Source organism: Labeo rohita, chromosome 7 (assembly GCF_022985175.1).
Source record: "Labeo rohita strain BAU-BD-2019 chromosome 7, IGBB_LRoh.1.0, whole genome shotgun sequence".
NCBI lineage: Eukaryota > Metazoa > Chordata > Actinopteri > Cypriniformes > Cyprinidae > Labeo > Labeo rohita.
This window is the reverse complement of record NC_066875.1, coordinates 6,544,335-6,616,423: the sequence shown is the minus strand read 5'-3', so window position 1 is coordinate 6,616,423 and position 72,089 is coordinate 6,544,335. Positions and strand designations below refer to the sequence as shown.

At 34.6% G+C, this 72,089-nt stretch overlaps 3 protein-coding genes across 3 annotated transcripts; all 3 read left to right on the top strand.

Annotated features, from left to right (window-relative positions):
• Window positions 1-10,679: 10,679 nt before the first annotated feature.
• Window positions 10,680-16,508, top strand: zgc:162592 (uncharacterized protein LOC561993 homolog). Its single transcript, XM_051113935.1, has 2 exons — window positions 10,680-11,667; window positions 15,174-16,508. The coding sequence occupies exons 1-2, from the start codon at window positions 10,863-10,865 to the stop codon at window positions 15,500-15,502; spliced, it is 1,134 nt and encodes a 377-aa protein (XP_050969892.1). The 5' UTR covers window positions 10,680-10,862; the 3' UTR covers window positions 15,503-16,508.
• A 15,402-nt stretch (window positions 16,509-31,910) lies between these two features.
• LOC127168554 (cytochrome b5) lies at window positions 31,911-38,825 on the top strand. Its single transcript, XM_051115510.1, has 5 exons — window positions 31,911-32,301; window positions 34,646-34,774; window positions 36,420-36,446; window positions 36,550-36,581; window positions 36,670-38,825. The coding sequence occupies exons 1-5, from the start codon at window positions 32,113-32,115 to the stop codon at window positions 36,758-36,760; spliced, it is 468 nt and encodes a 155-aa protein (XP_050971467.1). The 5' UTR covers window positions 31,911-32,112; the 3' UTR covers window positions 36,761-38,825.
• Window positions 38,826-40,340: 1,515 nt separating this feature from the next.
• On the top strand, window positions 40,341-70,308 carry dhx38 (DEAH (Asp-Glu-Ala-His) box polypeptide 38). The gene is made up of 27 exons (XM_051115489.1): window positions 40,341-40,497; window positions 41,061-41,430; window positions 42,786-42,997; window positions 43,078-43,239; window positions 44,502-44,664; window positions 44,775-44,893; window positions 46,127-46,206; window positions 46,840-46,995; window positions 47,078-47,239; window positions 47,334-47,441; window positions 47,542-47,663; window positions 49,428-49,565; window positions 49,665-49,851; window positions 51,592-51,777; window positions 51,998-52,138; window positions 52,220-52,330; window positions 53,935-54,051; window positions 54,146-54,253; window positions 54,335-54,447; window positions 56,852-57,060; window positions 59,968-60,122; window positions 60,246-60,401; window positions 63,686-63,820; window positions 63,921-64,046; window positions 65,345-65,440; window positions 65,533-65,654; window positions 69,118-70,308. Exons 2-27 carry the CDS (start codon window positions 41,114-41,116, stop codon window positions 69,197-69,199), a joined length of 3,783 nt encoding a protein of 1,260 aa, XP_050971446.1. The 5' UTR covers window positions 40,341-40,497; window positions 41,061-41,113; the 3' UTR covers window positions 69,200-70,308.
• The last annotated feature ends 1,781 nt before the right edge of the window (window positions 70,309-72,089 follow it).

Below are 72,089 nucleotides of genomic sequence, written 5' to 3'. Positions count from 1 at the left end.
GATAAAATACCATGCAAGTGTCTCAGAGCCAGCAAAAGCTATGAAAAGAGTGACACTTTACCTCACGGAGTATGACGCGGCCTGCAACTAGAATTACCTACTGTAGCCAAAGCACAATATAACATTTAACCTCTTGTAAGCCCCATATTTACAAAATATAGACTTCTGGGAATCCATACTCCTGTCTCAAGAGACCAAGTCAATCATTTCAGATCTAAAAGCATCCAAAATGTTCTGGTGTTGCTAGAGGAGGAGTACAGTGAGAAGTGCCTGGTACCCACAGTGACGTTCAGTGGTAGTAAAACTCTTATATAGGGATGTATGAGTGCTGAAGGTGGGACAGGAGTTGTACTTTATTAGTGCTGTCATGAATTCACACACCACTGTGTGATGTAGTACAAAAACCTGAAACAGAAGATGGTACCCTCCCCTCATTCCCTGCATTACTGGGCATTTTTTCAGCATGACAATGAAGATATTTTTTCCCCCAAGGTGAAAATCCTTCAGTGGACATGTATTTCAGTCAATCTTAATGCTCTTGAGCAGCTGTGGGGGATTAGAGACGAGCTGAGCAACACTCCCTATTAAAAACCAGGGCATTTAAGGAGCTCGTAACTCCAGCAGTTAAACAGGACAGATGTGAAAATTTTTCAAGATGGGTCAGAGCACTATACTTATTATACATTTGCTGAATTAAATCTAGGGTGTACTCATTTCTGCAATCCTTCATTTAAACGAAATTGGCTAATTTACTTATCTTACAGAAAATATTGGCATATATTTAGTTGTTTTATTAAGTATATGTTTAATACATTTCACTTTTGCCATCTTTCCTTAATTTCTATGAAAATACATCTTTTATATTTACTCAGAGGGGGTGTACTCATTTATGCTGTGCACTGTATATTGAATCTCCTTGAGTATACAATAGTATATATTTAAGGCACCTTCAGAAAGTACACTCGCCAGTGTGAGAAACCCCACATCTTTACAGTGTTTAGTGATGCTCTGTTGTATCTGTCTGATATAGTTAACACTCGGCCATGTTTGCGCGTATCTGCGCACCGTCAAGTTTCATTCAGCGTCTCGTCATCGGGGGACGTGGATGCACAAATCGCACATCAGCACACAGGCCAATGTGTGTTACAGAAATGTTTACTCTCAATTATCATAGCAATAACATGCACTATCAGCCTGGAAAATAATGCTCTGCTCTTCATTTCCTGCCCTATCTCTCTCATTCAGTCCCTCGGCCGGGGCATAATTACTCATTCTTGTCTATATTGGTGGTAGGGCCAATGAAGGATTGCCATATTCTATAATTGTCTCAAAGGAAAGTTTGCAAATCATTCTGCTGCATCCACAGTAGCTCTGCCAGTAACATAACATGATAACGCTATTTAATTTACCCACTGGGGTGAAGACAAGCAGAATAAATCAAAGCGAGGAGTGTCATAATCTGTTATCTTTGTGATGATCATCAAGTCTGGGTGAAAACATTCTTGATCATCCTAAATCTATTCTGTCTATTTGGTTTGCATCTTTTTTTGTGCTCACCCACCACTGCCACGCCTGATGAAACTATCAAACACTGCATATCTGATAATAGTAATGGCTGCAGGTTTGTGGCTTCATATCTGATTCTCCCATTCAGTACTTGATGAGATTTTGTGATGATTTTCTTCTGAACAAATGGAAAACAATCAAAGGAACTTTGAAATGGAACGCATGGAAAGTTATTGGCACAATTATCTCATACTTTTGGAAAAGTTTATGTGACGCATTATTAACTCTTTACATACTTTGTAGATTGTTTTCACTCTTTCTTGTGAAAAGGAGGTGGAAGAAGACAAAAGAAGGTATTTTGAATGTTTCTGTATGTACAAAAAAAGTCAGTGGGGTCCAAAACAACGCTGGGCCTTACTGACTTTCATTGTATGGACAGTAAAAACTAAGAGAAATTTTAAAGGGGTCATCGGATGCCCATTTTCCACAAGTTGATATGATTCTTTAGGGTCTTAATGAACACATTTCTCAATGGTAGTGTAAAACAACACCCTTTTTTCTTTGTCAAAAACAGCTCTGTTTACAGTGAGCTGTTTTGGTGCATGTCCCTTTAAATGCTAATAAGCTCTGTTCACCCCGCCCCTCTCTTCCGTTGGGTGTCGAGCAGTTCTCTGAAAGACTGTAAACTTTAGTCACATTTAGCCGTGGAACTTGCTAACTAGCACATTATTAGGAAAGGTGATTTGCACAGAATCATAAAAAAAACCCTTACTCAATACTTCTGTAGGTGAAGCTGGATCACAAGCAATTTGCACAACGCATTTAGGCAGATCGGGGGGTGCATACCCTTCAAAAACAAAAGTAATCTACTGCATCTTCAACGGCTCAGATGTCGGGAGTAAATGACGACTGCTATATTCAATATTACATTCAACAACAAAACACCTCAGTTGCTTAGGAGACATTCTTGTGTACTCCTGCTCCAGCATCGAAACAATGGTGGAAAGTTTACAGCTTACTCAGGGGGGGACTGAGGTAAGACGGCCATGTCAATCAAGAATAGTGGGAGCAGCCTTGGTCTGTGTGACGTCACACAGCCAAGAATCTGAGAAAGCACTGGGTGGATTTTATCATTATAGGGTGGATGTGTAACACGCTGCCAACACACATTTATGTTCAAACAACATGTAAAAGGGAATTTTGCATCTGATGACCCTTCTGTGGATGAATTATCCCTTTACCCTCGTAAAATTAAATTTATTTAATTTAATTTAATTGTTTCATTCATTCATTATGTATTATTATTAATAATATATATATATATATATATATATATATATATATATATACATATATATATATATATATATATAGGCAGAAAAATACTATTTTCACAATTTTTTTCTCACTAATGCAGAGTTTATATTTCAACTCTTGAGTAAAACTCAAAATTGTAAGATATAAATTCAGAATGGTAAGATATAAACTCACATTTTTGAGTAAAAAGTCTTATATCTCACAATTTAGATTTTTTTTTCTCAGAATTCTAAGTTTATATCTTGAAATTCTGAGTTTATAGATCACAATTCTGACATTTTTACTCAGAAATGTGAGTTTATATCTCATAATTCTGTTCTGTTCTGTTATATATATTCTGTTCCACATATCTCTAAAACTCTAAAACTCTAAAACTCTAAAATATTTACTTCTAGACTTTTTTAGAAGTTTATATTATTGCAGTTCTGTGTTAATATCTCAGTCATCAGTCACAGTTATAGTTTATATCTCACAATTCCTTGTTTATATATATAATTTAGAGCTGCGAGAAAAAGTCTGAATTGTGAGATATAAACTCTGAAATGTGAGGGAAGAAAATCCGACCGTGAGATAAAACTTTTTATTACTTACTTCTATTATGTTTATTAAAATGACTTTTTTATGCAAATCAATGAGATCAATAATGTATAACAAACTACTCAAATAAAAAATGCTAATAAATATCAGCTGTTGTCACTATATCACTTAATAATGTCTTAGATGATATTTAATATACTGCAGTGCAACACAGTAATAATGTAGAGATAATATAAATACAAATAAACATTCCTCAAAAGGCACATTTTAACACATTTTTCTAAAAATTTAGTATGAATAATGAAGTAAACTTGAGTTGCTTCAGTCCAGTATGTGTTCTTCTTGAAATATACTAACAATTTAAAATGTATTCTTACATTCACTTTACGATCATAAAAATCAGTAAAGATTTCACAGCAAAAAGATACCTCAACGTGAATGGGCATGTTTACAATTATACTAAAAGGCTTTTTACATACTGGTATGAACTTTCAACTGGATGACAGTGACAGAAGACATGAAGTAAATTGTATACAACAGGTTTTCAGCAAAGTTTTGATCATAATTTAGAGGTCTTAGGAATTTGCATACCAAAAACAATACATTAGGTTTTCGAAGTTGCCTGCCTCATCTTTGCTGTACTTTAAATGAATCGTCATTTGATTAATGTGTGTCAAAAGTCTAACATTTTCTTGTAAATTACCTATTTAAGACTTTTTAAAAATTTCATTTAGCCTCCAGAATGATCAAGTTTGCCCTGACGCAGTGCCAGGATCACCCGCTGACTGCATATGCCAGTGGACAGCTTCCTTTTGTTTCTGGAAAGGTTAAGACATTGGAAGTCTGCCTAGCCGCCCTTCATCAGCCACCACACCGGATCTTTCTGCAGTGTTTTCAGAATCGGTTTACAGAACAAGAATGAAAAGCAAAGGTTAGGGGTTCAAATCGATGCTTCCAAGCTGACAAACAAGAGTGAGAGCGCGTTTGATGAAAGTCAATAGCCTTGACTGTTTCTGCAGACGCTGTAGACAAGCTGTGGTTACACAACTATTACGTTTTTTTTACCCACTGAGAAAAATTCTTCTTTTATTTTTATGATTATAGAGGTGGAAGTAGTCAAGAGGTTGAGATTCAGGGCATATACAGTATTTTAAATGCCTTGAGTTTTACTTTAGCTAAATTCCATTGCGGATAAGCTGTTATTTTATTATTTCTCTGTTTGTAAATATTCATGCTTTGTGGTAATATTATATTTAGCAATCCACCTCCTCTTGCATTTCAGCTCTTTTCAGGTAAAAACTTGTACTGTTTCTTGTCACTTCATTTATTTATTCATGCATTTGAGTTCTTTGGTACATAACCACGCACTGCTCAAAAACATTGTTATACAAGATATATATTATACAAGAGATATTGACATTATAAGTGATTATGTAACAGAAAATGACAGCAATTTATCATACAGCATAATTTAAAGTGCCTTCTAAGGCTTATCGGAAATGTAGTTTAAAAATATCCAGTAGGTCACAGGTGTCTATTTGCAGAGAGCTGGAAATGGGGGAGCAGCTGGGATCAGATCATTCCCTCAGAGTTAAAACACGCTATTTCAAGGATCTGTCTTAACCGCGGCGCAGACACAAACAGCATCACAAATATGAGCACATATATCTGTCCAAATTCACTCATAAACATGCATGGTACATTAAAGGATGCATAGATATTTATGTTTTTAGTATATATTGTTCTTTTACAAACATGGGAGTGTTGACCAAACACGTTCCATATTTTTTTTTCTGTCAATTTTTTGCATGCATATTCACAAATAGACTGGTCTAATATGAGGCAGCGGCTATTTATATCGGGTGCAAATAGAAAAGATAAAAACTGTCTGACACATGCATTAATAGCACCACACTAAGTTTAAATCATGGTATAGAAGCTATTCACAAAGTCTAAATATAAGTATATGTTATTTGAACACAGCAAAAAACTATTGCAACTTTAACAGTAAAAATTTAAATTTAAAGGCACATTTCATGTCATTTTACAGCAAAATGTGAAATTTAAAGTTTTTGGAGGCGAAAAAGAACACGTCAACTTATAATTTACAGTAAAAAAAAAAAAAATACAATAAATTGACATTCCCAGAACTGTAAAAGCTCACATCTTTCTTATCAGTTATGTTGTTAAATGAATGTTTGCGGCATTATTTTAGTGCAGTGTGTGTTGGGTCCCTGTTGGGAGCATCTGTTAACATGTCTGTGACCCTGAGTCCTGCTATCAGTCTGAATGTGTGTCTTTCTGCTTCCTCACACATTGTGATAACACAGCCTTTCATTATTCAACCCCCCATGCATGAAAAAAGACTCTATCGCTCTGCAGCATCTGCCCTGTGTCACAAGTTACAGGTGAGACATACACAAAAAAGCAATGTAATCAATGTCCATCGGTCCCTATCTCACCAGCACAGCATGTGCACACAAAAACAGTTCTTCCCTACACAGCAGTGTTAGCATAATTTTTATTAATATTTTGAACTAGTTAATTTATATAGTTTTAGTTTATATTTAAATTTGCATGTTGTGTTTTTGTCTTTTTATTATTATAATAATAATTATTATTATTATTAATTTTAGTGTATTGCAGGTAACATTTATTTTTTTTTTTTTTGGTTTTAGTTTAGCATTTGTTATTTTGATAACATATTGTATTGTAAATATATATAAATGTATGTTTTGTTTTTGTTTTTTTTTTGGTAATTTTTTATTCATTTAATTTCTATTTACTTTGTTTATCTTAAAGGAGAAGTCCACTTCCAAAACAAAGATTCACATATAATGTACTCACCCCCTTGTCACACAAGATGTTCATGTCTTTCTTTCTTCAGTCGTAAAGAAATAATGTTTTTGAGGAAAACATTTCAGGATTTTTCTTCATATAATGGACTGATATGGTGCCCCAATTTTGAACTTTCAAAATGCAGTTTAAATGCGGCTGTAAACGATCCCAGCCAAGGAAGAAGGGTCTTATCTAGCGAAACGATCAGTTATTTTCATTTAAAAAAATACAATTTAAATACTTTTTAATCTCAAATGCTCGTCTTGTCTTGCTCTGCCTGAACTCTGTGTATTCTGGTTCAAGACAGTTAGGGTATGTCGAAAAACTCCAATCATATTTTCTCCCTCAACTTCAAAAATCATTTCAAAATCATCCTACATCGCTGCAGAAGTACCGACCCAGTCTTTGCAAAGTGAACATGCAAAGAAGATCAAAGACCCTTAACAAAAAAGGTAAAACAGCGATATAGGACGATTTTGAAATTGAGGGAGAAAAAACGATCTGAGTTTTTGTACATACCCTAACTGTCATAAACCGGAAAAAAACAGTCCAGGCAGAGACGAGACGAACGTTTGACATTGAAAAGTATGTAAATTGTATTATTTTTATAAAAAAATAACCGATCGTTACGGTAGGTAAGACCCTTCTTCCCCGGCTGGGATCATTTACAACTGCATTTGTTATTGTTTGAAGTCGCATTTAAGTGTTTGTGTTGGGGTCCTCAAATTCACTCAGTTTTTTTGTGTATGATCCATGTTCAAATGTGACAAAATTAAATAAAAAAAACCCTAGAGTTTTTTCGACAATCCATTCATTCCAACGGCCGGGTCAATTGAACCGTGATTGGCCGCGAGGGAAGAATTTGTACATTTTTTTAATTACAGCCACATAAATCTTCGAATCCACTCAAATTTTTTTTTGCATGTTTCAAATTCAAGTGGAACAAATGTCACAAAGTCTTGTACCACTCAAATGAATACTCAATTTTTTCAAAATTGTATAAATAATAATAATAATAATAATTCTGGGTCAAAATGACCTGAGGGAAGGATGAAGGTTTAACTTTTTTTTGTTTTTTATATAACAAATTTTAACTGGATGTTTTTTTTTGTAAAACATCTCCAATAATTTGTTTTATTTACAACTTAGAAAAATATTTTTTACAGTTTATTGTGTAGCAACCCTGCTACACAAATGCACTGTTTCTATTCCGTTTGAAGTTCCATGTAATATGCAAAAATAAAAATATAATTCACATATTAAAGACAAATAGTTCAAGGAAGTGGCATGGATACATTTTAGTGTGGCTTATTGCCCTGCTTTTGACTTGAACTGTTATTTTACATCAAATGGGGTATATTTATAACTCAGCATGACTAATGGTTTAAGAGATTAATTTATGAAAAGATTAGCCACTAAAAATCTTCGTCATAAACTGGTGTAATCAGCAAGTAGGCCAAAGCCGGAATGTGTTCATAGAGTGACTGATCAAGCACCGAACTGTCATTAAAGCTTCATTTTCCCTTGAATCAACAATAGAATGTCAGATGAGCAAACGTCTGAGGTGACGTACATGGGTCTATACGTACACGACACGACTTTAAACTTGAATCAAATTCCCTTTTCACTTCCCACTCTCTCAATTTTCTGTAAGACAGCTTCAATCAAAGCTTCGTGCTCACTCATGTCAGTAGTCATTTGGTGGTACCAACTACTGCAGTCATGCTGCAAATGACAGCTAGGAGGTTTTGTGATGTTATTAAAGAGAATAAAAACAAGACTGTGAACTAATATATTCCTCTGACAAATCAAGAGCCTCTTTCCTGAATTAAAAGATGATTGAAATGTTCACAAGCGCCTCTCGCACATGTTTGGGTTGTGTGCATAATTAGACAAATTGAATGATTCTTGATCTGCATGCAAAGCTTCCTGACAGTATGAACCCCAAAGCTGCCTATCTACAGGACAAAAGATGCATTTTAAAGTTTCGGCTCTGAATTAACACGTCAGGCCAATAGGGAGTTGGACTATAAGAGAAATATCTCAGCAGGCTAAAACAAAGCACCTGAAGCAATTATTATTAGCTACATGATCATATCATGCTTCAGTAGATAATAATTGACATTAGCAGCATGTTTTGGATACTTGTGTTTTTGACAGTGACTGATATTTACAGCAGAACATTTAACTGCAGCACAACTAAACGTTGGCACTTAAATAACAATTCTTCACTTCTCTAATAATTAACTTCCAAGGATAACTGTCCTATTAGGCAGGATATCAGCCAGCTGAATGTTTTGCTGTCAAGTCACATAGCAATTCTCTTCATCAGTTTAAAAACAACATTCAGCTATCATGCCATTCATGTTGTTCATGCCTAGTAATAAACCCCTGCAATTAATTTAGCCCAAATGTTTGTAATTAATTGCAGCCTAAATTTTTTTTAAATTCTGTCATTATTTACTCACCTTAAAGCTGTTTCAAAGAAGATATTTTGATATTCTAGAAACTGTTTGGTTACCAACATTTTTTTAAAATATCTTTTGTTTTCACCAAAAAAAGAAAGTCATACAGGTTTGAAGCAACTTGGGAACAAGTGCAAGTAAATTATGTTAGTATTATTTAACTATACCTTTAAGTGTTTGTTTACTTATCAGAAAATAAAAATCAAAGTTTGAAAATGTCACTTTGACTCAAATAACAGAACGTTAAAAATGTAAGTCATCAACATGCATACTGATTAATTATAGTCCCATGTAGAGCCTGTTATTTTTCTTCTCAGTATGCCCAATCAGTCTACTCAATCAAAATAATGTAAATGGATGATTTAAAACAGTGTTGTGAGAAAAATAATGAATGCTTTTTATACAAAGTTTAATGTGTTAGGAACTGCCGGGGTCAATGGAGTCATAAAAGGTTATATTTAAGCATTAAATAGTTCAGATCATTAAACAGTTTTTGGATTTGGAAGAAAGATTTTGCAGTTTAATTAAACATGATATATGAAATAATTCTTTTTTTTTTTTTTCTTTTTTTCTTTTTTTAAATAAATGTATAAACAAAAATTGGATTTGATGCAGGCTTTTATATGGCCCATATATGATATAGTGAAAACATGGAGCTCATATTTAAGGGGAAAAAAATACAATAAAAATGAAAAAACACACCTCAATTTCATTCAGAAGCTGAGCAAACTGAGCAAAAATATGCCATTTGGTGCAGCTGCTGACATTTATATGGCCAGATGGCCAAAAAGTAAGATGAAATTATTATAGCTTGTAATGTAAATCAAAGCGATCTTTATAACAGTGAAACAGACTATACTCTGTTCTTCAAAAGCCTGATGGATCATATTTGATACTTATACTTTAACATTATGTTCTAAAAAAAATACACTACCAGTCAAAAGTTTTTGAGCAGGGAGATTTTTTATGTTTTTTTTAAAGAATTCTCTTCTGCTCACCAAGCCTGCATTTATTCAATCCAAAATACAGCAAAATCAGTAATACTGTGAAATATTTTTACTATTTAAAATAACTGCTTTCTATCTGAATATATTTTAAAATGTAATTTATTCCTGTGATCAAAGCTACATTTTCAGCGTCATTACTACAGTCTTCAGTGTCACATGATTCTTCAGAAATCATTCTAATTATGCTGATTTGCTGTTCAAGAAACATTTATTATTATTGTTGTTATTATTATTACCATTCAAAAGCTTGACGTCTGCTAAAAATGTAGCTTTGAAATCACAGGAATAAATTAAATTTTAATATATATTAAAATAAAAAACAATTACTTATAGTAAGTAGTAAAAATATAGTATAAATATATTTAAAATATATAAAAATATATAAAATACTATATTTAAAATATAGTAAAAATATTTCAAAATTTACTTTGTACTTTGACTCAAATAAATGCAGGCTTGGTGAGCAGAAGAGATGTCTTTAAAAAACATTAAAAATCTGTAGGTAATGCATGTATGGCACGTAACCTGTAAGTGTTCATCTTAAAATATATATAAAAAATTATGTTCTTATGTGTCCTTTATAAAAATCACTCATAATTTATTTTTTAAAGAACTGAAGAATTATTTTACTTTTACCTGCTAAAAAAGCATAAACTATCAATGAGGCTACAGATGGCATGTAAAAGATTTTTGATCTTGATCATTTTAAGGGCTTAGAAAGGCCCTTTCTATATATTTTCTAAAGATTTAAAAAAGTTAACTTTTTTAAAAAAAAATTTTTACTGCATCTATCTGGAATAGATGGAAACTTAAATTTGGTTATGATTTCTACAATACAACACATACTTACAAAAAACTCAAAAGATAAATATTTAATTATTTAAATATTTAAAATAAAACAGCAAGTGGGTTTATTACCGCTATTTCCCCTAAATTTTCATAAGATGTCCTCCAGAAATATGGCTGGGCTGCTCCATTCAAAAACGGGCCACCTGTAAGGATGTGATAATTAAGGCCACTCAACTGGGCCGCATCACGTGACTGAGGTTGATTTGCTACAGGTGTTCATCTATCCAGGAGCGTCTGCCATGCAGATTGTGTTTGCATACAGTTGATCTTTGTTAAAACTTTTTGTAACGTTTGAAAAATAAGGATTTTTCAAATAGGCATGGGTCATTGATGGTAATGCGCCATGATGTCCGGCATAAACAACTTTTCTATTCCATCACCTGATGTGGACTTGAATGTCACTGATCTACAGGGGACACTGGAGGCTCACCGCCCCATTAAAATTGGGATTATATCGGTTTTGGGAGTGATGATAACTCTGGGAAATATTGCTGTGGTGATGGTCATAGCCTCAGCGGTATCGGGGTGGTCGAGAAACTCTCGGTACTTTCTTTTATCGTTAACGGGAGCTGACTCGGCGTTTGGACTGCTTATCATGCCGCTCAATTTGTGCGTGAGTTTCATGAAAGAATATAACGCTGGCCCGGACCCCTTCTGTCACGTCGTGGCATTTTTCAACGCAACTATATATTCCACCTGCATGTACACCCTTGCAACCATAAGTCTGGAAAGATACATAGCAGTGTTTTACCCTCTGAAATACTCCACCGTGCTGACCAGGAGAAGAGCGCTGCTTCTGATCGCGTTCGCTTGGGTTTTCCCTCCCGTTCTCCTCGTTCCCATCTCGTTCCCGGCGGGCATCATTGAAGTGCAGTTCTCCAGAGCCTCGCTCGTGTGCAACCCGCTGTACTCAAGCAACGTTACGTACTCCCTGTCTTTGACGTGCTTCATCTTCTTCCCGTGCTCGGCCATCATGACCTTCTGTAACCTCAGACTGTGGATAGCTGCGAAGAGACAGAGGTTGAAGTTGAGAAGACCTCCCTGGGGTGGAGGATACAGGCCTAAAGTCGCCTTGCGTGTTCTAGTTCCAGTCATGACCGTTTACTACACCTGCTGGACGCCCTGCATGGTCATCATGCTGTACAATGGTGAGATCATGATTAATAGCCTATCATTTGTATTCAAACCAAGCCTTGTGCTTGGAACACAAAAGCAGATGTTTAACAGAATATCCAAGCCGCTTTTTGTTTTTCATTTAAATGGAAGTACCTTTCTTCCCAACCAAACATGCAGTGTGTTGAACTCTTATTATTCTGTTTTATTATACATTGTCTATAATACACATAAATATATACACATACATGTGTATATATATTTTATTATATATGTACACATGTACACACTTCTGTAAATATTTTTTTCTAGTATGTTTTTGAAAATGTATTTAAATATCCATACATTTCAAGTCATTAAAACTGTAAACTTAGATACATTTCTTGCAATTCTAAACATTGATACATTTTAAAATATTGGCAGCACAGAACATAAACAATGCCACTGAACTGAATGGAACTCGCAAATTTTGCTGATTATTGCTGCTGAAAATGGTATGTTATTGTCATGTTTTGGGCTGTACAAATCAGTTAAATGTTTTAACAAATCAAGGAGAAGAGTGCAGTAGACTGTCTGAGGAAAAAAGGCGTTTGTGGTTGGCCAAACTGAACTAGGATTTCCATGGCAAGAATATTAACAACATTCCTGTTTGTTCTTATAATTTCTGGTCAGGTAGATGAAATGTTAGGCTAATATTGTAATATCTATTAATTTTAGTTTGTCAAAGTATTGCACTGCTTCGAGCTTACTAAGTCCTTCCCTCTATGATTTAGCAGCACTGTTTTTTTCCATGGTTAGATATTCAGTGGTACATTAACCGTGCAATCCATGCTGCTGTTTTCATCCGAGTATCTCCAATATGGCCGCGCATCCGGGTACCTGACCAAAAGTGATGTAAGTGCAAACCCTCTGTATAAAGGTTAAAAATGAATTCTTTTCAATTTTAAGAAATATATTTAATTAATCAAAACATAGCTAAAATATATTTTAGACAGTTGTTTGTTTGTTTGTTTGATTTTTCCCATAAAAAATGCAGTGTTGAAGAACTTGAAAGAAACAAATATGTAAATATACATATATATATATATATATATATATATATATATATATATATATATATATATATATATATATAGATATACATATACATATACATATACATGATTGCCATTGTTTTAAACTTTTTACAGTCCTACTATAGCATTGGTGTATTTAGTATTGTGGTAACTGTATTTAGCTCTGGTAATACTTTAAGTCCCTAACTTAACAAAAAGATTCACTAGCAAGGAGCAATACGTTTTTATTAATCTTTTTATGAATTGGTTAATAAAAATGTAACTTCATAATAGTTGATGTTAGCTCAGGTCCTTTAAATATTAACAGGTACAGATACTTTTTTAATAACATGTTAGCAAATATTAAAATTAACAAAATGGAGTGTTTGCACTTATGTCACGATTTGTTCAGTTACCCGGATACGTGGCCATATTGGCGATACTCGGATATAAACAACAGAACAAAATTGCACATTTAATGTACTGCTGAATACTGCAGTTATTAGGTGGTAAAGATGCGTACGAGCAGTGTTAAGATATTAACCTACATAAGATATAGCCTACTTAATAATCTACTTAAGATATTTCATCTACCTGACCAAAAATAAGAACATACATAAATTATGTCAAGATTCTTGCCCTGGAAATCCTGGTTCAGTTTACAGCCCAAAACATGACCATTTTTAGCAATAAAATATACAAGTTTCGTTCGGTTCAGTGGCATTGTTTATGTCAGTGCCGCCAATATGGCTGATTGATGACGCGTTGTGCTTCAGAAGTATTTTTCAGTTCATAATAACTAATGTTAACTAGTGGAACCTCATTGTGAAGTGTTATCATTGCTTTTTTTATTACTTTGTTTGTAATTTCGCTGGAACACGTAGCATTCATAGTGTGCTTGTCTGTTACATCTAAATGTAGGCTAGCAGTCTGTGGTTATGGAGCTTAGCCCTATATGGCCGGTGTGTTGCTGACTAGAGAGGGAAGTATAATACTTAAATGTTGTTAAACTTTCTAACTGATAAGGCAAGGACTCAGAGTGCAGTGACCTCAGATAGCTTACTGCAGCTGCTGTTTTCAGCAAACATGAAGAGATAATCACAGAGTTTTAGGGGAGCTGAGATGAAAGACAAGACAAGGAGACTGAAGCCCTCCTACATGGTGTTTAAATTGCCCACTTTTATGGCACTTGTTTGTCCTTTTTTGAGCTTGACGGTTCTTGTTTACAGTCTACTTTGGTTGTGTGGAAAAGAGCAGCTTGAGCATTCTACTAAACGGTGGCAGTGTAAAACAAATTATTGCACATATACTGTATGCAAAATAATGTTTACTTGGTTAGAAGTCATTGTGGCCGAAAACTTCAAGTTTAATCTACCTGATCTAATGACGAAAACATATCTGTGGGAACTTTGCAAGATGCGAAATATGTACCAATGAGTACATATCAATGCGGTTTCCAACAGAAATGAACACTAGAGATGGAAAACCAGCAAGCTTGAAAGGATTTGGAAACAAGCAGAGCACGGCTGTTTCTAAAGCAAGCAGTGGCATCTGCTATTCAAAACTAAGCTCAGAATCGGTTTGAGAAAGAATCGCAATGTGTTCGGAAAATCTCAGAATCGATGCTGAATGATTTCTCGGTACCTCAGCCAGCACAGAATTGGACTTAGGATGTGGAGTCTTTGGGTACGAATTCTGTGAAAAGCATGATTTGCAATGAAAGAGCTGAATGACGAGAGACTGAAAAACAAGCTAAAATGGCATGCTTGTGATGATGCTTTTACGTCACATTCGCTTTCATACTATCGGGTAGGTTTAAGTATAGTGCAGATGGTACTTTATTTTAAAATGTCACAAAGCATTAATTATAGTGCCACTCATCCGACATTCAAGTCAGAACTACGGTGATGTGTACAAAACCACTGTCACAGAAAACGTACCATATGTTCATCTGTTCTGGGGGAAAAACAAAAAACAAACTTTTAGTACCACTCAGTGGACATTTCACACAGAATATGTCACAAAGCATATGTGGCGGTACATATTTCGCATCTTGTGAAAAGTTCCCCCAGGAAAGTTTTCATCATGAGATCAATTGAGTTAAATGGAGTGGGGGAAAAAAGCTTCCATATTTATATATATATATATATATATATATATATATGTATATGTGGACAGATCATCTGCTATGTTCGTACATATGACAGCAGTTGACTATGTTTGTGAAATTGAAACGGATTGAATTTCCATTTCATGAAATAGTGATGTACAGTTACACCCCTGTAGGTTTGAAATGACATAATATTGAGCAACTGGTTAAACTGTCCACTTTAACTTTAAAATCTGTTATTTCTTACATGGATTGTCTGTAATAGATGCTACTTAGTAAATGTATTTTTTTATTTATTTTTTTTAAGTACCTATTCCCATAATGCCTATATATTGAAGAGAGTATAAGTTTTAAAGCATGTTTTCCTTTTTTACAGCAATTTCAGGCGGAGGTGTCCCCGAATGGATCGAGTTTATTGCTGTGTGGTTACCAACCTCCAATGGCTTCCTCAATTGTATCTTCTACTTCTGGATCAACCATAGCTTTAGAAGGAAATTCCATTTGGTTCTTCAGAGACTATGTCTAGGACTGTGTCCAGGTTCTGACAGTGATTCAAGCTGCGTCAACTCGATCGAATCCTCTGTGGTTCCCGGATGGAACAGTAACTACTCGCTCCATGAGCGGTTTTCTAGCGTGTCATCCACCTGCACTCTACTAACGCTCAAGCCACCTAAAACCAACATGCGTGAACCAGAGCCGGCTTGAGATTCCTTTTATTCTTGTCATATGATGAAGTTTTAAAGCTCTGGTGAAGTTGAGACATCATGAGTGCTACCGACATGTCATTAACCTGCTCAGACAGAGGTTATTCCGATAAATATCTTTTTAATCACAAGTTAGCATTCAGAAATACTCATATTTCCTTCATGCTCTTTTAGTTTAATGGCTGTTTGTGCCTTTTTACTACTTGATGGCACCTTCTCATATTCACCCAGACCTGGTTTCTTGGCGAAGTCTGAAATGGTTTTGAATTGTTGATTGCCGTTTCAGGCTAAACACACGAGAGCCTTTGAAACATTTGCACACGTTTCCTTATCTTTTCATAAACCCAGTATCAAACAGCTGTGGAAGTTTAACCTTTAAATCTCAGCTATGCAGTTTATGCAGAAGGGGAAGTAATTAGCCAGGTACGTAATGTAAAGGTCAGATCAAATGTGCCTTTTGGCTTTAACCTTTTCCGTTTCATGACATTTCCATTGCATCTCTGAAGAAAACATTAATTTTTATGTTCAACTAAGTAGGCTTTTTGGACACTGTCAGACATAGAGGAACATTGTATGACCAGCATTCTCAAATTGTAAATAAACCATATGGGTGGGTTATGATGGACTGGAGCGAATGTTGAATTGAAGTTGAAGTCGTCACGTTCTGAGGGTAAAGCTTTGTGCATCTTTTTGGCTGTGTTGTAAAAGCATAACTGTAAATCTAAATTTTAAGCTTTAAGTTTTAGTATAAGCACTTGTTACAAAATAGTAAATTTCAATGAGGTGGAAAAAAAAAGTCCTGTGGTGGAGGGTGCATATACAGCAAGCACTTAAAGAGCTGTTAATGACCTGGGAGTGTTACACAGCCATACATTATGATTGATTACAAAAGTTTTTGATGTGTAAATAAAATTTTTATATATGGTTTATAAAAGTGTTTGTATGAAATGTTAAAACTTCAGTTTGTTGTAAAATAAAGCGTCAAAGCCTATTTACTATTTAAAGCATCACTTTGTATTTCGTCTGTTTGGTTGGCTTCAAACAGGACTTGCTGAATTTGTAAATTATCTTTTTAATTGGCTGGTAGCACAGCGTTTGTGCTTTGTGGGATGCTAAGATGTTGTTGAGCTGGTAGACAAGGAAATCTACCTGTTCCTGTGTGAAAACCCACACATGAGCAGTCTGATATGTAGCTTGACATGAGGAATGAGCTTCTCTTTGACAGAGCAGGACTCCATTCTGCTCTGCTCACATATGCTTCATGAAGATGACAGTTTCAGTGGTTCATTTTGACAATATACCTCGTGGGCATTATATAGTATGTAAGGGATGTACCGAAGATGTTCCTACATCTCAAAGAAGGAAACTATATGCTGCACTTTTGTGGGCAGTTTACTTTACAGCTCAGGGGCACAGTTTTTTTATGGGAGAGCTGAGGTCATGTTGGGCAAATGTGTGGTAAGTATATCTCTCTGGAGTTTGTATAATAACTGTGAAAATATATTTGCTTGTTTCCTGTATCTGTGCATCATGGTAAGCATGCTCAAGCTCAGGGGTTTTCAAACAAGGGTCTGGGACTTGAGGGTTTTGCAAAATGTACAATTTATTTTTTTGGGCCTTTAAGTATTCATTTATTAAATAAAATGTTTTTTAAAAAACATTTTAAAGTGATAGTTATCCCAAATTTTAAAATGGTCATTTACTCACCCTCAAGTTGTTCCAAACCTGGGGTGCATTTCCCAAAAGCATCGTCAACTATGGTCGCAAGTTTTATTGAACTCCATTGGTAATGAAGGAACTTGTGACCATAGTCGCTTTAGGGAAATGCACCTCTGCATTTCTTTTTTCTTTTGAGCACAAAAGATATTTTTAAAAATGTGGGTAAACAAACAGTTGAGTGTTTGAACTGTTTGGTTACCAACATTTTTCAAAACATCATCTTTAAACAGAAGAAGAAATCTTATACAGGTTTGGAACAAGTGGATGTGCAAATTATGAGTGTTTTCTTTTTTTGGGTGAAATGTTCTTTCAATAGATTTGATATTGCTTTCTAAACACAGAAATAATGACATTTTAATTATTTTGTTGCTTTATTTTATATGAATTAGTTTTTTGTTTTACTGCACCTCAGCTTTTATTCATTTTATTAAAAACTTCATCTTTATTACAGTTGCAATTGAAATTATTCAACCCCCTTAACCTGCAAATCATTTTGCTGCAGAGAACAAAATTTAGTGAAATTTAAAGGCATCAGTATACTGGAGAAAGTTTATTAATGCGCATTTAAGTAATTCTGAGAACATAGGTTGATGAAAAACGAAAAAAAATAATAATAATTGGCTCTAAACTTTCTTGTTCAAAATTATTCAACCTCCAAAAGTCAAATTTGGTGCAGAATCTTTTATTCTTTAAACCACCAAAAAATGCTGCTTAGAAGCTTCTGTCACCTCTCTACTAAAGTCTTGGCCCATTCCTCACCTGAAAAAGCTTTCAGATCACTGATAATCTTTGGTTTGGTCACATCATTCCATAAAACATTCTTCCATTACTCCACAGGTCTATCCAAATGAATTTGAGCATGTTCAAGTCAGCTTTTTTGTTCTTCTTAGTCAAGAGTGGTGTTCGGCAAGATACCCCAACGTGAAGGCCATACTTGTCTAGTGTTGTTCTTGTACACTACATTCAAATGTTTTTCCATCTTTCGCTGGGTCATCTTGCAAGTCTTTGGCTGAAAATTGCAAGTTTTTCTCAGTTGTTCTGATTAAACATTTTATGATATTGTGCAATTTTTGTTCAACACCCACGAGGGTTTCTGGTACAACACACTTTAAATTAAGGAATAAGGCTGCCAGCTGTGTCTCTAGGAACTTTTAATGTCTTGGAAGCCTTCATGTAGCCTTGGACTTTCTAATATAATAAAACTATTTCTATTCTATAGCTTCTCTATAGCTTTTGTGAGAGCTTAGTTGACACTGCCATATTTGCTACTCAGCTTCAGCACATGCATGGGCTAATTATTTATTTTTTTATTTTTATTCTTATTTTTTGTAATAGAGTTTCTAAAGGCTTAACTGTGTTTTAAGACAAAATTGTTCCGTACTATAAAAATGAGTGACTTAAAAACAGCAATGTTGAATAGGGTTTGAATAATTATGACATAGTTGTGTTATTAAAAAATCGTACTATTAGAAAACATTACATTATATATTGACACTATCGGCTCTATAAATATATAAATATATATATATATATATATATATATATAAAGCGATAGTGTCAAGTTTTTTAGTTACAGGACTTATTTTGTTTATCACATATTTGACCATATAAGCTCCATCTCACCTCCCAAAAAACTGCATACATACCCCCAAGGGCTATGGTAAACAGCCCGCATTAAGTCTGCAGCATATACAGTAAACTTTTTTTGGGGGGATATGGGAACCTCAGTGCTGCCTCAGCAACTTCTGTAGTGCTGCAGAAGATCTTATCAGTTCAGCTCTTTTCTTGTATTCTGTAATGGAGAAAAATGAAAAGGATAAAGTCTCACCTAAATCCTATTATGGTGGTCATATCAAATCAGCTTCCAACATCCTTGAAGGTTAAAATAGCTTTAGAGGGCTTGTTTAAGAGGCAAATCTCCATAGATCAATAAAGACTGTTTTGCACTTTTGCTCTTCTGATCTGTTCAGTTGCATAGGAGTCGTGTTGAGTTTAGCATAAGACCGTTACAAAATTTTGTGATGTTATTGCACAAGTATAGGAAGCTACAGCGACATCTTCGGGGGCTGTTGAAGTGGTGCTAATGCAAAACTGATTTTTAAAACCTCCTTGTGTAGTTCTGATTTTAGCGGCCCAGTGACTTTGTAGCTGTTTGTTGTCATGGCGATGCAGTTAGGATAAGTGTAAGAGACCATTTTAGATCACGTGGAAGCCGTTATGCCATTTGGAGGGGCTGCAGAGGACCAAACAGACACTTGAAGGCTGTCACTTCCTAATCAGCAAGAACAAATGAAGGAGATACGTGCTCATCTACTGTTGTGCTGAGAATTGTTCAGACTCTACTATGGAATTTACTAGAATTCTACTATAGAATATATAATATTTAATTAGAAATAATTATAATATCCACCTTTTTCACATAAGAGTGTGTGGAAAAGAAAAATAGTTTTTTTTGCAAAGTAAAAGTATTCTCATAGCTTCGTAACATTGCAGTTGAACAACTGACGTCACATAGACTATTTTAACGATGTCCATTCTACCTTTCTGGGTTTCAGTTCCATTGCTGTCTATGCAGGGTCAGAAAGCTGTCAGATTAATCAAAAATTCCTTAATTTGTGTTCCAAAGATGAATGAAGGTCTTACGGGTTTGGAACGAAGGGTGAGCAATTAATGAGAGAATTTTCATTTATGGGTGAATTATTATTTTAACAAATTCAAACTTGAGATGAAAATGCATTTGCTGACGCAACCATGTAATTTCAGCTTTTTTCCAGAAGTCTTTGAGCTTTTATCACAAAATGCGTTTCACTGAACTTGTATCCGAGCATTCCACATCGCAAGTGCAATGCTGTATCAGGTGGACTACCAAGCAAGTTTACTATTTCGGAAAAGTCATACATATGTAGCTGATTATGTGACACAAACATCAACATTTATTCGTTTACAAATCATGTGCAATGGTAAAATTGTTTTTGAGGTCATAACATAGTATTGTGCTAGGAATTGCATGAAATAAGTCTTTATTAAAGGGGTGTTATTATGCTTTTTCAAGAATTACAACGAATGGCTCCTTTGGACTACAGCGTTGTTTTCCGGGTACTGTGATGTCACAACGTGGCCCATTAGCATATCATTCAAATAAATCCTGCCCACGGAAATTCAAATGATTGGGGGGTGGATAGGGACGAGGTGGGGGATTAGCCTAACTTTAGTGATGCAGCGCGGAGAGCCACTTCTGTAATGCTTCAACAAACCGCAGCGCAGCAGGTATAAACACAAGTATTGTAAAGAGTGGTCACTAGAGATGTCACAATTCTCAATATAATATCGAACCTTTCGGTACAACATCCACGGTTCAATACATGCTTGTGAATTTTCAGTTTTGCATTTAAATAATTTTGTTGTTTTATTTCTTTCGGAATTTGCTGTGTGTGGCCATGATTTCACATGCTGAGATGAGGAAACACTTCCCCGCTTATATTTGAAAAAGCAACACACTATAAAAAACATTATAACTTGTTTTTAATTCACAACATCAATCGAGTGTTTAAAATCACTTCCTTATGTGATCTGATGTAGATTCTTATCACAGAATGAGGCAGACAATAATAAATTCTATTCTCATATTCTATGTTTGGCGATTAGCAATGGCTTACAGATATACCTAATCATTATGAAAATACACGAGATGGCTTGAATAACACAGAAAAACCATATATTACTGCAGACCATATATTAAGTGTTTACTGTCTTTACATTTCATTATTCAAAACGTTTAACGTTATGCCTTTATCCATATTAAAGACTTCCTGGCTGGAACGGAATGTAATCAGTGCTACTTCTTTAGCGCATAATTGGATTTTCTGCACGAGAGCACCCTCTGGTGTCCAGTATGAATGAAACCCATCCTATTTTGCGTAAAAATCGAAAAAATAATACCTCTCTTTCAAAAGAAATATTAAGCAGACATATAATAACCCACGCTTTTTTCAGTGTACAGATGTTTACAGGAGTATTTTGTTGTTAATTTGTTGCAAAAAAAAAAAAAAAAACACACTGATGTGGCAAGCTATTAGAACCGAACCGAAAACCATGGTTAAAAAACCGAGGTATGTATTGAATCATGAACTAACTGTATTGTTGCATCCCTAGAGGCCACGATCTGCTCCGGTGGCCGTGTCATAGCCATAATGTGCCGCAGATGTGTGCAGTGTGTGGTAAGAGGTTTATTCATCATACAGTGTAGATAGATTCACTTATAACACGAGTGTTTCTTAAATTGCATAAACTTGCACTAGACCCTAATCTAATCAGTGATGTTGTCTTTTGATAATGTTAATGTTCTTTGCCCGTTTTCTGTAGCTGATTTTTGAATAACTAAGGAAATGTAAGCATTACAATTAGTAACTTACAATGTTTTTATTCAATTTATTCAATTGTTGTCTTGTTAAATATACATAAAGTCATATTTAAAACATTAAGCTGCTTTTAGCCTTATGCTGGAGCTGATTTTGGGCAATAACACTAAGTATGTAAATAATTAAATAAATTATCACAATAATATCATGTATCAGCAATCTCACAGGCTGACGATAGGACCCAACACTACCATAGCGTCAACTATACCTTAATATATCCTTAACTATAACAAAGCAGATGGAACCTGATGCTTTGGCAAGTATTGTGGCAGTACTGAAACACCGTCTAGGTTGTTAGCCAATCATAACACACTGGGACAGCTAACCAATCACAACACATTTCGTTTTTCAGAAGGCGGGCCTTCATCAAACCTGGAACTCATCAAACCATTTGTGCCAGGCTGGGGAGAAAGATATTGTGATAATGTAAATAATGTAAAAAAAAGTAATGCGTTTTTCGAACCACCAAGCATGAGAGCATATTAGTACACCCCCAAAACAAAATCAACACTTTGTAAAAGAGCATAATAGGACAACTTTAATTAATAATCTACAACTGTATTTATTATTTTTGTTAAAAGGAATAAAGTTCTTGGTGTTTAACTGCCACCAGTGTTCATTTCAGCTAAAAACCTTCAGTGAATTGTAGGCCTATGTATAAGTATGTTTTTGGATTTTTGCAAAAATGTAGGTAGAGTCACTGAATAGTCAAATAACACTTCGTAACATAATGGCCGTAAGAGCTCATCAAAATTCAGGATTATTTGAGATTTAGCCATGTGTAGTGACATCTGATAGCTTCATCTATGCCAGCTGGACCTGCCGAAGCAGGATTCTAATTATGCTGATTATAATGATAGCAATTCAGAGCCTCTTTTTACATTCTCATCATTACACATCTCTTTCAAACATGGCAATTGCTAGACCATATTTAGGGTGGCTTCATCTGTCCCCCATCTTTTATCTTAGCTCTCCTAAAAATCTGTGATTCTGTGAATATTATTTCTTATTACCGAATACAGTGGTTGCAGCGCCCATGCTTTTAGGGTGTTTCACAATAAATACTTCCCTTTCCAGCCACTGATTAGCTTTAAAAATGTTTGTTATTTTGTCTCGTTTTTTGATGGCAGAGGCATAATATTTGCCTAGAGCAGCAAGTCTGCGTTATTTCTTTTCTTCTCTCTGTTCCAAATGCCAACCAAATGCATTCTTTTTAACAAATATATATCATTCTCACAACCACTTTAAACTTTAATAGATTTTAACTAAAAAAGAGAATAAGTGTAAATATTGCACTTAAAGCACCAACACATTTCATAACTGAGTGAATATTAGAATCACCCCTACTAAAATAAAGTGCAAAACATAGCAAAAATTTTTAGAAGTGAATTCATTTTAAATTATAATTAAATCAAATCAAATCTTTATTTATGTGTATTGGTCGATACAGCAGCAGTCATACTGACACCTAACGGCCTGAATGTAATATCACACAAAAGTTTTGAGTTGTTAATGCCATTATGCTGTTGAAAGAGAAACATTACTATTAAGTTGGCTTAGGAAAGCCAACCCTGCTGAAAAAAAAAAAAAAACAGGTCAGCAGGCTGGTTTTAGAGGGGTTTTGGCCACTTTCCAAGCCTGGCCAGGCTGGTCAGGCTGGAGGACCAGCTACTTCCAGCCTAAACCAGTTAAGACCAGCCAACAAGCCTAGGCTGGTTTTAGTTGTTGTTTTTTTTAGCAGGGAACTTACTGATCTGCTATATAGGCTTTTTCTTCTTCTTCTTCAGTTTTCGAAAGCCAGACTGTCAAAACCATCTAAAATCCCATAGACTTTCATTGAGGGGGTGAAAACTTTTATACAAAGAGAACTATGGTGCATCTAAGCTGTTTATTACTATAGCAAAGCTTAACAACTCTCTACTTAAAAAACAGCTAAAACCAGCCTAAGCTTAATGGCTGCTTTGGCTCGTCTCCCAAGCTGGTTTTAAAGTGGTTTATAGTGGTTTTGGCCACTTTTTATCTGGTCAGGCTGGTCTATGCTGGCCAAGCTGGGAGACCTGTTAAAAGACCAGCCTAGGTTAAACCAGCCAAAACTAGACAACCAGCCTAGGCTTGTCTTAGCTTTTTTTTTTTTTTTTTACTGAATCAACCGGTTTTAGCTGGTTTAAACATGTTAATCATGCTAGAAACACACTAGCAACATGCTAGTAACTTGCTAACCATATTCAAGATGTTCAAGATGTTCATGTCTTTCTTTCTTCAGTCGTAAAGAAATTATGTTTTTTGAGGAAAACATTTCAGGATTTTTCTCCATATAATGGACTGATATGGTGTCCCGAGTTTGAACTTCCAAAATGCAGTTTAAATGCAGCTTCAAACAATCCCAAATGCAGTTGTAAATGATCCCAGCCGAGGATAAAGACTCTTATCTAGCGAAACGATAGGTTATTTTTATTTTAAAAAATACAATTTAAATACTTTTTAATCTCAAACGCTTGTCTTGCTCTCCGTGAACTCGAAAAACTCAGACTGTATTTTCTCCCTCACCTTCAAAAATCATTTCAAAATCATCCTACATCCCTGCAGAGGTTCCGACCCAGTCTTTGCAAAGTGAACATGCGAAGAAGATCAAACACCCTTAACAAAAAAGCTAGATAAGACCCTTCTTCCTTGGCTGGGATCATTTACAACCGCATTTGGGATCGTTTGAAGCCGCATTTAAACTCCATTTTGGAAGTTCAAACTTGGGGCACCATATCAGTCCATTATATGGAGAAAAATCCTGAAATGTTTTCCTGAAATGTTAAGTTTTATGAGCAAACATGTCTAATAACAGGAAGGTTATTGATCTAAAGTAAGAAAATTTGATTGGACATATGATCTCAACATGTTGTCTTGCTTCTCCTGAACACAAAATTTTGTATTTTGTAGAAGTTTGGTAACCAAACAGTTTCTGGTCCCCATTCGCTTCCATAGCCCTTTTCCATGCTATGGAAGTCAATAGACTCCAGCAAATGTTTGGTTACCTGCATTCTTCAAAATATTTTCTTTTATGTTCAACAGAGGTTAGAAAGTCATACTGGTTTGGAACAACTTTAGGGTGAGTAAATTATGTTCATTTTTTGGGTGAACTATCCCTTTAAAGACTAAAAAGGTGTTAAGCTCTTAGCAACAACATTTAGTGTTGTTTTAACTTTTGTGTCACCTATAACTCGGCAAGAATTTCACAAGGTTTTTTATTCTTGTATCTCCGTCATTCAGCTATTCAGGTCTGTCAGAATCAATAGCACTATTCCATCACAGCAGAACTAACAAAACCTTGATAGTCTAGAAAACCTAGATGCGTCTAACCACATGCTACAAAAGATGTTTTAAGCTCTGGTATATTAAAGACCGTGGGTGGATTTAATTATCAATGCTGTCACGCCTCTGCGGTGAGCTTTGACCTTGGGTGTTTTTGTCAGGCCTGTGTTCATATGATGTTCTCTGACCTGTCAGGCTGTGTAGATGATGATCCGTTGCTGTGGTGACATATCGAGTCTCCTGAAGTGTAATGCCACATTTCAGGATGAGATTTCCCAGTTTGTACAGCGTTCAATAAAGCCAGTAAACCTCTCACATCTTATCTTTGCACACTCTGCTGCCATTGACTTCAAGCCAAAGACGGTGGTAAAAAGAGAGAGGATAAAGCAGGAAAGACCACATCCGATGGACATGACGTAGGGTGTACAATGACTTATTGTCTAATTCGGATAAAGCAACATGGGTTTTTAATATGAGATAGCACACTAATAAGCAAGAAACTGCATCTGTGGCTGCACCACAGAATGGATTTTTATGCATGAGTGACCTGAAAAAATTCACAGAGGCATTGAAATGTGATTCATCCTCAGAATTATCATAATGCATCACTCCATATGGCACAGAGGGGACAGAAAGTGAAAATCACCATCTAATTTCCTTTGTAAACATTCCCAGCTGTTTAGTACAGCTAATCTGAGATCCCAATCGCTCATTTCCTTGCCTGGGTGGAAATAAACAGAGTCATTGATGACCAGGTCCACCTTTCATCTGTGCTGCTGCTCTCTTGGCCGGTTTGTGTCTATTGTAGCTGTTTTTGTCTGCATGTGACATTATGCAAGTTATGCACGTACCAATAGGTTTCACTGTCAACTAGCGCTTTAGAGGACAGCCGTTACACGGCCTGCCGTCCTTCTGCCAGAGAAAGGCATGCAAATATTTACTGGATTGAAGAGAAATCTGTTGTGGGAAATGATGCAATGACATAAAGCACACAAAGGCAGATGCATTTGTACTCACAATGTGTGTTTAGACTAATAAAAACAGTGAAGTTTAGATAGCTGAATAAAACTTAGAAGAAGGTCCAAATGCTTGAAACCACTTAAAAATCTTAGACCATATTGAAAATAAACAAAAACAAACAAATAAACAAAAAAAACCTTCACTAATCACTAATTCAATAAGTCAGTGGTTCTCATTTATTGCATGCTGCAATTCAAAAGTTTGGGATCAGAAAGATTTTTGAAAGAAGTCTCTTACGCTCACTAAGGATGCATTTATTTGTTCTAAAATACAGAAAAAAACAGGTAATATTGTGTAATATTACTGCAATTTAAAATAACAGTTTTCTATTTTAATACACTTTAAAATCTCATTTATTTCTGTGATGCAAACCTGAATTTTCATCAGCTGTTACTCCAGTCTTCAGTGTCACATGATCCTTTAGAAATCATATGCTGATTTATTGTCATTGTTGGAACAGTTGTGCTGCTGTATTTATTTATTTATTTTTATTTTTTGCAACCTGTGATGCTTTTTTCCAGGATTCTTTGACAAATTAAAAGTTAAAAAAAAAGAACAGAATTTATTAAAAATATAACATTTCATATTAAAATAATTTCCGAACGATCATATGACCCTAAAGACTGGAGTAATGACCGATGAAAATTAAGTTTTTCCATCACAGAAATAAATTATATTAAAAAATATATATATATATAAAACCATTTTTTAAAAATGTAATAATATTTCACAATATTAATGTTTTTTTTTTCTGTATTTTTGATCAAATAAATGCAGCCTTGATGAGCATAAGAGACTCAAAAAACTGATTCCAAACTTTTGAACAGCAGTGTATATATGTATATACACAACAGCCTCTAAAATATTTAGCAAAATTATTTATAGAAATTGTTATTTTTGTAAGAAAAATTAAAAAATAAAAAACTCTCAACTAAAAAATGTGTAAATTCAGAACATGGTTTTGTTATTATTTGAATTATTACTATTATTTTATTTTTTTTATTTTTTTAACTGCTGACCTTGAAGTCAAAAAGAATGAGAACCACTGCAACATGCAAGTAAATGTGTGACATTGATCACTGATTGATGTTCTTGTTTCCATTGAAGCTCAAGATGCCCTTTGGATGATGCTCAAATCATGCTGGAGAACATGATCATCAGGTCTGACACAAACTTGTGCAGTTCATGCAGCTTGAGTGCTGCTGTCATTAAAGCAAAATGATTCAGATTTTCAAATTGTTATTCTGATAATTTGTAATGAAAAAATGGTGCAAAATTCTACAAGCATTTCAGATCTGATTAGGTAGATCTATTATGTCTTAAACACACTTGTCTGAGCAGGTTGAGGGTGTGCACGGGCACAACTAGTGTGGATTGTTGCCTTAGTACTACACAAAGACCCATCTAAATGCATTTACTGCCACCTTGTGGCCAGTGTTAAAACTTTCAATATATTAAGCCAATGAGAACACCACTAGAAAGGCATGCTACTGTACAAACCCCATTGTATCTGTTCTTAACATATTTTATTCCTCCCACTGTACAATTGGGCAAGGCCTGAGGAGATGCAATGACAAGTCTGTTCATGCCATCAGCAAAAAATGCTGAATGACACATCCCCAAGCACTGCTAATCAGAACATATTTGATGTTTAAAATGCATCTGTAGTGAGCAGGAAATAGCCAGAATTCAAATCCATCCACAATACAAAGCAACCAACAAACCGTTCCATCCTGAAAGAGCTTGTTAATTTATCACATTGTGCTTGATTAGGGCATGATGCAATTCCCTCTGATAAGGTTTTACATCAGTCTTTGTTCAAGGTCTCAAGCATATAATTTGTTGTAAACATGCACACAATGAACTATTGTTCAAATATTGTATAGGGTGAGCAAAGGTTGTTTGGCAAGACCACTTTACAGTATGGTTGAATGCAATGTTTACTGGAACACATCAGTTTTGAACATTTTATAATACATTTTGAGTGCTGTATGTTACACCAAAATGAGGGGAACAATCTTTATTCTATAAAGTGACACTTTAGAGTAAAAAATATGCATACGAACATGAAAAGCGATCTTAATAAAGGGTCGTTGGAAAAACTGTTGGAAAAAAAAAAAAAAAACAGCATATGCTGTTAGGTATGTTTGTTTTGAAGCATGGCAGCTGGTATAAGATGGTCCTTAGTTGGTCCTGAGCTGGTTATAAGCTGGTCAGGTGCTGGTCTTAAGCAACTACTCATATATGCTGTTTTTTTTTTTTTTTTTTTTTTTTTTTTCAAAAGGGCATTGAAGACTACTGAAAACATTACTTTTATCTTCAAACAAGATGCACAGATTAATCATTCACAATAACACCAAGAACATAAAACTACCCCACTGTGGCAACCCAAAACTTCCCTCTTGCACATTTAAGTGAGATCAAATCTATCTGCTGAAACCAGACCTTACAAGTGTTCAGTAATTCTGAGGAGTCATTGCTTGCATATCTCTCTGAGTGGGAGGAGGAAACAAAACAGAAAAGAATGCACAAAGCCATTACACTGCCATTTTCAAAAACAATCCAACCAAGAGAAAGTGTATGTAAGATGGGCGGGGGGGACAGTTTAGGAGAAATAACATAATGAGATACTGGTGTTGCATGTGACGGTTACCAAAACAAACCTACACAGTTGTAGCTCGTGTGAATAGTGTGAAATTTGATGTGATAAAACAAACACTACCTTCAGTAGTGAAAAAACACAGTAAAATCTGTGCAGTTAAACTGAGCACTGTTCTTTAGAAAAATCCTCCATGTCCTGCAGATTCTTTGGTTTTCCAGCCTTTTTTGCAAATATAAAGACTTTTTGCATTTGAAGATCAAGGTAATTTGTACTTAATTTGAAAAGAACAAAAATTTTGGACATCTTCAACCTGTTCAAAAGTTTTCACTCCTAGCTCTTAATGCATTGTGTTTCCTTCTGGACCATCAATGAATGTTTGAAAAATTTTTCGTAGTTGTGTTTGAGTCCCTCACTTCTCCTCAGTGTGAAAAAGATGGATCTCAAAATCATACTGCTGGAAAGGGTTCAAATATGCAAAAGATGCTGGAAAACCAAAGAATCTGCAGGACATGGAGGATTTTTCTGAAGAACAGTGCTCAGTTTAACGGTTCAGAACAAACAAGGGACTCATGAACAACCGTCACAAAACAAAACAAAACAAAAAAAAAAAAAAAAAGTTGTAGGTCATTCAGGCAACCATACACAGTTTTAAGAACCAAGCATTCCCAAACTTTTGAAGGGGGTTATTTTCAGAATTTCAGCTGTTTTTTTGTCTTGTAGACTTATGTAAACATCTTTTATGTAAAATATCTTACTCAGGACAGTACTAAATAAAAAAATAACATGCATTTTGTATGATCCCTCTTATTTTGTTAAAATTATTCACATTTTCACAGATTCTGCAAGGGGTTCCCAAACCTTCACATGCCACTGTATTTCAGGTCGGTCCAGTCCAGTTTCACTGTGCCTCAGGTTTCAAAGAGCCTGAAGGAATTGAATCCTCTCTTAAAAGCAGATCTCCATCAACTAAGTCCAAAAAAAAAAAAAAATAAATAATAATAATAATATTAATATTATATATATATATATATATAAAAATAATAATAATAATAATAATATATATATAAAAAAAATAATAATAATAATAATAATAATAATAATATATATATATATATATATATATATATATATATTATTATTTTTTTTTTTATAAAATATATATATATATATATATATATATATATATATAAATAGCATTTTTTCACTTAATAAATAGGCCTGTTTCTTGACCTCTCACTTTTTGGACGTGCATAGTCAAGATTTTGCATGTTTTTACAGTGAGGAACATCATGAACTTCAGATGTGCTTCATTACATGACTGCTGCTCAGATTGCCTGCAGCCAGGACATTTGAGTAAACAATTGAGTAGACAAGTTAATATGGCATTACTTGCATTTCACACAGTCTTTATCATTTTTGCCCTGCTGACAAAAGGTAGTTCCAAATAAAGCCATAGCGGGCTAAACCTGTCACACTGGGTTTCCAAGCAGCACCGTGGCATTTCATTACTGAATGAATGAGTGGAAATTGATTTTAATGAGTCATATACAAAAGAAAGGCTGAACTGCATAGTCTACTATACTACTCCTACCATTTCACCCATAATTGTATAAGAGTAGTATGCCACTTAAAATGACATAGTCTTACCCACTGTGGCACATCTGTTTGTTAACAGTAAGTTTAACTAAATTTATCATACTGAAGATGATCAAAACATTCTTTAACATAGTATTTCAGCCGTTTAGTTAATAAACTTTTCAAGTATGGCACCAAATCTTTTAGTTTAATTTAAATACAAACAAAGGATGTTTCCTCTCATGAAAAAAAAAAAAGAGAAAAGAAAGAAAAATGGAAAATCTTTTCCAAAGACTGAGATTATTCAATACCCTCCTTGGATTGGAAACAAGCAAACAAAATACCATAATATATGGGTTTTCATAAACAAACTTTCTAAAGTTACTTATGGCTGTGCTAAATTTGTATATTAACAATTAACAAACAACAAAAGCCTGAAAACAACACTGACTGTGTTTTCTCACCTGTTACTAATTCAGCATTAGAATCTGCAGATTTCAGTTTGTAATAACAGGAAATGCACAGACTCAATATGGACCAACATGGGGTTATTAATGAGCCATTTCACAGAAAACACCAATTATGAGTCCTCTGTTTTCCCTAAAAAGATATCAGTAGAGCACACTTGGCACTCATCACTAGCTGATTAGATATGCAAATGAAGGAGAGCTGCTCTCTACCTAGCAGGAAATGAAAACTTCACAAAAGTCATTAGCAAAAGTCATTTGTTAGTTTTGGCTTTAGGGAAGAGACAAACGAGAATAAACAGAGCAAATGAATACCTCCTCTCATCACAACTGCAGTTTCTAAACAAGCCAATACTTGCTTGCTTTTAGCATACTAAATTCAGAGCAGCAATAGGGGGAAAAAATAGAAAAATAGCTAAATAAATACATTTATTTTGTCTGAGATTGCAAACCTTAGTTAAACTTTTACCCAAATATTATTTTGGGGTATTAAAGCTACTTGAATATGCCTGTTATTGAGACTTAAATATCTGAACTCATTTACATTTTTCATATGGAAATAAAACATTTACTCTGAAGAGTTCATTTGCAAAAACAGATAACTCCGTTTTTAACAATTTTCAAAAACCATGTTTTTTGATTGCACTCTTTTTGCATTCTAGTTAATCAAACTGCAGTTGGGTTATTTTGATTTGAACTAAAAATAGCTTAAAAAATACAGCTAACACAATAAAAACAATAATAAAAAAAACATGCTAATGTAATTAAAAACATGATTTTTGAAAAAAATATTAATCTGTCTTTGCAAATAAACTCTTCAGTTTTTCTTTTACAGATCAGTTTGACTTTATTACATCTTTCATAACCATAGCACAGACATATACGTGTTTTAATCGAGGATTTATATGGTTTTACCATTTAATGCTTGCGTCCTAAAACCTGTTATAATCGGTTTAATGGATATTAAGACTTTATATTTGCCTTTCTCTTTTTTTTCAAAAGCTACTTAAAAGTTTGCCTTAACTTTTGTTTCTGTCTTCATTTTTGACGTAGTAGACAATTTCTTTGTTTTTACGCATCCTCATAGATGATAAAAACAGCAATCCAACCACAAAATAATATACACAACCAAACAAAAAAAAATTATTTGGGACTTTTTAGTATTAAGGACTTTTGGGGTTGTGTAACGTGAAACCAATGTGCTTGTAACATGCGTGTGACGTTTGACGGTCTCGTGATGATCAGCTCTTGATTCTGATTGGCCGCTACCAGATCCGTCACTGGTCGTGTGCCGAGTGAACTGAGCGCCGATTGGCTGGTTCGGTTCGAGTGAATGGATTGGGTCGGTTCTCGTGACTGGTGGTGAAATGGTGTGCCGGCTGGACAAGAACTGAACTGGACAGGTCAGGTGCATTTAAACCAGCTTCAAGCAAGGAGATTACAGGTAAAAATCCGCGCGCTGGTTTCCACTGAACTCCAGCAGAGAAGCGACTGAAACCGCGTGAATATGGGGGAAGGAACTGATAGCTCAGTGAAAAGAGACAAACAGGACATGAAGGGTGAAAATACACGCACACAGGAGGACAGCGGTGTGAAATATTACACACGCGCGGAGGTTCAAGCTCATAACATGAGCAAAGACACATGGCTCATCATCCACGATAAAGTTTACGATATCACAGGTTTCATGGAGGAGGTAAGAAGGTTGGAGTGATCATCATGTCCTCCACATCACACCTGACACAACTGTTTAACCACACAGCACTGAATCCTGCATGATTGTACTTTTTCTGTTGTTTATATGTATTAAATACACACTACTCCTGTTCGTTTTTACTTGGACTGTCTTTAGACTCGAGAAACAAGCTGCTGACAAGATCATCAAAGTTTCTGTGGCCCGGTTAGTGAGTTAGCATACTAGATTCATTGCAGTAAACAACACTCTGAAGGATTAAACTAAGATAGCTAACTTGCTACGAAAATATTTTGTATCAAAACATATGGTTGGGTATTAGCCACATAGCTGCTAGCCCGATCATGTTGAGCTGTCATATTGAAATGAACGATTCCGGTTGCGTTTTATCTCCGACACGTGCTGAAAGTTCTATTGCCCTTCATATCCTGTCTCGTGGTATTAAGTTTTATACAACCTACATTTATTAGTTTTCATTTTTGTATGACGTAACGTAAACTACAGTGTTGCTTACAGCGCGCCTGTGAAACCGAGCAGGTCGGGAATCGAATCTTTCTTGTGAATCAAGGAGTTTGATGATTCTGATTCCATGATTTACACTATTTTTTTTTTTAGTTCTTGTGGGAAGTTTATATTTGTAGGGAAAACAGACCTCTTAGAGGTGGTATATATGGGGTTCAGACAGTTTTTTTTTTTTTTTTTTAACTTTCTTAATACTTAGATGACATACTTATTAGAAAACAAACGAAACCTGCTTGTTAAATAATGTATTATTTATGAATTACTCCATAATACAATTAAACTCTATAATGTTGTCATATGAACAACCTTTACTAGCTTAAAGTACAACATAACACTAACAGGTCTTTCGAGTTGGACTAGTTTGTAATAATTGTGACTCAGTAGAAAAAAATCAGATTTTTAGTAATGGTTGCAATTAAGAATTGTTTAATTCAATGATAAGGAGTCACTTGCTTGTGAATCATCTGCTCAGACTTTTGATTCGCCAAAAGATTATGTTATGTTCTGTTTAAACTGTTTACAGAACCAAAGTTGGAATCGGTTCTGAATAGAGTGCAATAGTTGGGTTCTCGAGGTAAAAATCTGTTTCTTTCATAAGGGAATTTATTTTTTACTATAATTTATAGCAGGGGGGTTTCATGATAGTTTAAAGGCGGACCTATTGACAAAACCAATTAAATTCGGCTTATGACGCTGATCATTAACTTTCTCTGTTAACTCAGGCTTTCATCCTGCATTTATGGACCATATGCACATGGAAGTCTGACATCAGTGCTGAACAGCCAATTAAACTTCCTAAAAAAATGTCTTTCTAAAGCATATTTATTTTGCATTTTATCTGGGTATATTTATGTTAATTTAAAATAAAAGATTATTAATATTTATCAAACTAAAATGGCTCATGTAATTTATTAAGGGAATAATAATTATATACATGATATAAAATAATTACAATGAACAATCATCACTAAAAGACAATGCTATATTTAAAAATGTTTTATGTAGTGCACTTTAATTTGGAGCAAGAAAAGAACTGGGGGAGACTTGAGTATTTTGACTTTATTGTGTCAGAGGTGTGTCACTTTGCTCGACGCTGATTGGTCAGATTTCGATTTGAGATCTCTAAACCAGAACATAACCTACTTTGGAGCAGGTTAGCCGTGGAGCATAAGCTGCTATGGTGATGAACACCTCTAAAAGCCAAACCACTTTTATGGTGCCCAAATCTCATTGTTGGTGCAAATGAACCGGAAACGTACCTGGCTAGCCAGAAAAATGGTTTCATGGTATATGCCCCTGGCGTAAAAACTACATTACCCATGATTCCCCAAACAAATCTCCACCAATCAAAGAGTTGCGACTTGCAAATTACACTTGAACAATGGCCTGTCCCTGTAAAGCACTGCGAATGACACAACAGAATTGGTTTTCCTATGCACTCAAACTATTTAAATATTTGTAAATATAGGCTATGTGTATTTTGAAAAAGTTAAGAAGCTATGAAGAAGTTAAAATAAACAAAACAAAACACACTTCATGAACTTAAAGTGTTTGGGCACTAATACACCACAAAAACTGGTTCTTGGATCCTAACCCTTGCATTAACATGTTCTGTACAAAAGGCTTACGCAGAAATCTTGATATTGCTTGCCAGAGTGAGATACAGTACTTTCTCACCATTTTGTAGCATGATCTTGGAAACTGTAGAGAGAGATTGGAGGTTGAATGTTGTGCAACAGATGTCATGTCATGTCATGAGAAATATCAAGGAGTGCAGCTGGTGTCCAGAGTATGTAAACCTTTATTATTTTTTTTTCTTTGACAGCACCCAGGAGGTGAAGAGGTTCTGCTGGAGCAAGCAGGCGCAGATGCAACAGAAAGCTTTGAGGATGTGGGTCATTCCACAGATGCCAGAGAGATGCTACAGCAGTATTACATCGGCGAACTACATATGGTAGTGCTGCTTGTTTTTCTTATAGGTTTATTGGTTTAAAGATGAGCCAAGCAAGTCTGAGCATTTTGTTGCTACTTGTACATGACATTTTCGTGAAAATGAAGTCTAGGACTGCCACTAAAACTTATTTGAATAACTATGTCTTTGATTAATCTGATTTAAAAAGCATTATTACTACTACTACAATTATTATTATTATTTTTATTATTATTATTATTATTATTATTATTATTATTATTAAAAAAAATCTACATCTTGGCTAGTGTTATCCTTGAAACGGTACGCAAATTGACGTTTAACATTTTGAGTCTGAGACTCATTCACTGCCAGGATGAGCTTTTATGTGAACTGGAAATACTCATGTGAATTTCTGATGTTAGATAAAAATATAACTATCATGTTAAATGCTTTTAAGTATGTTTGAAGCTTAACATGAAGCTTTCTCATGTTTAGGATAACTTGGATCATGCACTTTTCCTGTGGTAGTTTACTTTGTGTCCTTTGTGTATGTTTTTGCCAATAGAAAAGAATATAAATAGATACAATTATAATTAAGTGGATACATAAATAAAATTTGTATTCATTATTGATTATTAGTGATTTTATTGATTTGTCTCTTATCTACTCTTCAAGTACAGTTGAGGTCAAAAGTTTGTGTACACCTTGCAGAATCTGCAAAATGTTAATGTTGACCAAAATAAGAGGGATCATACAAAATGCATCTTATTTTTTTTATTTAGTACTGACCTAAATAAGATAGTTCACATAAAAGACATTTACATATAGTCTACAAGAGAAAATAATTGAATTTATAAAAGTAACCTTGTTCAGAAATTTACATATGCTTGATTCTTAATACTGTGCTGTTACCTGAATAATCCACAGCTGTTTTTTTTGTGCACTGAGGACAACTGAGGGACTTATATGCAACTATTACAGAAGGGTCAAATGCTCACTGATGCTCCAGAAGGAAAAATGATGCATTAAGAGCCAGTGGTGAAAAGTTTTGATCAAAATGAAGATGTGTACATTTTTCTTATTGTGCCTAAATATCAGATTTTTTTCTTTTAGTCCTGCCCTTTAGAACCTACAGAAGATACTTACATGTTCCGCAGAAGACAAAATAAGTTAAATTTACCCTGGTCTTCACAATTAAAAAGTTTTCACCCCTCTGCTCTTAATGCATTGTTTTTCCTTCTGGAGCATCAGTGAGCATTTGAACCTTCTGTAATAGTTGCATATGAGTCCCTCAGTTGTCCTCAGTGTGAAAAGATTGATCTCAGAATCATACAGTCATTGTTGGAAAGGGTTCAAATACACAAAAATGCTGAAAGACCAAAGAATTTGTGGGATCTGAAGGATTTTTCTGAAGAACAGCGGGCAGTTTAGCTGTTCAGGAAAAAAAGGGACTCGTGAACAACTATCACTAAACAAACAAAAAACAAAAACTGTTGTAGATCATCCAGGCAACCACACACAGTATTCAGAACCAAAGGTTCCCAAAAGAACATGCATTTTATATGATCCCTCTTATTTTGGTAAAATAATTAACATTTTACAGATTCTGCAAGGTGTATGTAAACTTTTGACTTGAACTATTTGTGTGAAGTCATAAACTTTAATAATGACACTTTTTCTGTTTCAGGATGATCGAAAGAATGAATCAAAAAAGGTAAAATAAAAATAAAAATAAAAAATACCTTGACCTTTATAACTGATGCTCATGTATAAGCTGTTTTTTTATGTTTGCTCGCTTTATCACATCTCTCTTCTAGGAAGTTTACATCACAACTTCCAAAGACTCCAGGTAAGAATTCAGACCTCTGCGTAAACTTTGGTACTCATGTTTGGTTTGTTTGTTTTTTTTTAAAAAAGACTGCTTGTGTTTTGCTTAGGTCATGGACCACCTGGTTAATCCCAACCATAGCTGCTGTACTTGTGGGTGCCATGTATCGTTACTACATGTTGGAGCACAGATCCTCCTGAACTCTTGTAAACTTAGTCATCAGTATATATTTCTCTTGTCTGGAGGCCTTGACTTGTTTGAGTGAGTCTACAAGATTACTCTCAAAACTCCTGCTCATCTTCTCTTCTTTAGTTTCCGCTCAATTTCTGTTTGGAAAAGGTCCAAAGCCCATTGGCTCATTTTGACTGTTTTTTTCTACCAGAATTCAGAGTTTCTTTTTTTGTTTAATCTGCAGGACTTAACCTGCAGCATTATCTTGGTCATGCTTTCTGTAATCGGATTGTCACGCTTTTTTAAAATGTACTTGGAAATGACTTCAGCTCCTTGAAATTAATCTAGAGTGTAGTTGGAAAGATCAGGCCCTTCAGGACAGGTATGGGCCAGCTTTTGTTGACTGATTTTAATTCGCTGATAATTTAGACAAATCACGTGTCCACAGCCTTCACATAGCTGCTAATGTTTGTCAGTGAATTACCTTGGGTTTATTACCTAAGGTTTTTGACCAAATGATTCAAGTGGAGTTGAAAGATACATCTCCAAGAGAAAAGCATGGAGTCATGCTATTAAAAAGAAATTGCTTTTTTTAAATACAACATGGTTTAAAGGGATAGTTCACCCTAAAATTAAAATTCGGTCCTTTACTTGCCTTTAGTTGTTCCAAACCTGTATAACTGGAAAAAAAAAAAAAAAAAAAAAGATATTTCAAAGAATGTTGGTAACCATGACCAAGTGTTGGTCACCACTGACTTCCATTGTAGTGACAAAAACACTGAGATATTTTTCAAAGTATCTTTTATGTTCCACTGAAGAAAGAAAATCAGACAGACATGAGGGTGAGTAAATGATGGCAGAATTTCATTTTTGGGTGAACTATCCCTTTAAGGAAAACTCGAAAATATTGTCATAGTTTTAAATGTTGTCATATCACTTTTGCATGAATGTTGTCATTCAACATCAGACAACGTGCAATTGCTGAAATGTAGCATAGAGATACAGTCATACAGTGCTTTAATGTTAAATATGTACACTTTTTTTCTTACAATGAAGATTTCTATAGTGTGGTACGTGTATTTGCAAACTTGAAATCGACTCCATTGTTCAGCCTTTTTGTAATGATGCATATGAGAGATGTTTAAATGTTTTTTTTGGTGAGAACATTAGTTTTGGGAAGTGTTTGATACTTGAACTGTTGTACAGCTTGTAGAGTACCTGTTCATATATTCATTATGCATATGCTTCTCTAATGAATTGTTCTTAGCATTTCAAGCACTTGCATGATTATTCTAGCTCTACTGGATTTAGCTTAAAGGGCAGGTCATGAAAAATCATTATATGCAAGTGTTGCCTTTAACGTTCTACGTTCAAAAGTACAAGTAAACCAAAATGTCTACTTTTGTTTGCCTCTTTTCTGTACTTCTGTTATTAAATCTTGCATTTCCTTTCCAAACAATAATGCATTTAAATAGTCTTAATGCAACACATTGAGTGAGTCATTATTATGCGTTTATATAGTCATTTAGATATTTTTAGTAATCCCCATGTGTCATTATTAATGGATGATACAAACTATTTCTCTTAGTAGATCCTTTTTTTTTTTTCTTGCCATGTGTCTTGTTTGAGTGTCATATTTGCCTTTTAAAACCATTTGACATTCCTGCCCCAAGAAATGTGCAAATTAATTATTTTCCTGCCAGGCTGAGTCAATGTGTTTAGCTTTGTCTAACAATTGATGTTCAGATGTTAATGTTTGTGAGCATTTTATATGTATAGATATTGATGACATTGTCATGTTTTCATTGGTTCACAAATAATTTGATTATAGTGGGGAATAAAAACTTAGTCCTGAATTGAGAACAAGTGTGTAAGTCTCTAGATCCCTATGTGTTCTTTTAGTTCAACAACAGAAAAAAAAATCTGAGTTCAAGACCGTTATTATTGCTAAGATAAATGTCACATATTTAATTAAAAATTATAATTTATCTGTCAGGTTATGATTATCTGTGGTATGTCATCGTGAATACGACTGACTTACTGAAACAGTGTGTTTGTTAAAGGTTTCAATAAATGATTAAAAATGCAAATATATTTGTGCAGTATGTATTCATTCTGTGTATTTTATTTTAGACTTTAGACAAAATTAGGGAGATGCATTTGATCTTAAAACAGATAGGTATTAGTGCTAAAGCATTTATGGATGGTTCACAGTACAGACATTTGACATTGCATATGTTACTGTTTATTTCTCTATAGGGGAGAGTGGGGTACGATTAGCCATTTTTTTAAAAAAAAAAAACTTACATAGTCCTCAAGATAAGGGAAAGTGAGGCACAATTAAAGTATCTAAAGTAATTTCAGGATGTTTCCTGTCATTTTAAATTATCAGAATGTGTCTGTGACAAAGGGTTCCAAAAATATGACTTATAAAAAAAAAAAAGTATTTCTGTGTCTCAATTTGCCCCAAGTTAGGGGTAAGTTGACCTGAATCAGGGGGTAAGATGCACAAGATCTGGGTGAATCTTTTTCAAGCTCACGAGACATTTTACAGATGATTTACTTCTTTTAAAAATTAATAATCAAATTTCATTTTACAAACAGTCATATTTCTTTACTTAAAGTTAACTTAAACAAAAACCAGTCAAATTAAGTTTAATTTTAAAATTTTAATTGTTTTCATTTCTAAAACAATGTGTTGAACACCAAAGGTTGAACTTTCCCAAAAACAGACTAAACAATAAAATGTGAATTAGAATGAAGGAATAAATGTCACTGAAACTAATAAATATTTTAGTCAAATGATTCTTGCCATGGTACATTTTCTGCATGTTGAACCGGCCATTATATGGACTACAGGTGGAAAGATATATTTGATTAAAATGTGATGAAAAGCATCTTCAGCAATTGCATCTGTTATGCAAAAATTTTACAAGCCAAAAACTGTTTTAGAGTAAATGGGTGCCTTCCACTCCTCCCACCTGTTTCTCCTTTTCACAGTCTGTCAGAAGTGATGTGTTGATTCCAAAATACATGGTCACAGACAACAAAAGTGTACAGTTGCCAAGATACAGGGGGTGGCTCAACTTACCCCACTCTCCACTATGAATGAATGAAATTATATATATATATATATAAGTATGCTAGTAACTGATCTAGAGTCTCTGTGGCATAGAAGCAGAATCATTTGTGTGGTTCTGTGCTTTCACACACTTTCAAGAAAAGAAAGTACAAAAATGAAAAGAAAAAAAAAAACAACAACATAAAAATACAAATAAATCATTAAATATGCTGGAAAAAAAAGTTCTGAAGAAAATCTAAACTCACTGAAGTGATTCAGTGCTTTCGGACGTGTTGTTTCAGGGCCAATAAACATTTTGATAGACGAATTCAACAGATTCAAGTCACTGACAGGAATGAAAAAAACCTCCTTTACAACCAGAATTTCCTTGCCCACTCCTAAACCAGTTCCCCAGTTTACAATCGTATAATAATTTATTAATGCTGTGTGATCAAGTTAACTGAATCGTTTGAACCGGTTCACACGAGTGATTCGTTCAGGAATCGGATGATGTCGGATGGGACGTCACTAGGCTGTGAATGCTGGGATAGTAATGGCGCCGTACTGTACACATTGTTGACGTTTACCGCTATGCTATTTCATTGAGTGTTTTTATTATATCTTACATTACATACCTTTTATCATACTGTGCAGAATAGGTTTGAGAAACTTATATGACTGGCTTTTGAGGATATCGTTTGAAAGGTAAACCCGTTTTTTATTCTTACGAATGAGTAACGTTAGTGTCACAATATCGCTTTACTTTAACAAACCTGAAGAGATTCATCATATACATTACTGAAACGGTTAAGCATCGCTACATTCCTCTCTATCTCGCTTATAAACGCAAATATATATCATATATATTTTTATATAACCGCAGCGGCCGTTTTCTGATCAAATTGCTGTATTATCAGTTCAGTTATTAATGTTTTTTACTGTTAATGTCAGATTTACTGTGGCAAATACTATAGTTACAGTACAACAGTTATTTGTAATATTTTCGTATTTATATTTTTATGTAATATCTGACCTAAATGAATATAGGGCCTTCTTCAAAATGATAGAGAATTGAAGAATCTGTGGCAAAACTTGCCCATTGAATTGTTTAGGGGCATTTTAGACACATTTGTATGACACATTAACACTTAAACATAGATTTTCCACTTTTTAGTTAGCATAAATCACATGTAATCATATTAATGTCATTTTTCATAAAAAAAGTGTATTTTTGGCCCAAATTAGTAACCTTTGGCAACCTCTTTTAGATACTTCACCAGAAATCCATCGGCTAAGTGCTGTGGTCAAGACCTCAGCAGAGATGGAAGATGATTCCTCCCTGCATCGTCTGGAAGGGAGTGACCCCAGCGTGCAGGTCGGGGGGCTGATAGTGAAGAAGAAGAGCGCTTCAACAGAACAGCATGTCTTTAGAGCACCCGCTCCACGCACCTCGCTCCTGGGCCTCGATCTGCTGGCCGCACAGAAACGCAAGGAGCGCGAGGGGAAGGAAAGGCCGGATGATCAGCCCAAGAAATCAAAGGTGTCGTCCTACAAGGACTGGGAAGAGGGCAAAAGTGATTCGGGCTCTGATGATGAAAACCAAGAAGATGGTGATAACAAGAATCGAAAAAAGGAGAGGTGGGTTGTTCTTAAAGAAAATAACTTGCGTTAAAGAGATATCAGAGTTTTTTTTTTTTTTAATTTATAAAAAAATGTAGGAACAACTGAAACAAGAATTGCACAAAAATGCTCTAGGTCTTCTTGTAATTATGTTAAGATGACATTTTTTACATAGTTAATTAATTTTGAATCATATACAGTGAAAGAAAAGCTGCGTTAGATGCCTCCATCCTTAAGTTTTCTCTGTATAACAACACAAAAACACATATACAGCTAAATCTAAAGTTTAACTGAAACTAAATAAAGAAAAGCTTTATAAAAAAATATAGATGTATTAAAAAACAAATAACAAAAACAAATAAAAAATGACTAAACACAACATTACTGTAAACTTTAACTATAAAGAAAACAGTCTTTTCTGCTCACCATTTGGTTGATCCAAAGTACAGCAAAACAGTAAAATATTAAAATATTTTTACTATTTAAAATAACTGTTTTCTATTTTAATATAATTTAAAATGTAATTTATTTCTGTGATTTCAACTGAATTTTTAGCATCATTACTCCAGTCACATGGTCTTTTAGAAATCATTCTAATATTCTGATTTGCTGCTCAAAAACATTATTATTATTATTATTATTATGTTGAAAACAGCTGAGTAGAATTTTTTTTTCCAGTTTATTTGATAAGTACAAAGTTCAGAAGAACAGTGTTTATCTGAAATAGAATCTTTTGTAACATTATAAATCTCTTAATCATCACTTTTGATCAATTTAAAGGATCTTTGCTAAATCATAGTATAATTTTTTTTTTTTATTTCCTTCCTAAATAAAATTATGCTGACTTGAATCTTAAATGCTGATCTTTGGACCTTTCTATTCATCAAAGAATCATGTTTTAAATACTGATAATAATAATAAAAAAAAAAAAATGTTTCTTGAACAGCATATTTTCTGTATGCTGTTCAAGAAACAGCATATTTTCTGTGATTTCATTATAAATGCAGTTTCTTGAGTCAGCATATTAGAATAATTTCTGAAGGATCGTGTGACATTGAAGAATGGAGTAATGATGTTGAGCAGAAGAGACTTCTTTAAAAACATTAAAAATCTTACTGTTCAAAAACGTTTGACTGGTAGTGTATATCAGTGGCACTAAATTATGTGCATAATACTACATAATATTATACTAGGTATTATATGTATAATTTTATGTATTTTTAAATATTATATTATATTATTTATTTTATTATCTTTGTCGTTATTTTATTATCCAGAATATTTCTAATGCAATCCATCTTAAATATCAAGGACACATATCAAGGAAATAAATAAATGCAGTGTAGTCATGAGTTTGTTACATGCTTTTACAGGAAGTACCGTGTCACTGGCTCAGAAACGCCATCAAACCCTGGAGGGGTTAGTGAGGAGTTCAAGCAGAGACATCAACAGAGGGAGAAGGACAGACGGGAGCATGGGGTTTATGCATCCTCCAAAGAAGACAAGAACAGAGACAAAGACAGATCCAGAGACAGGGACCGAGACCACGACCGCCACCGTGACAGAGACAGAAGAAGAGACAGAGGTAAGTCAGGTGCTCTTTGGCCTGTGAGATCCCACCTCAATATTTCAGGCTCTGATCTTTGTTTTATGGGCTTTGCGCAGATGAACGGGAAAGCAGCCGCAGCCGTGGATCAAGCAGCAGTCGATCTGAGCGCGGTGATGGCAGCGTGAGAAGTGAACGCTCCCAGAGGGATGGCTGGTCCGACCGCATGAGTCGCGGTACCCGCCGTGATGAGCCCGAATCACCGCGTAACAGACCGAAAGGTCAGTCCCAGTCCCAGATGTGCTCTGAACACACTACCCTGATCAGTTTTAGCACTAGTGAATGTCAGTTGTCATTTCAATACTTGTGTTGTTTATTCCTGAGGGTGACCCAAGTAGAGCATTTTCCATTCCATCAAAATAAGTTAGATATTAAATTAAGACATAAAGATGTATCTTAAATTAAGACATACATAGATATTAGCAATGTAATTTTGCAGTTGTTATGTAAAATATAATAATAATAATAATAGTAGTAATTATTATTATTATTATATTTTTCTTAAATACTTATTTTTTAAAAAATGTTTTTCTTACATACTTTACAATGGAACATTCCAATTTTATTATTTCTTATTTTGTTGTTAATTAATAACATTTATGTTGTTTTGATATATTTATGTCATTTTACTACTACTACTAATTATTGTTATTATAATTATTATTATTATTTAGCCATGTTAATATATGGTCACAAGTTTTTGGCTAAATTGTGCAGCCCTACAAACAAGAGAAAACAAAGAGAAAACCTGGATTTTTATTTTGATATCATAAATTATTAGTTTTTATTATAATAATTATTATAATTATTATATTAATTTTAATTATTATAATACATATTATTGTTATTATTGTTGTTGTTCACTTAATATTTTAGTATTTTTATGATATATAATAATAATTTATTATTATTATTATTATTATTTAGCCCTATTAATATATGATCACAAATATTTGGCGAAATTGTGCACAAACAGAAGAGCTACAAACAGAAGCCCAAACCTGGATTTTTAAATTGCATTTTGTCAAAAAAACAAAACAAAACACAATTAGATTTTTTCTCCCTAAACTGTGTAGCCCTAACCCTAACTATAAACTGAAACCTAAAATTGGTTTTAATGTTGGAAATAATGAATTTAAAACAATTCATTTTAAGATAATCATCATCAGTATTTTTATATTTAATAATAGCAATGAAGCAGGAGTAGGTGTAAGAGGAGGAGGAGAAAAAGGAGTATTAGTATTGTTATAATTACTGATATATAATAACACATTTTGATCAAATTGTGCAACCCTACAAGGAATCACAGCAAACCACAGTTTTATTTATCAGAAAAATCGTAATTCGCTTAAATCCTAACCCTGACTATAATCCTGAAATCTGATAAAAATTTGCAGTGCTGTTTCAGGACCAACAAGTGTGTTAGGCAGCTTGTCCTATTTGGGTAAATCATGGGTCAAATGTGTTTCATATGTCCACACAGATTTGGCCACTCCATCACGCTCCAGCTGGGATGAAGATGACAGTGGATATTCCAGCTCACGCCACTCTCACTGGGAGAGCCCGTCTCCTGCCCCCTCACAACGAGAGTACGATCGCTCCGAGCGCAGCCATCGCTCAGTCCGTGACAGTGAGAGGAGAGACCGGTATGAATCACTTCATCAGAGCCTCAGTGATTAACGTTTGGTTGAAGATTATTTGTGCTGACATGGTTTGTGATGTCAGAAGGAGTTACATTGTCACTTTTGTTGTTCAGGTCAAGTAAACCTCAGTATCCAGCAGAAACTCCCCTGCCAACTCCTTCATATAAGTACAACGAGTGGGCTAATGACAGGAAGCACCTTGGCTCCACCCCACGCCTGTCCCGAGGAAAAGGTAAAAACACCACTTACAAGTTCTTTAGGTGTAGAAAGTTGTAAATTTGTATGTGAGTTTTTTTTGTGTGTCTGTGTGTGTGTATTTTTTACATTTTTATTACATTTTTAAACTTTGTTTAATACTACTGTTTTTGTTTGGTATATTATATATATATTTTTAACTGAAAATTCAAAAGTGAGTTCCAAATTCCAACGACTAGATTTGTTGTTTTTATATTATTTATTTATTTATTTATTTATTTGGTTTGTTGGGTTTTATTTCTTTTTTCCCTAAATTATTTTATATTTTTATTTACTTAAGAATATTTTTTTTTCAGTATTTTAACCCAGAGTATTCCTAATGCCTCACATCATAAATATCAAGAATATACACTCCCGCTCCAAGGTTTGGGATCAGTAAGACTTGTAATGTTTTTTTATAAGAAGTCTCTTATGTTCATCATAGCTGCATTTATTTGATCAAAATGCAGAACAAACAGTAATATTGCAAAATGTTATTACAATATAAAATGATGTTTTTTATTTCAATATATTCTAAAATACAATTTATTCCTGTCATGCAAAGCTAGATTTTCATCAGCTGTTACTCCAGTCTTAAGTGTCACATGATCCTTCAGAAATCATGCCGATTTATTATTAGAATTATCAATGTTGAAAACAGTTGATAATTAAAAATTAAAAATTAGATTTTAAAGTATATTAAAATAAAAAACATTATATTTTATATTGTAATAACATTTTGCAATATTACTGTTTTTTTCTGTATTTTTGATCAGATAAATAGTATAAGAGACTTCTTTAAAAAACATTACAAGTCTTACTGATCCCAAACTTTTGAGGAGCAGTGTACGTATTAAGCAAATGACTAACAAACATGCAACATCAAGCAGAATGTTTTCAACTAGTAATAAGAACAAATGTATCATCAGGTCAGCATTAGAATGATTTCTGAAAATTAGAATGATTTCTGATCATGTGACACTGAAGACTGGAGTAATGGCTTCTGATAATTCAACTTTGCCATCACAGGAATAAATTACCTTTTAAAATGTAATAAAATAGAAAAAGGTAATTTAATTGTAGTGATATTTCACAATATTACTATTTTTGACTATTTCTGATCAAATAAATGCAGACTTGGTAAACAGACTCTTCTTTCAAAAACAAAAAAACTTACTGTCTTTACTGAATCTTTTTGAACAGTGGTGTTTTATGGACTCTTGTTTTGTAGGCGATAAGAAGGAGGATAGGGAGGACGGCATCCTATTTAATAATGAAGAAGAGAAGGAACAGTGGGAGGAAGATCAGAGGGTGAGTGCTAAAAACTTCATATAATCATTTTCAGAAATTCTGTTTGTGTTCTTAGGATTCTTAATATGTGTTCCTGATCTTAATGTGTGTAACTCGTTACCGCATATTTTTTCAAAGTTAAAAACAACTCGGCTTGTTTTTTTCATTGCAGAATGTAAACTGTATTATCCATCTCTAAATATAAAGTTGGATATATATTATATAATATAGTATAATATAGAACTTCCTGATTTTTATTTTTTATAATCTACTGTATATTATCACTTAGCTCTTTAAAGTTGGATATATAAGTATATATATGTTTTATCTGCATTCATACTTATGTAGTGTCACATATACTACAGTATAGACCATATCTCAGCTGCTTAATTGCTTGTATAGTTGCAATATGTAAACTATATTATCACACAGTATTAATCTGCTAAAGCACTAGGATATTAAAATATTACAGACATTAACATCATGATTTTCTGTAAATCTGCTTTGAAACAATGTGTTTTGTGAAAATGAATTTGACCTGACTTCACTCAATGTGTTATCAAAATTTTTTTTCATTCATAAGCCCATCAAATTATACCTTTTCTTGTTTAAGTTGCTGTTTTGGTCAGTATTAACTGTGTTATGTCCAAACAGCAAGCTGATCGAGACTGGTACATGATGGATGAAGGTTTTGATGAGTTCCACAACCCTTTGACGTCCAGCTCAGATGAATATGTGAAGAAGAGGGAGCAGATCCTGCAGAAGCAGACCCAGAAACGCATCTCAGCACAGAAACGGCAAATTAATGAGGTACTGATGCACATCCTCACTCATCTGCACCTTAAAGACCTCAACACCTGTCATGCTTACTCGCATATGTGTTTCTCTTCAGGATAATGAACGCTGGGAGACCAACCGCATGCTCACCAGTGGAGTGGTTCAGCGTTTGGAGGTGGATGAGGACTTTGAGGAAGACAATGCAACCAGAGTCCACCTGCTTGTCCATAACCTCGTGCCACCCTTCCTGGATGGGAGGATTGTCTTCACTAAGCAGGTACAGAAGTCTCTAAGCATGAGTGTGTTTATTTATGAGTTACCAAACATGTGAGTCTTTAATCAATGATTTTGCATTCATCCTGTGATTCCAGCCTGAGCCGGTCATTCCAGTGAAAGATGCGACCTCAGACATGGCCATCATTTCTCGCAAGGGCAGTCAGCTGGTCAGACGACACAGAGAGCAGAAAGAAAGAAAGAAGGTGCACATCTGGTTTTTACGTTTTATTTGGGCTCCTCCCTCACTTCAGGGCAGTAGTGTAAGATGTGATTACTGTTATGTTTGGTTCTTTCACCTGACAGGCACAACACAAACACTGGGAGCTCGCTGGCACCAAACTGGGTGACATCATGGGAATCAAGAAAACGGAGGAGGATGGATCAGATGGAAAAGCTGTTGGAGAAGATGGAAATGTGGATTACAGGTAGAAATTATGTCGCTCATACATATTTTCTGATTCCATCTATTTGAAAATATTATAAAATTATTTCACAATATATAGTTAAAATCAAGACCTTGCAGAATCTGCAAAATGTTAATTATTTTACCAAAATAACAGGCATCATACAAAATGCATGCTATTTTTTTTCTTTAGTACAGTCACGAATATGATATTTCACATAAAAGAACCCTTTCCAGCAATGACTATATGATTTTGAGATCCATCTTTTCACACTGAGGACATCTGAGGGACTCATGTAACTATTACAGAAGCTCACTGATGTGCCTGAAGGAAAAACCGTGCATTAAGAGCCGGGGGTGTAAACTTTTGAACAGAATGAGAATGTGTAGATTTTTCTCATTTTGCCTAAATATCATATTTTTTTAATTTAGTTCTACACTTCAAAAGCTACAGAAGATACATACATGTTCCCCAAAAGACAAAATAAGTAAAATTTACCCTGATCTTCAAATTCCAAAAGTTTTCACCGGGTTCTTAATGCATTGTTTTTCTTTCTGAAGCATCAGTGAGCAATTGAACCTTCTGTAATAGTTGCGTATGAGTCCCTCGGTTGTCCTCAGTGTGAAAAGATGGATCTCAATATTATACAGTCATTGTTGGAAAGGGTTCAAATACACACACACAAAAAAAAAACAGAATTTGTGGGACCTGAAGGATTTTTCTGAAGAACAGTGCGCAGTTTAACTGTTCAGGACAAACAAGGGACTCATGAACAGCTATCACTAAACAAAACAAACAAACAACAACAACAAAAAAAAACACAGCTGAACACATTTGGGTTGCAACACAGTATTAAGAATCAAGTGTATGTAAACTTTTGAACAGGGTAATTTTTATAAATTTAATTTAAATTATTTTCTCTTGTGGACTATATGTAAATTTCTTTTATGTGAAATATCTTTTTATCAGGTCAGTACTAAATAAAAATAACATGCATTTTGTATGATCCCTCTTATTTTGGTAAAATAATTAACATTTTGCAGATTCTGCAAGGTGTATGTAAACTTTTGACTTCGACTGTATCTTAGAGGACAAATGTTTAGGTTCAATCCCTCTTGTATACGCACTTGGTCGTGATCTAGTTATGGTACCATGATGCATTTGGGGTCATTAAGATATTTTTATGAAAAAAAATAATGCTTTTATTTAGCAAGGATGCATTAAATTGATCAAAAGGGACAGTAAAGACATTCCTAATGTTACAAAACATTGCTATTTCAAATAAATGCTGTTCCTTTGAACTTTCTATTCAGTAAAAAATCCTAAAAATAAAATGCACGATTTTTACAAAAAATATTAAGCAGCACAACTCTTTTTTTATTTATAGTAATAAATGTTTCTTGATCAGCAAAATTAGCATATTAGAATGATTTCTGATGGATCATGTGACACTGAAGACTGGAGTAATGATACTGAAAATTCAGTTTTGCATCACATGAATAATTTACATTTTAATATATATTACAGTAGAAAATGTTTTTTTTTTAAATTGTAATCATATTTTATGGCTTATACTTTAGGAGATTTATTTAAAAAAATATTTGGATAATCTTTTAAACTATAGTGTAGATACATTTTATATATTTGATATCAAGCATTTGATATGACATTTTAGCATGTTTAAATTCATTGCACAGATTGCTGCAGAATTCCAAAATCAACACACAAATTGAAAAACATCTGTAGATTTTTCATGGGCCTCTTTCTTACCTTTCATCTTTTCAGAGCGGAGCAGAAGTTTGCTGACCATATGAAGGAGAAGAATGAAGCAAGCAGTGAGTTTGCTAAGAAGAAGACTCTATTAGAGCAGAGGCAGTATCTGCCCATCTTTGCTGTTCGCCAGCAGCTGCTCAACATCATCAGGTACTGATGACACTCAAATCAATTCACTTACATATGCTTCATTAAACACAAACTCTATCACTAAACTTGTGTTTCTGTGTTTTTTGTCTTCTCTGGCAGGGATAACAATATTGTGATTGTGGTGGGGGAAACGGGCAGTGGTAAGACGACCCAGCTAACGCAGTATCTTCATGAGGACGGATACACCAGCTATGGCATGGTGGGCTGCACACAGCCCCGCAGAGTGGCAGCAATGAGTGTGGCCAAGAGAGTCAGCGAAGAAATGAACAGTAACCTGGGAGAGGAGGTTAGTGTCTGATATGTTCCTGCCATACTTTTTTTTTTTGACAAATACAGGGGTTGGACAATGAAACTGAATCCCCTGGTTTTAGACCACATTTAGTATGGTGTTGGGCCTCCTTTTGCAACCAATACAGCATAATTTCATCTTGGGGGTGACAAATACAAGTCCTGCACATTCAGATAACCAACCCCTGTATATTCATATTATGGAGAACACTGCCACCTGGTGGATCTGAAGTGGCATGCATGGTTATTTTACCTAGAAGGCAATACTGAGAGGATGATGCAGTGGAATAATTGTAAATCGGGGGTTATTGTCACAAACTTTTGAATGCCTATTTCCGTTACTGAATAAAAAAAAAAGGTTATTGCTTCTCTCACAATTCTGAATTGCGTGATACAAACTCACAATTCTCACAGAATTGTGAGATATAAATTTACATTTGCGAGTTATAAAGTCGCAATTCTGAGAAATAAAGTCCGAATCACATGACATAAACTCGCAATTGTGATTTATAAAGTCAGAATTCCGAGATATGAAGTTGCAGTTCTGAGAAATAAAGTCAGAATTGCGTGAAATAAATCGTAATTCTAAGAAATTAAGTCAGAACTGTGTGATATAAACTCGTATCTCGTAATATAAAGTTTGTATCTCCTAATATAAAGTTGCAATTCTGAGAAAAAAAGTTGGAATTGCGAGATAGAAAGTCGCAATTACCTTTTTTATTTTTATTCAGTGGCGGAAACGGGCTTCCATATGAACTACAACTAAACAAAAACCTTAAAAAAAGGAACTATTTGAAATAAACATTAATTAAAATAGTAAAAAAAAAAAAATATATATATATATATATATGTATATATGTATATATGTATGTGTGTGTGTGTGTGTGTGTATATATATATATATATATATATATATTCAGCTAGTTTATTTCAGCTGGTTGCAAAGGCAAGATTTCTAATTTTCATTTAGTTTAAGCTGAAGTACTTAACTAAAAATAGTACTAAAAACTATAGAGACACTTTTTTTAATTATAATAAAAATGACATCAAAATTACTTAATTTGAAATGAAAAATATTTTAAAAATTTCCATTCTAAATATTAATAAAAACTGAAAAATTAAACTAAAACAGCACTGATCTAAATATCAGTAAGCTGTTCAGAAAGAATAATTTGCTGTTGTATGTTAATATTGTAATGCCATTGCTGATTTCTACGTTCTTTTCGATTTGATCAAAAAGTGTTTATAGTAATACAATTGTAATATAGTGTTTTGAAATTTTATACATTTAAAATTGTATATAAAATCATGCGACAGGAAAAGGTCTTTTTAAAATATATTAAAAAGTAGAAAATGTTTTTACGGTAATTTTATTAAAATAAATACAGCCTTGTTTCTTGAGCACCAAATCAGCATATTAGAAAGATTTCTGAAGGATTATGTGACACTGAAGACTGGAGTAATGATGTTGAAAATTCAGCATTGCATCGCAGGAATAAATGTAATTTTTAAATGATTTATTCAAGTATTATTTATGAAATTAACATTTTTATATTTAAAATAAAATATTAAAAAACTTTCAACAACATTAAAAAACAATCATATAATTATTCCAGCGTTTTGGCTAGTAGTAGATTATTGTACAATTGTGTCATCATATTAAACGTTTTATTTAAAATATTTTTAACCATGATTTTTCGGTAGCTAAGGGGTTTTATTTCTTTAATGTTTGTAACAGGTTGGTTATGCTATCCGTTTTGAAGACTGTACATCAGAGAAGACTGTAATAAAATACATGACGGATGGTATCCTTCTGAGGGAATCTCTGCGTGAATCAGATTTGGACCACTACAGTGCGGTAATCATGGACGAGGCCCATGAGCGCTCCCTCAACACTGACGTGCTCTTCGGGCTTCTCCGAGAGGTGAGCCATGTCTCCGTCTGTCTGTCCTCCTCGGCCACTTTCATATGAATCGATATGAATACTGTTTTCACCATAGTCAGTTTAATTGGTTTTCACCACACTACTAATTTGATTGTTGCTTATATGGAGAATTAAAGAGTACTGTTGAACTTACATTTTGATACTGATGAGTCATCTTCTCCTATCTCCCCTTTATCAACCTGACTTTTTGAATACTTAGGTGGTGTCTAGACGCTCAGACTTGAAGCTCATTGTCACATCTGCCACCATGGACTCTGACAAATTTGCAGCATTCTTTGGCAACGTTCCTATTTTCCACATTCCCGGCAGGACATTCCCAGTGGATATCTTGTTCAGCAAGGTGGGGTGTTAATAGCGTCTTTAGTTAAAGCTAAAGCTGGTTGTTGTGCTGTACTGACAGTGAGTGCTGCTGTGATTTCAGGTTCCTCAGGAGGACTATGTGGAGGCGGCTGTGAAACAGGCCTTACAGATTCATCTCAGCGGGATGGTGGGTGACATCCTCATCTTCATGCCTGGTCAGGAGGACATTGAGGTGAGGGGATTTTTTAGTCATGCAAATCATTTTATTAATGGAGTCACGATACACAGTACACTATTAATAATATACCGCTGAAAGGTTTGAGGTTGGTAAGATTTTAATGTTTTTGAATGGAGTGTCTTATGCTCACTAGGGGTGCATTTATTTGATTAAACTGAAAAAACAGTAATATTGTGAATTTTTTAAATTCTTCAAAATATAATTAAGTTGGCTTGAAAAAGTCTGACTCGGGTTGCTATAACTTTTCTAACTGATCTGGCTTATGATTTTCATAAACCAGACTATCAAAGCCACCTAAAATCCCATAGACTTTCATTGAGGGGGTCAAAACTTTTGTGCGATGAATCTTATGGTGTAGTTAAGCTTAAAAACCCCCCTACTGAATAAAAAAAAACCCAGCTAAAACCAGCCTAAGCTGATGGGCTGCTTTGGCTGGTCTCCCAAGCTGGTTTTAAAATGGTTTTGGCTCGTTTTTAGCAGGTCAGGCTGGTCTTAGCTGGTTTTTCAGTTGGTTTTTATCTTTTTTTTTTTTCTTTTTTTTTTCACTGAATCAAGTGGTTTTAGCTGGATTAGCATAGAAAAATGCTAACAACATGTTAGTAACTTGCTAATCATGCTAACAACATGCTAGCAACATGTTAATCATGTTAGAAACATTCTAGTAACTTGTTAATCATGCTAAAAAAATCCTAACACCATGCTAGTAACATCCTAAGCATGTTAGAAACATGCTAGCAACATGCTTGTAACTTGCTAATCATGTTAACAACATGCTAGTAACTTGCTAATCATGCTAGAAACATGCTAGCAACATGCTAATCAGGCTAACAACATGCTAGTAACATGTTAGTAACATGCTAATCATGTTAAACATGCTATTGACTTGTTAATTATGTTAACAACATGCTAGTAACATGCTAACAACATGATAATCATGCTAACAACATTGTAATCAGCCTATAAAAATGCAAGCAACAAGCTAATCATGCTAAAACATGCTAACCACATGTTAAATCATGTAAGCAATGTGTTAAACCATGATAGCAACATCAACTTTTCTACTTTTACAAATGCTTCAAATTTTCAGGCTAGGCTTTCTCAAGCCAACTCCAAGTTCTCAAACTTTACTCATTTAGTTTATACCTGTGATGCAAAGCTGAAATTTCAGAATCGTTACTCCAGTCTTTAGTGTCACATGTGTAGTGTCACGAGTAATGATGCTGAAAATTCAGCTTTGCTTTTTCGTAGAAATAGATTACATTTTCAAATATTTTGAATTATAAAACTAATACTCAATGTAAAACATATTTGTTATTTTGATATTATGTCTGTTTTTACTCTAATTTTTTTATTAAATAAATGCAGTCTTGGTGAGCAGAAGAGACTTCTTTCAAAGCATTAAAAAAGGAAATAGTATTTATAGTATATAAAGCAGTATTTATGTGTGATGTATTCATATGTACTGTGATCTATGCTCTACTTGGAGTCAGAATTTAGCATTTTACAAATATTTGGCTAGTTAGATTTATAGTTATTGTTAAAGTTTGTGTTGTCTAATGAGGCAATGTATAACAAAAGTGATGCTTGTACTGCTGCAGGTGACGTCAGATCAGATTGTGGAGCGATTAGAGGATCTAGAGAACGCTCCACCCCTGGCCGTGCTGCCCATTTACTCCCAGCTGCCCTCGGACCTGCAGGCCAAGATCTTCCAGAAGGTAAACCTCTGTCTCTTTTGGGCACTCTAAGATCCCGATCATGAAACAAAACGGTGTAGATGGTTTGTGAACTAAACCTGTGTGTTTTTGACAGGCTCCTGATGGAGTGAGGAAGTGTATTGTTGCCACAAACATCGCTGAGACGTCTCTGACTGTGGACGGCATCATGTTTGTGGTGGATTCTGGTTACTGTAAACTGAAGGTAAAACCATATGAAACTGTTAGCAATGACCAGTCTTTAATATGGCACATACTTACAGATGTATTACTTGGTGTTGTTTAGGTGTTCAATCCTCGCATTGGCATGGATGCGCTGCAGGTGTATCCCATTAGTCAAGCCAATGCAAACCAGAGGGCTGGAAGAGCAGGAAGAACAGGACCAGGACAGTGTTACAGGTAAGAACAAATCAGAATAGACTGATTGTTTTTGAGCAAAGGGGCAAACAAAGTTTAAAACAATGGCAAAGTTCATAGTGGGTCTAAAGGCGCGGTCACACTGCACTTTTCGTTCCACTGACTTCTATTCATATGCACGTGAATGCATCAGACTGGAAATGCAAGCCCGTGTGAAAAAGTTTTCGTATTTCTCTGCGTTCCAAAGTTTAAGCTTGGCGAACCCTGACCTGCAAATTCACATCACGTGACACCAGGTGACCAACAGTAGATCGATACGCCACAGCGTGACCTCATAGCTGATGCTTCAGTAAATCTCCCTGAATTTCTGATTCCTTTCATGGGGTGCCTAAAGTTTTATTTTTTATTATTATATGTTCTACTTTTTAGGGATGACTAGATAATTATATTCTTATAATATATTCGTTTAAAATGCTTGTGTTTTTAATCATATAGTCAACTTGATACCCAAAAAATGTAAACAATTTCTCTGTTACAGAAAAATATGTGTAATAAGTAAAAACATGTGATTAATGACATTTTGAAACTAGATTAAATCTTCACAGATCTTATAGTAATTTGAAAATTTTAGCATTTTTTTAAAATAATTTGACACATTTTATTGGAATATTTTCTGGTTTCACTTCAATTTAAAAGTTTCACTAATTATGTTTGGGTTTTGTTTTTTTGTCTCATAGATTATTTAAAAAAAAATTCTGTATAGTTTTTATACATTTGTATTAATTTTTTTTTATTATTCTTTTTTTTTATTATTACCCCAAACTTTTGAATGCTAGTATATCACAGTTTCCACAAAAATGCAACCTTAACAACCTCAACTGCTTTTGACATTGAAAATAGTAATAATAACAAAATGTTTCAGCATCAAAACAGCATATTAGAATGGTTTCTGAAGGATCATGTGACACTGAAGACTGGAGTAATGATGATGAAAATTCAGCTTTGCATTTTTGCAGTAGTTCATGTTAAACTACATGAAAATGAGAGATGTTGCTAGCTGAAATAAAATGTATAAATATTTTTTTTTAGTTAACATTTATTTCAAGTTATGATTTTTTTTTTTTATTATTATTATGGTTTTGGTTTTAGATTTAGTTAACAATAATATCCCTAAACTTCATTAACCTAATTAAGAACATGGTGATATTCTTAATTAGATATGTTCTAAAAAAATTATTGTTACTACAAAAATGAAATCTAAAATGCTGTGCACTGCATTTTTGCTATTTCAAAAAGCAGAGGAAATTCAATTTGCAATGAAATAAGTAGTAAGTAGCAGCAGATCTTTTCTTCTGTATTGTGTCATAGAGTGGGTCAGTGAGAAATTGCTTCTATCCATCAGTTGTCGACTGAAAAAAGAAAAAGTAAAACCCATGCATGGTTATATTTTTATTTCATGACAACTTGAGTGATGAAACGTTAAATTAGGTTTTTGATCCAGTACTTTGGAACAAATTGTTTTTAAAAAGTGCATCGCTCAGGTGTCTTTGTAGTGTAAATAGAGACTCTGGCCTCTTTTTGCTCATAGGCAGATGAACAATGAGCTTTAGTCAAATCACCAGTCCCTCTTTTCTGAAACATCTTGCAGTGAGGCATGGCGACTGCAGGAGGGGGACGGGAAGGTAATCTTGAGAGGATTTCACGCAGTTTAATTTTTGTTTACACCTCTGAGAATGTGAGACAAAGGCTCCTGTGGGCTTTTTGACTGTGACCTTTTTCAAATCTGCACAGTCCAGAGGATGCGGCGACACGCTGTCTCGCTGTTTTGCGGTCACACAAAGGAAACTCACGCAGGGGATTGTTTTGCCTCCCTGTGAGTGTCTCTGGCTGTGAAAGTGTGTGGCACATGGCGGATTAGTTACATATATCCTTTACCAAACATCTGTGCATCAAGAATCAATTCTGTTCAACCAGAAGCATGTGACATGCGTGTTGAATCCATAACTCAAAAGCTCTGGCTGTGATTGCGGCATCTTCACAAGAGCCAGTTGGACTGATATGCATAAATGCATATGTTGTACTAAAGAGCTTGCCGGAGTTCCTTCTTCACGCCATCTTCTGAGGGATTATCCATTTAGTTGAATAGCTGCAGAAATCTGCTGTTCTCTCAGATCTGTCTCTGTGGAGTGGTGAGGAGAGCTGTGATATTTTAAGATGCTCAGGAGTAGTTTGTAAATGGCTCTTTGTTATGGGCTTCCCTCTAGATCTTCTAAAGGTGGGGAGGTAGAGAACTTTTTAATGGTGTCCTACATTTATCTGTTTGATTAATTTCTCAGTATCACAATTTAAACAGCCAGCCAAAGCTCTCTACAGTGTGTATGTATTACATTGTGGCTGGCATGGATGTTCAAATAAATTGACTTTACTTTGTGTTGGCTCACTTCAGGTTATACACTCAGAGTGCCTTCAAGAATGAAATGCTCACCACCACTATCCCAGAGATCCAGCGGACTAACCTGGCCAATGTTGTGCTGCTGCTCAAGTCACTGGGAGTTCAAGATCTCCTGCTCTTCCACTTCATGGACCCTCCACCTGAAGACAACATGCTGAACTCCATGTACCAGCTGTGGATCTTAGGAGCGCTTGACAACACAGGTGAGACTACCAGCTTCAGACGTTGCCCTGAGAAGGGAATCAGAATCAGACATAAATCTTTTGATTTTATTTTTTGTCCCATTTGCCATATTTTATTCAAAGAGACTGTGGAGAGTGAATCTGTTCTTGGAGTTGAACTGTGCTATTAGATAATGGTATCAAAAGTTTATTTTGGGCATTGCTTAATGTGGAATAAGATTTTTCAAGTCACCAAAGAAAATCGAAATGGTCATTTCTTTGTTTTTATGGAATATTGGAGTATTTTTAGTGCTGTGCAACAATTAATTGCTATTAAACGCATCCAAAATAATATGCATATTTATTATGTGTATATATAAATACACACACATGCATGGATATGTGTAAGAAAAATGTTTATATATTAAATGTATTTATATACAATATTAATTATATCAATAAATAAATAAAATGAATATTTTCAGAATATACACTGTATGTGTTTATATATACGTAATAAATATACACAGTACACACACATATATTATGTATACAAAAACTTGCAAATTGCACAGCACTATTGTAAATAATTTATCCTTGCAAACTTTAAAAAAAAAAAACTTTAATTCCAATGGCCAGGCAAGTTTCATTGCTTCATTTCCATCAACCTGTCACTCACAACACTTTATATGATCCCATCAATTCCCAGTGGACAAAACCAAGTCCAGTCCTAATTTTTTCTCATTCAATAAGACACGCATTTATACGGCACGATAGGGAAGAAAGTCCATTTCATGCTGAGTTTTTTCAGTCATTTTTCCACATGCTTTTGGGGGGGTTTTATTGTATTTTATTGTATTATTTCGATGTGAATTGTCAGCAACAGTGTCTAATTTTCTACTTTAATTAAAATGTAGACATATATAAACATCTTCATTATTTGAAGTAATCAGTAACTGAAATAAAATAAAATTTCCACCTTATTTTTGCCGTAAGAGCGGTCATGGCCATTTGTAAATTTTATGGGTCTGGCTTCCGGTCTTATCCACCTCCAGCTATTTTTAGCTGTACAAAAAAGCTTGTTTTGCTGCTTGATATTGCAAATCTTACCATATTATTTTAATATATTATCTTAATTATGAACACACTGGTTTGTAGTTCAAAACGTTTTACCGTTTACTGCACATTGTTATTCTTCTCATTATTTCCCTGTAGCGACTAATGAATTGGAAGTCTACCATAGGCTTACTACCGTGTTGAAGAATGAGGTGGATAAAAAAAAAAAAAAAAAAGTAAAAAACATTAAACTTATTTTGTTTCAGCTATTGCAGAGGCAACATTTGCAATTTTCTTTAGTCCAAGAAATAAAATAACTAAAGCTAAATAAACTAAAACTTAAAACATTCTAGATAATAATCAAAGAAAAAATCTTGGCCAGGACACATCAGGTAATCTCAAGCAAAACTATGGGTGTTCCAGAGAGGGAACAAATATCCAAAATGAAAAGTGGATCCTGTTGTACAAAACAAAAAAAAATCCACATCCAGACACTCTCAGAGTAAGAAAAGTAAAAAGCCTTTATTTTAAGACAGGACTAAAATATTAAAAAGACACCAATGCGTATCAGCCCAAGCAGGCCTTTGGTTATTTCTCAGATTGTCCAAAAAACTTTCACATACAACCTAACCAGTTTTGTGGACAATCTGAGAAATGTGTGAACCATGAGACATCTAGTGGTTAGGTCTTGAAAATGTATAGTCACTTTTGTCTAACACGCAGACGAAGGCCTGCTTGAGCTAAAAATGACAAAAACACACAACAAAATTACTAAACCCCTAATTAAAATTAAAATGAAAAAAGAATGAAAATGAAATACGAAAATAAAATAAAAAATTAAATGTAATTAAAATGAAAAATAAATAATTAAAACATAATTTAATCCAAATATGTGACCCTGGACCACAAAACCAGTCGTAAGTAGCACAGGTATATTTGTAGCCAACAATAGCCAACAATATGGGTCAGTTGTATGGGTCAAAATTTGAGATTTTTCTTTTATGCCAAAAATCATTAGGATATTAAGTAAATATCATGTTCCATTATTTTCTACTGTAAATATATCTAAACTTAATTTTTGATTAGTAATATGAGTTGCTAAGAACTTCATTTGGACAACTTTTTTTGCACCCTCAGATTTAAAATGTTCAAAAAGTTGTATTTCTGCCAAATATGGTCATAACAAACCATACATCAATGGAAACCTTATTTATTCAGCTTTCAGATGATGTACAAATCTCAGTTTCAAAGAATTGACCCTTATGACTGGTTTGGTGGTCCAGGGTCACATATTAGGATAAAATATATTGGTATATCGGTGATAATAAAATAACACTGATTCTGAAATTCACTAGACAGTGTTTGGATATATCAGTGTTTAAAGATAACTGTTGGTAGTGATATTATTTTTATTTGGGGAAAAAACTCTTTGAGTTCTTAAGTGTGTCTTACATTCTAGTAGGGTAGATTGCTCGTGAAGTGCTGCAGTGAAGTATTAAGGTCTTACTCAAAGTTCAGCTGTAGCAACTGAAGTAAAACTGTCTGTGTGACCAGAGAGGGATCTCAATCTCATTTCCTGTGTATCTCTCGGGGTTTGTGGGGATTTGACTATGTGGAGCACTTTTCCCTCTAGCTCTCGTCTGGTGTTAACAGCAGATTATTTCTGATTAAGGCTTACCTGCCCAAATATCTGCTCTGCTTTTCACAGCGCTCTCTCACTAATCTTCTTAGTCTGTCATGTAATCTTTGAAATCTGAGCTTCTGAAAAAGTTTGATCAGAATCTCAAAGTGGAATCATTTTCCCACCATCAGCACTTTCGAAAGAGGGTGCTCTCTAGTCCCTTTTGACTTTTGCCTGTATTTGAGGACGGTTTCTTCTCGTCTCTGTTTCAGGCGCTCTGACACCCACTGGGCGGCTCATGGTGGAGTTTCCTCTGGATCCGGCTCTGTCTAAAATGCTGATCGTGTCATGTGACATGGGCTGCAGTGCTGACATTCTCATCATCGTCTCCATGTTGTCAGTGCCGTCCATTTTCTACAGACCGAAGGTACAAAATATTCACACCAGAAAGCATTAACAGACTCTTTACAATAATGTATTGAGCTGTTAATGTGCTGTACATCAGGTGCTGCTGTTTTCTAACTGTTCAAAACTGCCGTTGCTTGTCTAGGGTCGAGAAGAGGAGAGTGACCAGGTGAGAGAGAAGTTCTCAGTGCCTGAGAGTGATCACCTGACCTACCTCAACGTTTACCTGCAGTGGAAGAACAACAATTACTCCAGCATCTGGTGCAACGATCACTTCATCCACACCAAAGCCATGCGGAAGGTATGTTTACTTGGGGATTGATTCTTAATCAGTCAAATTGATTTATTATAGAGGCATTCTTCATACTTTTTGTTTTGTTTTTTTGCTAAAGTCCACATAGAATGGTAACCAGGATTGTTAAAAAAAAATGTAAAAAAAGTGTCAGCGTGTCTGACCATTACAGCTAAATGTAATTTTTTTGCTGTTGAACCACTTCTATTTAAATATCCTCTTCACATGGGAAGGTGAGTAGTAATATAAGTTGCGTCTGTTCCATCCAATACTGACTAACATTATAAATGCAACACTTTTGTTTTGGCCCTCATTTTTTGAGCTCATGAGCTGAGCTCAAAGATCTAAGACTTTTTCTATGCACACAAAAGGCCTATTTCTCTCAAATATTGTTTGCAAATCTGTCTAAATCTGTGTTAGTGAGCATTTCTCCTTTGCCAAGATAATCCATCCACCTCACAGACAGCATGATTATTGCACAGGTATGCCTTAGGCTGGCCACAATAAAAGGCCACTCTAAAATGTGCAGTTTTACTGTATTGGGGGGGTCCGAAAACCAGTCAGTATCTGGTGTGACCACCATTTGCCTCATGCAGTGCAACACATCTCCTTCGCATAGAGTTGATCAGGTTGTTGATTGTGGCCTGTGGAATGTTGGTTCACTCCTCTTCAATGGCTGTGCAAAGTTGCTGGATATTGGCAGGAACTGGAACATGCTGTCGTATACGCCGATCCAGAGCATCCCAAACATGCTCAATGGGTGACATGTCCGGTGAGTATGCTGGCCATGCAAGAACTGGGATGTTTTCTGCTTCCAGGAATTGTGTACAGATCCTTGCAACATGGGGCCGTGCATTATCATGCTGCAACATAAGGTGATGGTCGTGGATGAATGGCACAACTATGGGCCTCAGGATCTCGTCACGGTATCTCTGTGCATTCAAAATACCATCAATAAAATGCACCTGTGTTCGTTGTCCATAACATACGACTGCCCATACCATAACCCCACCGCAACCATGGGCCACTCAATCCACAACGTTGACATCAGCAAACCACTCACCCACACGACACCATACACAATGTCTGCCATCTGTCCTGTACAGTGAAAACCGGGATTCATCCGTGAAGAGAACACCTCTCCTAAGTGCCAGACGCCATCGAATGTGAGCATTTGCCCACTCAAGTCAGTTACGATGACGAACTGCAGTCAGGTCAAGACCCCAATGAGGACGACGAGCATGCAGATGAGCTTCCCTGAGATGGTTTATGACAGTTTGTGCAGAAATTCTTTGGTTATGCAAACCGATTGTTGCAGCAGCTGTCTGGGTGGCTGGTCTAAGACGATCTTGGAGGTGAAGATGCTGGATGTGGAGGTCCTGGGCTGGTGTGGTTTCACGTGGTCTGCGGTTGTGAGGCTGGTTGGATGTACTGCCAAATTCTCTGAAACTTTGGTAGAGAAATGAACATTCAATTCACGGGCAACATCTTTTATTGTGGCCAGCCTAAGGCACACATCAGCCTAATCAGCATCTTGAAATGCCACACCTGTGAGGTGGATGGATTATCTCGGCAAAGGAGAAGTGCTCACTAACACAGATTTAGACAGATTTGTGAACAATATTTGAGAGGAATAGGCCTTTTGTGTACATAGAAACGTCTTAGATCTTCAGAGTTCAGCTCATGAAAAATGGGGGCAAAAACAAAAGTGTTGCGTTTATGATTTTGGTCAGTGTATAATAGCATCCTTTTAAGAGCGAGTTTGCCAGTTTTCAACAAGCTTTGTATGTGGATGTTAAAGTTCTCTTACCCTTAAAATATTAATAAATAAATATTTATTATTACTATTTTTTTTAATGTATAAAATAAAACGAAACAAAACAACAAAAACATATTTGGCTTTCTGCTGCTTTAACAACCAAGTTTTATTAAAAGCCCATCTTGCCAGTGGAGAATTACTTTTAATTCAGCTGCTCTTTTCTAATTTCGGGATCCTTCAAACCAGTGTTAGTTTTTTACTATTTATTATGAAAGTTTATTACTATTTATTTAAGTTTTTATTAATATTTTGTATTATCTTTTATTTATTTATTTATTTACTTATTTATAATCTTAAGTTTAGTTTAATTTTTATTAATTTTATTATGTGCTTATGTCATTTTTATTAGCTTTAGGGTTATATATATATATATATATATATATATATATAATATACATATATATATTACTATTAGGTTTGATTTCTTATTGATTTATTTATTTATTTACTTACTTATTGTCTGTTAGTAGTTTTATTTCCTCAACTTCAGTTCAGTTAGTCTAATTTTCATTTACTTTGCTTTTTCCATCTAATATTTGTATTGTAATTTATTTCAGCTTTGTTTCAATTAACAAAAATGTTAGTTAACAATAATGTCACTGCTTTGGGAAAATATTTAGACATAGAATGATAATCAGCTTTAAATATTTCTGTCTGTCTAATATAGGGTTTCTGTCTAAAAAAAGTCTTAATTCACCCTTTCTCAAATTAAGGCCTTAAAAAGGTCTTAATAAAAGCAGAAGACATTGCATTGAATGTTGCATACATTGCTAAAAAGGTATTTCTTGTTTAGTATTTTTGTCTTGTTTTTCAGTATATAATTTCACAAAAATCAAGATATATTTACTTGAGGTGCAAAATGAAGATCTTTTTCTAAGAAGTGAACAAAATTCAATTTGTTTAAAACAAGAACAAATATCTGTAAATGGGGGTAAAAATCTTGTTTTCCTTTTGTATTTTTTTTTCTAAGCCCATTGGTAGATCTTTGTTCTTTTTAAATTGTAGACTTCATTTTGAGAAACAAGACTTTGTATGACATTTTGCTTCTTCAAAATCTTCATTTAAGAATCTTTAGATATTTGCACTGGAAAACAAGACAAAAATACCAAGGAAAAACTTCAGGTTTTATGCAGTGTGATCATAAGGTACAATAAAATATATATTTTCATATTATAGTGGTTGGAAGCAAAGGTATTCAAGCCTTAAGCTATTTTATTATTTTTTTATAATTTTTTTTATTTTAAAAAGTAATAGAGATTGGTTGTATTTTAAAATTTGTGTTGCTAATACAACACATTGTGTTTTTTCTTTTCTTTACTTGGTCTTAAAAATGTCTTAAATTTAGCTCCATAAAATCTGTAGAAACCCTGTGTATGTATAGTTTAACTATGTGTAATTTTAGCACAACAATTAATGTGCTTCCTCTTTTATTTAAGTAAGTTTATCCTGAATAACAGTGTGTGGTGTGTCACAGGTGCGTGAGGTGCGAGCTCAGCTCAAAGACATCATGGTCCAGCAGAAAATGAACCTGGTCTCCTGCGGCTCAGACTGGGATGTGATCAGGAAGTGCATCTGTGCTGCATACTTTCACCAGGCTGCTAAATTAAAGGTACACAACTACTTATGTACATATTCAGGAATGTAACATTGGATTCACTTTCATCAAGCAGCATGTGACGCATATTCATGACCTCTTTTTGTTTGTTTAGGGAATAGGGGAGTATGTGAACGTGAGAACTGGCATGCCCTGCCATCTTCACCCTACGAGTGCTTTGTTCGGGATGGGCTACACCCCTGACTACATCATCTACCATGAGCTGGTCATGACCACAAAGGTACTTCTTCCTCCTCAGCCTTTGAATGTAAAGTGACGTCAGTTAGTACAAATCATGGTTTGCTATGATGCTTAGTTAAAGCACATGCTCTGACATTAAGCTGTGGTGCTGTTATGGGGGATGCAAATTGAATCCAGCTTGCAACATTTCTCTATTTAGTTCCTTTATTTATTTTCCCAGTGATTTTATGTTGTTTCTGCACTATTGTATTTATAAAAGTAATGGAAATTATGCTTTTACATATAAATAAATAAATAAATAAAAAATAAATACTATTATTATTAAAATCATTACTAAATTATTTAACAGAAATATTTTTCTATTTCATAATAATTTAAATATTAATCTAATATGCTTATTTGGTACTCATTTCTTACTGATACACTACCATTTAATACTTTGCGGTCAATGAGATGTTTTTATTTTTTATTTTTAAAAAGATAAATACTTTTATTTAGCAAGGATGCAATAAATTGATGGTAAAGACGGTAAGTGAGAGTAAAAACATTTATAATGTTACAGAATTGTTGATTTCAAATAAATGCTGTTTTTCTTAAACTTTGTTGATCAATGCTAGTCTTTTGAACATTCTGTTCATCAAAGACGTTTGAAAAATAAAATGTATCATGATTTCCACAAGAATATTAAACAGCAACACATTTTTAAACATTGATATTAATAATAACTAATAATCTGTAATAATAAATCTTATTTGTAATAATTAAAAAAAAATCTTGAGCATTAAATCATCATATTAGAATTTCCAAAGGAGTAATGATGCTGAAAATTCAGCTTTGCATCACAGGAATAAATTACATTTTAAAATACATGAAAATATTTATTTTAAGTTGTATTAGTATAATTAACAAAATTACAGTTTATACTGTTCATGTAAATGCATTGATGTTTGTGGGCTTATAATGTCCTTATTTATACATTTGCTCTAAAATGGGTTAAAACCTTTTGTAAAATACAGTGAAAACCATGTTTGAAATTAACTAGGCGTGTTTTACACGCTGTTATTCACAAAATGAATACAATGAAGTTTTTTATTGATATACTCAAATATATGTATTTGTGGTAATAAACGTTAAATTCATGCTGAAAGTTTTTCAGTGATGCAAACAAATTGAACTGAAGCACTGAATCAATGCCTTCATCTTTTTATTGCTGCTTGATATTCACAATGTTGACATTTTATATTACCAACAACATGTTATTCAGTATTGTGTGAATATCCCATCCCCAATCACTAGTGAACAGTAATTTGTTGACATGTATTTGTGTTTGTGTTTTAGGAGTACATGCAATGTGTGACGGCAGTGGACGGCGAGTGGCTGGCTGAGCTGGGACCAATGTTCTACAGTATCAAACATGCAGGAAAGAGCAGACAGGTGAGCAACATCCGTCCTAAATATCACACTCAACACTTACATTACATATGTGTCTCTATTTTGGTCTCACTCACATTCGATCGCTTTTCCAGGAGAACCGAAGGAGAGCCAAGGAGGAGATCACCAACATGGAGGAGGAGATGTCTCTCGCACAAGAACAGATTCGTGCACGGAAAGAAGAGCAGGATAGGAAGAACAATGTGGGCAGTGTCAGGTACTTCAACCATCACTGCTGTCACTCAGGGTTTAGAGTCACTTTCTGCTTTTTAAAGCGACTGCTCGCACTCTCGCAAAATCGGAATCATCCTATTTAGAAGGAAGCCATCAAATGGCTGCCGTGCTGAAATACTAATGTCGCAATTTTTGGGAAGACTATTATCCTCTTCACACCCTCCCCTTCCTCCATCTTCCTCATCTCTTTCCTCACCTAACGTCTTCTTGTCTTTTCCATGATGAGCTTTTCTCACCTCCCGTCTCCACAGGAGAGAAAAAGAAATAATATTGACTCCTGGGTGACCCCCATTACTGTAGCAATTTAAATTGTGCCGCCACGGACGGGGAGGAGAGAGACAGACGCTAATTTTCGGACTAATCCGAGGAAATTAATTTTACACACACCTGTCAGCTCCACAAAAGCGAGAAATGTGTCCTGTAAAATAACACTTCATTAATTAATCAGGACTTTTATCTCTGTATCAAAGCCTTCGGCTGGCTGTCCGCCTGATGGACGTCCTGACAATAATCACATTAAAAGTGGAGATTAGACTTTTGATTTGCATGATGGGGAGATGGATAATTAAGGTGCCGGCCTCCCTCTTGGGTTCTGATGCCTTCATGGGGTTTTAAATAAGCTGATAGGAAGATGCCGACTGATCTAAGATGAGATCACAGCTCATCTCACCTGACCTGAATCCTACAGGACCCACAGGTCACTTAGAGGACATTTTACATTTCTTCTGAAGAAAATGCTTTGGAAATCACTGCCATAAAGAGCTAGGAAGTTTAATTGCCAAGTTGTTGATGTGCGTTTGCTAAGGTCTTCCGCTAGACAAAAAAAATCTTTCTTTTTCAAATATTTTCGTTTTGTGTGGTTAAGATATGAAATCTATGGAAGCTTGTTTCTGCCACTGGATAAAAAATAAAAAAGGTTATTGTGACTTAATAATATTTATGTTATAATATATATTTATCTTATAATTGCAAGTTTACATCACAATTTATTAGTTTTATCTCGCAATTACAAGTTTATGTCATGCAATTCTAAAAAAAGTCAGAATTGCGAGTTTTTATCTGGCAATTGCAAATTTATCTCACAATTCTGAGAAAAATAGAACTGTGAATTTTTATCTGGCAATTACAAGTATATATCTTGCAATTTTGAGAAAAATAGTCAGAATTCCTAATTTTTATCTCGCAATTGCAAGTTTATCTCACAATTCTAAAAAAAAGTCAAAATTATGAGTTTATATCTTGTAATTCTAACTTTATAACTCACAATTGCAAGTTTATATCTCACAATTCTGAGAAAAACAGAATCGTGAATTTTTTTTTTTCTCGCAGTTACAAGTTTATATCTTGAAATTTTGAAAAAAAGTCAGAATTTCACATTTTTATCTTGCAATTGCAAGTTTATATCTCACAATTCTAAAAAAAAGTCAGAATTGCAATTTTTTTTATATCACAATTGCAAGTTTATCTCAGTTCTAAAAAAGTCAAAATTATGAGTTTATATCTTGCAATTCTAACTTTATAACTCGCAGTTGTCTCACAGTTCTGACTTTATTTCTTGCAATTGTGAGTTTATATCTTGCTGTTCTGATAAAAAAAAAAAACTCTTTGCGTTGGCACCCATAGTCTTGTGGTTAGTGCATCGACATATAGCGCAACTGTGCTCACGGCGACCCAAGTTCGATTCCCACTTCGAGGTCCTTTGCCGATCCTGCTCCCTTCTCTCCTCCCAGTACTTTCCTGTCAGCTCTCCACTGTCCTCTCACAATAAAGGCGTAAAAAGCCCATAAATATAACTTAAAAGAAAAAAAACTCTTTGCAAGATAAAAAGTCTCAATTTTTTTTTTTTTTCTTTTTTTTTATTCAGTGGCAGAAAGTGGCTTCCATAGACACCTGTTTAAGTTTTTAGAAAAAAATGTTTTTGTAAAGGCTGTAAAATAAAAATGACCATGTTTTTTAAAAGTGTAAGTTAATTCAGTCACACACAACACCTTTTTCATTCTCCTGAGCTGCAAAAACATGACCGTTGAACTAGTGCCCTTCGTCTTTCTGAAGAATTGTGAGCATAACGTGCTATCGAAAAATGCAGCGCTCAAGAAAGAATTTAAGCTTTCAAAATGTGTGACTCCAGACTTTTTTTATTCCACTGCTGTGCATTTGCCTTTTTTCTACACAAAAATGTAGTACAAGACAAGTTAAAGGAACCTAAAAAGGAAATGTACTCACACTCAGGCCATCCAAGATGTAGATGAGTTTGTTTCAGAACAGATTTTTGAGAAATTTGCCAATTCGCCAAGTGATTGAGATGCTGTGTTTGTAATAAATCTATCATTAAGGCATTTTTAACTTTAAACTATTGCTTCCAGCTAAAATGCAAGTCCTCTATCCATAATATTGCTTTCTCAGGTGAAAAAGTATATCTCATTTGAACCAGGAGAGAAATATGCCATAGAAATATACCATTTACAAGTGAAAACATTACAAAAGAGAGGATAACAAGGGATGGACTTTTTAACTGGAGTACGCGTTATTATGGATTATGGATTATTTTGGCCTTGATGGATATGTTTCTTACAAACGTGGAGTTTTTTGCTTTACAAGATGTTAATTAATGAACTGGAGTTGTGTGGATTACTTGTGGACTTGTGACGTTTTCATCAGCTGTTTGGGCTCTCATTCTGACGGCACCCATTCACTGCAGAGGATCCATTGGTGAGCAAGTAATGCAATGCTTAATTCATCCAAATCTGTTCTGATGAAGAAACAAACTCATCTACATTTAATTGCCTAAGCATGAATAAAAAAAAAATTTGGACAATACTGCAACCACATAGCTGAAAAGTACTCTAAATAATGTCAAAATGGAGAAGTGAGCCTCTGCAAGTTCTCCACCTCACAATTTCTTCATAAAATATAAAAATCTAGTTAAGTCTAGCACTCAAAATAATGTCAAACGGAGAAGTTAGCACCTGCAAGTTGTGCAACTCACATTTTCTTCATAAAATAAAAAAATCGAGTTAATTGGAACGTTCGTTAAAAAAATAAAGAAGTATTAAAGTAGCTAAAAGTTCAATGTGAGGATGGCAGGCAGCAGAAAGTGAAGTGATGGAGGTGTGAGCCGAGTCTGTGGTGGAGGAGCAGGAGGGTCATGGCCTGATGGATGTAATTGCTGGCGGTGTGAGGAGGGGAGCGCTGTGCACTGCTGTAATTAAAGATGATAGATCGCCCTGTCAGCTACATCAGACCCGCGTCCCGCAGGTCCCCACAGAGACAAACTGTCCTTTTCTCTCTGCCCGAAGCTCCTTGTCACCGCTCTGTCTATTCTTCTCATTTAACCTTAGAGCAAATCTCACAACTTCTGATGCATGGCGTATTACAGTCACACACATGACCTTTCTATTTAAATTAACGTCTTGAAATAAACATGTCTTTTCATTCTTTCCAAACAGGGCAATAAAGATCTGCACCCCAGGAAGGAAAGAGGAGACGCCCATGACACCAAAACGAACACCGGCTCGATTTGGCTTATAGTGCTTGTATCGACAATTTCAGCCAGATAATATTGCAAATATGATGTTGTTTGCCACAGCTGCTTCAGTCAGTGCAATTTTATTGTAGTATATGACCATCCCAGTGCATGTCACATGCAGCTTCCAGGTTTGTCCAGCAGTAGGAGCAATTGTATAAGGAGAAAATTTCTAGTCTTCATCTCATCCCCTCAGACAAAGTGTTGTTTGTGACTCTTTTGGACTGTCTGGACTGAGACCAAAAAAAAAAAAAAAGGATGCTAGCACTGCACTGAATCAGTGTTTAGCCAAATTCAAAAACAAACACATTGTTAGGTTTGAACACACTTGAACTAAAGAAATAAAAATCAGCTTTATTTGACATTATAAATATACTTAGCCCAACAACAGGCTTTTTTTTAATGCTTGAATGTTTGCGTAAACCACAACCGCAGAATTTATTCATGTCCTGCTGTAGTATTCACTTTATCATTGAATTATAATTCGCATTCTCTCATATTTCGGTTTGTGAAGCGCAGCTGTTGTATCATTCTTTCAGAGAACACAGAGCATCCATGAATATTAACTTCCTGTACTTTGATAGGTTAATCCCCTGTGAATGAAGCTTGTCTTTGTTATTCTGACAAAAACATTGCTAGAATATTTCATCATTCTGCTGGAATCAACACTGACCAGGCAGCGGTCAAATCCTGCGTCGTCTTTGATGCAATTGGGCTGCAAGTCATTGCACAGATGTTCTGTGTACCGACAGAGATGACAGGCCTGGACCGCTGCGCGTTCACACAATCCACAACATGATCAACCGCTTGCCACCGAGGGTCATTTCACTTTCTTTCTGATTTTCGGGGCTCTGTTGCTTTGTTTGTGTTTTTGGAAACTTTGAAGTGAGAGGTCTGTTGAACTTTATTATTCTTCATTACTGATGTGTACAGGATGTCTGTATATTGTGTTTCTTTCTTTTGTTGTTTGATTTAGATAGTCAAAACATATTTAGATGGAACAATTTGTTTTCTAAAAGGCTGGGAAATGGGAATAATATTTTTGAAAGTGTAAAAAATTCATTCATTGTCTCCTTTGTATTTCAATTTTATTGTTTTATATTACATATTAAAGAAATGAATATATCATTGCTTTGTTACCTTTATTTGTAGGTAGTGATTGAATCCATTGTGCTGCTTTTCCATTGTAAACGTAGTAAATTGACATCTTTGACTGTTGAACTTGTCTGAAACGCTGTTCCAAAAAAAACATCCAAGATATTTCCAGTGTCATTTAAAACCAAAAACATGTTTTATTTAAATGTTTCACACCAATAGATTTTCTGCAGTGAATGGGTGCCGTCAGAAGGTGAGTTCAAGCAGCTGATAAAAATATCACAATAATCCACACCACTCCAGTTCAGCAATTAATGTCTTGAAGTAAGAAGCTACATGTTTGTAAGAAACAAATCAATCATTAAAATAGTTTACTTCCAGAACAAAAATTAACACAGAGATAATTTAGACACCCCCTTGTCATCAAAGATGTTCATGTCTTTCAGGCGCGTTTAGTCAGTAAAGCTGGTACTTTGATTAGTAGTAAATCTCCATCACGTGCGTTCAGCTGGAGCTACAATTAATACACAGAGCCGTAAATCACAGACAAGCTACGCAAAATCGCGCTCATATTCGACCTTTTTCGATTGTGCAACTCACATTTTCTTCATAAAATAAAGTCTATATCTCAGATAGATAGTTGCGTAGCTTGTACCGGCTTTACTGACTAAACGCGCTTGACAATCGGATGCGATTTATGGTGCAGCCCTATTTTTTAACTTAAAATTCTGGTCTAGCTCTACGTGAACTCGGTAGGGAAATTCGAAAAATTCCCAAGTCGTTTTCTCCCCCAACATCAAAATTGTCCTACATTGCTGCAGAAGTACCAACCCAGAGTTTACAAAGTGAACATGCAAAGAAGATTTTTTTTTCCAAAAAACAAAAAGTAAAACAGTGATGTAGGATGATTATGAAGTTGAAGAAGAAAATGAGATGGAAGTTTTTTGACACCCTGAATGTATTGACCCGGATTACACGAGACCAGATGAGCATTTGAGGTTAAAAAGTATAAAATTGTCAGTTTGTTTCGAAAATGACGGATCGTTTGCTAGATAAGGCTGGGATCGTTTAGAGCCATTTGATGCTGCATTTAAACTACATTTTGGAAGTTCAAACTTGGGGGCACCATTGAAATCCAATATATATGGAGATACATCCTGAAATGGTTTCCTCAATAAACTAAAATAATTTATTTACGACTGAAGAAAGAAAGACATGAAAATCTTGGATGACAAAGAGGTGAATAATCTATCTGTAAATATTTGTTCTGGAAGTGAACTAATCCTTTAAAGGTGTTTTAAAGGATTAATAGTTTTAGTTTTAGCCAGAACATTTGGCCATATTCCATAACACTTCCTGCAGTGAAAACTCCATCCTTTGTTGTCCTCTCAGATCCACCAACATATTTGTTAGGAACTGTTTTGGACTGTTTTTACTTACAAAGTGTGCTTGATTTGTGTGTATTTCTCTCCTGATTCAGATGAGAACTTTTTCACTGGAGAAAGCAATATTATTGATAGAGGACTCATATTTTAGCCGAAAGCAACAGTTTAAAATTAAAAATGTCTTGATGGATTTGTTTCTTACAAACACCAAATATTTCACGTCACACAGATTTATGGACTGGAGTGGTGTGGATTATTGTGATGCTTTTATTAACTGTTTGGACTCGCATTTTGAGGGCACCCATTCACTGCATCTGTTACTTTAGGGTAAGAACATTTTTAGCAAATTTTTATTTTGGGTAAACTATAACTTATAGATAGTCTCTATATGATGATTTACCCATCTTAAGAGTGT

What these genes read in the sequence shown, in the direction of transcription:
- zgc:162592 (XM_051113935.1), top strand. Translation starts at nt 10,863, where the DNA reads ATGATGTCCGGCATAAACAACTTTTCTATTCCATCACCTGATGTGGAC. An exon ending in GGTCATCATGCTGTACAATG is followed by an intron (nt 11,668 to 15,173) that starts GTGAGATCATGA and finishes CCTTTTTTACAG; the next exon opens with CAATTTCAGGCGGAGGTGTC.
- LOC127168554 (XM_051115510.1), top strand. Translation starts at nt 32,113, where the DNA reads ATGGGGGAAGGAACTGATAGCTCAGTGAAAAGAGACAAACAGGACATG. An exon ending in TCACAGGTTTCATGGAGGAG is followed by an intron (nt 32,302 to 34,645) that starts GTAAGAAGGTTG and finishes TTTCTTTGACAG; the next exon opens with CACCCAGGAGGTGAAGAGGT. An exon ending in ACATCGGCGAACTACATATG is followed by an intron (nt 34,775 to 36,419) that starts GTAGTGCTGCTT and finishes TTTCTGTTTCAG; the next exon opens with GATGATCGAAAGAATGAATC.
- dhx38 (XM_051115489.1), top strand. Translation starts at nt 41,114, where the DNA reads ATGGAAGATGATTCCTCCCTGCATCGTCTGGAAGGGAGTGACCCCAGC. An exon ending in AAGAATCGAAAAAAGGAGAG is followed by an intron (nt 41,431 to 42,785) that starts GTGGGTTGTTCT and finishes ATGCTTTTACAG; the next exon opens with GAAGTACCGTGTCACTGGCT. An exon ending in ACAGTAACCTGGGAGAGGAG is followed by an intron (nt 49,852 to 51,591) that starts GTTAGTGTCTGA and finishes TGTTTGTAACAG; the next exon opens with GTTGGTTATGCTATCCGTTT.